The sequence below is a fragment of the Astatotilapia calliptera genome, chromosome 23, assembly GCF_964374335.1.
Source record: "Astatotilapia calliptera chromosome 23, fAstCal68.1, whole genome shotgun sequence".
NCBI lineage: Eukaryota > Metazoa > Chordata > Actinopteri > Cichliformes > Cichlidae > Astatotilapia > Astatotilapia calliptera.
In genome coordinates, this window is record NC_137443.1 from 18,176,397 (window position 1) to 18,238,711 (window position 62,315).

At 42.0% G+C, this 62,315-nt stretch overlaps 1 protein-coding gene and 1 long non-coding RNA gene across 2 annotated transcripts; both read left to right on the forward strand.

Annotated features, from left to right (window-relative positions):
* Positions 1-3,089: 3,089 nt before the first annotated feature.
* On the forward strand, positions 3,090-45,537 carry LOC113015857 (uncharacterized). Its single transcript, XM_026158212.2, has 15 exons — positions 3,090-3,237; positions 4,197-4,291; positions 5,128-5,271; positions 5,355-5,456; positions 6,777-6,890; positions 7,958-8,074; positions 16,798-16,876; positions 17,034-17,262; positions 17,393-19,196; positions 20,193-20,366; positions 22,569-22,742; positions 22,992-23,165; positions 41,570-41,743; positions 43,874-43,920; positions 44,096-45,537. The coding sequence occupies exons 3-15, from the start codon at positions 5,183-5,185 to the stop codon at positions 44,677-44,679; spliced, it is 3,861 nt and encodes a 1,286-aa protein (XP_026013997.2). The 5' UTR covers positions 3,090-3,237; positions 4,197-4,291; positions 5,128-5,182; the 3' UTR covers positions 44,680-45,537.
* Positions 45,538-49,267: 3,730 nt separating this feature from the next.
* LOC145424395 (uncharacterized) lies at positions 49,268-56,376 on the forward strand. The gene is made up of 2 exons (XR_013905458.1): positions 49,268-49,542; positions 56,159-56,376. It is a non-coding gene; the product is annotated as an uncharacterized LOC145424395 (long non-coding RNA).
* Positions 56,377-62,315: the final 5,939 nt, after the last annotated feature.

Below are 62,315 nucleotides of genomic sequence, written 5' to 3' on the forward strand. Positions count from 1 at the left end.
AATCATGCACCGCAACTTGCTGCTGCCATGTGATTACTTACCCCTGGAAAGGCCACCAGAAGTATCACCGAAGCAAAAGAAAAGAAGAGTGAGGGAAAAAGACGCAGAACAGGTGAACCAGGAAGTAGAAGATGACGAGGAGGAATGGGGGTACTATTATGGGCCCGTAACACAGACTCAAGTGCCCAGTACAGAGAGGGTCACAGAGCATGGTGATGACCAGGAGAAACCAGAGGCCGGTGGTAATGGACCACTGGGTGAAGAAAGGCTCATGCCGTACACAGAGGAGCCTGAGACACAGGACGAAAACAGGCCACAGGAAGAAGACCATCAAGAGGAAGATGGACAAGTAGTTGGAGAGGTAATGGATGACACTGTAGCATCTCCACGCCCATGCTTGCCTGAAAGCAACAGAGAAGGGACCTATAGTTTGCCAAGGAGGGAGAGACGAGCCCCTAAGGTTTTCACCTATGATCAGCTGGGTACTCCAACATGCTACAGTACAGTGTGTACAAACGAAATGCCCTACCAGTATCAACCCATACAACACAGAGACATTCAACCAATAACCATGTGGCCTAATTCATTCCAAATTTGTTAGCCACTATTCATGCAAGGATACTGAACAAAGAACAGACTAAGACTCAGTACAAAAGAGGAAGCTAAGATTAAAAACAACTGGATTTTGTGACATTTTGTTAAGTTTTAGTTCATAAGAGTTGTGATGTCGGGACGACATCTAATTTTGTGGGGGAGTGTGTGATAGATTATTTGTTGAAGTTCATAATGGAGTAAAAAGTTGTGGTTAAAAGTTACCCAATATATTATTCAATTTATTTCAAATATGTAAATCTATAAACAAGGGTAAAAGAAGTCCCATTAAGAGACGTAATGTAACACAGGCTAAAATAGTTAAAAGAGTTCATGACTATGTTCAACCGGATAACAATCCTTAATGTGACTACAACTTGTGTAACATTCAATCTGTGATCCACTTGTCGAGCCTGGGGAATAATCCATGTGATTTAGTGATCATGATTGATTAGTTATGCCTGCCGTTGCCGGAAGGGGGAGCTCTGGCCACGATGCCTCATTCGCAATGAAGCTGCTGAAAGAGAAGCATCGTGTCTGAGCGTCGTCATTGACTTATCCCCTTTTCAGGTAATAATTGTGCAATTCTGCTGTTGGACTTTACAAATATGTATGTTGAGTTGTACTGACCGTGTTTCCAAATGTACCAAGAGGATACTAGGAATACTTAGATGACCTGTGTTAACTGTGATGTTAGGATAAGCTATAAGCAGCAAGCTAAGCTAAGCGCTCTGTTGGTGGCTAGCATGAAGCATTATCGTGCCAGACTGTGTATGAAACATACATTGTGTGCATTTTGCATTTGATCTGGACGAAGAACATGTTTATTTTGTGTGAAGGGACAAATGCCTATTAGTATTTTTATATGAATATTTTGTTTATTTTCTGTACATTTCAGTTTAATAATCTAAGTTTGTTTATTGATTCATCAGCTGTTTTTGTAAATTCTTACATTCAATTTAATCTGTAACTTATAGAAAAGGAAAAAAAACAGTCTTGAGATATATTGTCTTACAACTAACAGAGACTGTACATCGTTGTTAGGATGTTTAATACTTTTGTATGTATGTTTATATTTCTGAATCATTCGCAATGAAGCTGCTGAAAGAAGCATCGTGGGTGTCATGGTCCTGGGCCATGTGGGCCCAGTATTCTTAGTTTTCATGTATTTTTGTATTTTGTTCTTTATTTAGGCCATGCTTCCTGGGTTGATCTGTTACGTTGTTCCTTATGTGTTTTCCCTTCGTGACTCTTACCCCCTGTGTGCCCCTCTGTGTATTTATGAGCCCTCGTCTCTCTTTGTGCTTTATTCTATGTTTTCCCCAGCCCGTTATGTCTGCGTTCTCCCCGTGCTCTCTCTCCTCCTGTTTGAACCTCTGTGTACTTCCTGCTTTACTTTGCCCATCTCCCATCAGTGTTACGTTCACTCCTGCCGTGTCTTGTTATGATTATCAGTGTCACCTGTGTTCCCCGTGTGCATCCACTTCCCCTGATCTTCCCTCATGTGTATTTAGTCTCTGTGTTTCGTACAGTCTGTGTCGCGTCGTCTGTGTTCTCACCTCCATGTTTTCCCGGTCAGTCCTTGCAGTGATCATCATAGTCTGAGTTTTCTTAGTTTGTCGCAGTATTGGTTTTCCCAGTTTAGTTATAGTCTAGTCACGCCATCCCTGCTTTGTTTGTGCACTTTGTCTTCAGCCATAATAAAGGCTCGCTTTCTGTTAAGTCCACTCCCGTCTACTCACTTGTGTATGCACCTGGGTCCATCACACACACCACCGCACGGCCTGTCTGCAGATCGTGACAGTGTCTGAGCGTCGTCATTGACTTATCCCCTTTTCAGCCCCTTTTCAGGGTGTAACACTGACAGCAGAACAATTCAGTGCACTAAGCGTGTTTGCAGAGGAAGTACACTGGTCCCTTAATAGTTTCAACATGAAATATTCAAAAACAAATATATGGTCCACTGTTTGTGTGACAGAGACAGAAATGTCTCTGTGTGCATGTGGAGAAATATGGTGTCAAATCAGACCATGAACAGGTGTCATGTGGAATTAAAACACACGAAAACAACGCTGCACTCACTCAGAGGTCAAAGGTCGAGTACAGTAACCAAGTTGACACCAAGAGGAGAAAAACAACTGGCAGCAAAGGCAGGAAGGTGTCCTTTCCAGCTAAACCAAAGAGGAATATAAAGATAATGAAGGTTTGATCACAGTTTGAATCAGTCATATTTCATTCATTACAGTGATGTACTGAAAGATCCAGGATCAGTCCAATTCATCAGCACTTTGATCAAACTCTAGAGAAATATTCTTGGCAACATTGCTAACTCTGGTTTCCTCCCAACTATATTGTATTATTTCTATCTGTGCTGTATTTTTCCTAACTCCATGTATTGTGTTCATTATTGTAACAAGTCTGGGCTTGTGAGGACATTCCTGACAAACATTTATGATATTGCGCAACTGACAGCAAATGACAAAATCTCAAGTTCAGACAGGAGCAGAGATTTAAAAATCAATACATGCACACACATGCAAACCTGAGCTTCAGGTGGAGTCACAACTCCTTCCAGGAAGCATCTCACCTATCTCTTCGTGTTTAGTGTCCAGAAGCTTCTTGTTCGTGTCTCTATTTGAAGAAACTGTAAGTTTTCTTTGTTTCCTCCTTTAACAGTTTGTCTTTAGGAACTTTACTGTTTGTTTCTGCTCTTTAATGTTTGTTTAGCTGTTATTTCAGGGCAGACTTTGGATCACTCTTTTATTTGAAGACTAATCCACATGATTATAAATTATTGATTGACTGGAATCAAACAGTTTGATGAACAGCTGATGTTTGATTCATTTCGTCACAAAACAAACTGTGTGTGTTTATTTCCTGGAAGAAAACTGTTGACTCTCCATTAAAGTCACACACAGCAGTGTGCTGCTGTTTTACCTTCAGTCCTTTCAAAACAAAATAAAATAAATGTTAGTTGTAACGTGTTTGATTGTAGTCAGGCAATTAAATTCATATTTCCTTCATGGATCATTAAATCTATTTGTGTTATCATTTGGTTTTCTCCAAATGAAGTTCTTCCTAATGTGTAGTGTTTGAAACCTGGAACCAGAGTGCCATTCTTTCTCTTACTGGCTGCTAAACATATGAAGGAAATATAAATGACTGATTGCAGAGCTGCTGATTATAAACTGAATAATTGAGTAGCTCTAAACAAATCCTAAATATTCAGGTAATTAATGATCATTTCTGTTTTAAAGTATCATTGTGAAAATATCTGCTGTAAGGGTTTGATAGATTTCTTTGTTTTTCATGATAGGACCATTAGCTGCTGGAGCTTCTAACTGATACTTGATGGAAAAACAATAAATCTAGATGCTAATTGGAAGCTAACTGACGTAACCAATGTTCAGTAGCATCTCTGGTTAGATGTTCACATTAATCCTGAATGTTACTGGATGGAAGAACAGTAATTTCTTTAGTGGCAGCTCATTTCAAATTCAAATTTTCTATCAGATGAACAAACATCAGCAAACACAAAAACTGTTTGTGTGCAGTTTGTTGCACAGTGTGTTGCTAGTTAAAGGTCTAGCTGCTGTATTTCACAGGAAGAGAAAAGAGTGCAAGATAACTTCACTCAGAGATGGAGAAAGATGTAAGAAAATACAGGACAGAAGAGGAAGAAAGAAGGTTATATTTAAAGGTAAGGGCTGCTTGATAAACTGCAGATTTAATGCTTACATGTAATGTCATCGTTTTAATTACATAATGGATTTGTATATGATGTGTTTTGATGAATTATGTATTTTCATTTTGGAAAATGTCCTACAAAACAAACAAAGCTATACAAACTTGTGTTATTCAGATGTTGCATGAAAGTCCTAGTTTTGTGCAGGGCAAACAGGTTAGCTCACATTAATGTGGTGAGTTTTTTTTTAGTAAAGCACTGTGTTGGACTGGTGCATAGTGGCCTTTGGTCCTCATTGTCAAAATTAGGTTACATCAAGTGTAGCAGAGATGAATTTGTATTTAAGCTGATGATGCTTAGATTTATTCACTTAATTGCATAAAGATAGCATACATATTGTAGTGTGGAGTGAATTCAGTTACGTAAATCTACAAAAAGCAGCAGGTTAGCTGATCACATCATATGCACTGAGAAAACCTACTGAAGCTCACATTAGAAGAAACTGTACTGTTTTGGTGTGGAGTCAGTCACCTCTAGAGTGTAGGCAACAAAAAATGTTTCTTTTTGTTTGTTTGTTTGTTTTTTTTTAAACCTTTTTCACTGCAGGTGTCCTGAATAACAGATTCAAGCTAAGTATATTCATTACACTTGGATTTGTAATTTGGATTTATTTGGATTAATATATGGGTTCTTTTGTACAAATATGAACTTATTATCATATTGACACCACAAGGTTCAGTTACCTTTGTACAAAAATCTTTTAATAGAATTGTCCTTGATGGAGCTGCCTCAGTGCTTCAACATTTACAGGAGTATTTTTTTAACCCAGGTATCTGTACTTCTACTTTTAGTAAAGAAAGTCTGTACTTTTGCAACCTTGGGTGACGTGGATGTGAAGTCAGCAGCATGGATCAGTGTGAGGACAGAGAGGAGGGTGTCCCTCTCTCTAAAACCACTCTGTGTGGGGAACATGAGAGCCAGACCGAAGCTCAGAGGTGAGATGACATCTCTAATTGTCTATGACTCTTCTCCATGTCACAGCTCAGCACTCACATCATTGATCCATCATTATTCACAGGAACCAACCTGGACCTGAACCCAATTGTGTGTCCTTAAGGAGTGACCAGTCTGAAGAGCGCCTCATTCATTTTAAAGGAAACCAGCGGTCTGCTGCAGAGAGGTGAGCTGTTAGTAACATGAACTCTTTGATAGCTCAAAGGAAGTCACTGAACGAGGAATTCCTTTATTCTATAAAACGTGTCCAATATGTACACGTATAACATGTGCTTCAAATGTCTAGTTAGTCTTTTCCCCTTAATATAAAAACAGAATATTGTACTTAAAAATGTATATTGATTTGTGTGTTATTAGTTCTTCTGAAAAAAGTAATGTATTCTCATAAACTTAGAAGTAATTAGAATTAGCAATGAAAACATGAAGGCGTGTTAGAGCCCTGATGTCAGTTCAGGAGATGAGAACTAAGGTGAAAAGGAAAAGTAAAACATTTTAGTAAGATGTTAGTGACATCTAAATAAAATTCCTGAACATATGTCAGGCTCTAACACACAAGAAACAGCACTAACATGATCATTTTTTTCTGATATTGTTAAAATAACGTAATGTCACCATATTACTCATGCAACCCTTCCTTTTCTGTATAGCAGACAACAGGCTGGGAAACAAACAAAAAAAGTTAGCTATAATCTAATGTTATGCCAGCTAATGTTAGGCTTCAGTGTCCTAAAGGTCCCACTTTTCCTCTGCTAAGCAGTTTACATTCTCACATCATTTGACAGTTTATTCAATAAGAGCCTAAATTCAACAATATTTGTCAACTCAAGTTAAGTCAAGTGGCTTTATTGTCATTTGAACCTTAAAGAGTGGCACCGTATACAGTGAAACAAGACGGTGTTCCTCCAAGACCATGGTGCTACATTTAACAGCAACAGTAATATCCACTTTAAAGAAAGTTCCACTAATGCTGGCTAACAGCAGCAAAAACAGCAGCATTTACTAATAGGAATCTTAAGAATATCCTTAATTCACTCCAGCATCACTGTCACTCGACAGAAGTGACCTTCACTGACTCACTGAGTCGTATCTGAGTAAATATATGTGGATGAGATTAACAGCAGCCTGACAGCCTACATACAGATGAATGGCAGCCAGAGTTGTTTGCCCAACAGCTGCCACCATACTTAGGATCATGCACGCGTATGATTTTGAGATGTAAAAAAACAGAAATCAGTTGCCATTAATTATAAAAACTATAACTTTGAAATTGTGCTGCTTATAGCAAGACCATCAGTAGTTCTGCAATTGTGCAAATGGTGGTGTTTACTGTGGGTGACACTGTTACACTGCCAACGCTAGTTTGGAGTTTCCTTCTGCTCATGCTCAACATACAAATTAGTTTTTCAGATCATGAAGGTATTCTAAGTCTTCATCAGTTTCTGTAACAGAAAATTTAAAAAAGATTATTTTCTTTTCTGTTTAACAGGATCTATGAGAGACCTGAATCTGGAGCTGAAACCAGCTGTGTGTCTTTAAAGAGTGACTGGTCTGAAGAGCGCCTCATTCACTTTAGAGAACACCAACCATCTGCTGAAGAGAGGTGTCACTAACATGAACTCTTTGATACCTGTCAGTTTGGTTTCCTGATTTAAATGAACGTCTCGATGTTGTTTTGGTCTCTAAATTGCATTTCAATGAAAGTTAATGAGTGATTAATTCCTTAATTCCATAAAACATGTTCAACATGTACATTTAAAGGTCCAGACAGTCATTTTTTGTTGTTATTTAATAGACAGAGAGAATTTAAGAGAATTTAAAGGCATTCGTATGCCATGGAGACAAATTTTAACTTGTGTCTGCATCTTCAGACCCAAGATATGATGGATCACGCCTATATTTTATCATCTGAGGAGGTATCCCATTCACCAAAGAAGCAGAAATGTGAAAGACAAAGACGGTGCAACTTTCATTTGGATAAATTGCCATCCTCTTCCTCCTCACATCAACTCTCATTTCCTGAACTGAAGTTAGGGCTCTAATAAACAAAAATATGTATGGACATGCTAATTTAGTCCCCATATTGTTGCAATTACTTATTGTACTTATTGTAACTCAAACTGCTCATAGTAAGACTATCAATTGTTCTGCATACTGTAAATCAGCGGTCCCCAACCCCCGGGCCTCGGACCGGTACCGGTTTGTGAGTCGTTTGGTACCGGGCCACGAGAGTTGAGGCTCAGGTGTGAAGTGTATGGTTTTCAAGGTTTTTATCGGTTTTCAGCGTTATTTTGTTATTGTTTTTATCGTTAACTCTGTTTTCCTGGGTCTTTTCACGTGTGTTATGAATAAATCTTCTTTTTTTCGGTACCGGTACTAGTTTTATTTTGTTGTATTTATCCACGACACCTTAAAACCCGATCCGTGAAAAAATTGTCGGGCATAAACTGGTCCGTGGCACAAAAAAGGTTGGGGACCGCTGATGTAAATGACTATTTGTCTGTCACCTGTTGTCCTATTGTTACACTGCCAACACTAGTTTGGAGTTCCCTTCTCCTCATGCTCAGCACTGCAAATCATTTTTTTCTTTTGGATGATGAAGGTGTTCTAAGTCTTCATCAGCTTATATAGCAGCAAAAGAAAAGTACATTTTTCTTCTCTGTTTAACAGGATCAATGAGAGACCTGCTGAACCTGGAGCTGAACCCAGCTGTGTGTCTTTAAAGAGTGACTGGTCTGAAGAGCGCCTCATTCACTTTAAAGGACATCAACCATCTGCTGCAGAAAGGTGATCTGTTAGCTACATGAACTCTTTAATTAACTCCAGTTTGGTTTTCTGATTTGAATAAACTGTGTGATGTTGTGTTCTGGTCTCTAAACTACATCTCAATGGAAGTCAGTGAGCAAGGAATTCTTTTATTTTAATAACCATGTCCAACATGTACACGTAAACTCCTGTTAATGTTATCGTATACAAATTGCAGTCCAAACACATCATTCTCTCTAATACTATATAAATTGTCTCTTAAAAGCATTTGATAACTGATTGATTGATTGATTGATTGATTGATTGAATCTTTATTTTGAACATGTTGAAAAAGTATAAAAAAAAAAAATAGAATTAAAAGAGACAAATTAACAAAGCAAACAAAAGGAAAACGAGCAACCACAACTCCAAATAACGTCCATGTTCAAAAAGGAGCAGGAAGAAGCATAAGCTTATTTAATCCCACCCCTTTTCCACTATCTAGTATCAATAGACTACAGAAATACCTCCTTGTAATTACATTATATGTTATGTGTAATTTTTTTTTTAAATATATACACATATATGTTTCTATCTATCCATACCTACGTATATACACACATACGCACATATACACATTTTCAATAACCCTATTAACACCTGAAGGATACACAACCTACAATTTTATATATATATATATATATATATATATATATACACACACATACATACACACACATACACATATATATATATACATATATATACATATACATATATACATATACACATATATATATACACATACATACATACATACATATACACATACATATATACCCATACCAACAAACCCGTGCATGCGCACACACATGAAAATATTAGACAAGAACACCCTATCAAATCTCTACCTTTTCCCTGTACCCTGTAAAAACCATATCCTTAAACCGCTTTTTAAACTGCGCCATGCTTGGACATTGCTTCATATCTTTACTTAGTCTGTTCCACAGCTTCACTCCACACACAGAGATGCAAAAACTTTTTAATGTTGTACGGATACGAGGATGTTTTAAATTTAATTCCCCCCTCAAATTGTATCCCCGTTCCCTTTTAGAAAACATTTTTAGAATATTGTCAGGAAGCAGGTTATTTATTGCTTTATATATAATTTGTGGTGTGAGAAAATGAACCAGATCTGTGAATTTTAGAATTTTTGATTTTAAGAATAGTGGATTTGTATGATCTCTGTAACCAGTTTTATGGATTATCCTTATGGCCCTTTTTTGTAATATAAAGATTGATGATAGCGAACATTTGTAAGTATTGCCCCAAACCTCTGCACAGTAATTCAAATACGGTGCAATCAGGGAACAATAGAGAATGTGGAGTGATTTGTGGTCCAGAATGTGTTTTACTTTACTCAAGATTGAGACACTTCTTGAAATTTTGTTATGTATATGATTTATATGAGACTTCCAGTTTAATTTATCATCTATAATCACACCAAGAAACTTATGTTCAAGTACTCTTTCAATTTCCACACCATCTACATGAATCTGCACTTGTGCATTTCTAAGGGAATTCCCAAATAAGATAATTTTAGTTTTACTTAGATTTAGCGATAGTTTGTTCCTGTTAAACCATTTTTAAATTTTGCACATTTCTGAAGTAATTGTATCCAGCAGCTCCTTTAGATTCCCCCCAGAACAAAAAATATTTGTGTCATCTGCAAATAATACTAATTTTAATATATCAGATGCCTTACAAATATCATTTATATAAATAATAAATAATTTTGGACCCAGTACAGAGCCTTGTGGAACACCACAAGCAATGTCCAAGCATGATGAGGAATGGACACCCAGCTTCACAAATTGTTTCCGGTCACTTAAATAATTTTTCACCCATTGCAGTACAACCCCCCTAATCCCATACCGTTCCAGTTTATTAATTAATATGTCATGATTGATTGTGTCGAATGCTTTCTTGAGATCCAGAAATACTCCAGCTGCATACTGTTTCTGATCTATAGCATTCGTAATCTCCTCAATTGATTCGATTAATGCCAGAGATGTTGATCTTTTTGATCTGAATCCATATTGACTGTCAGAGAGTAATTTATATTTATCTAAGAATTTGTCTAATCGTTTATTAAACAGGTTTTCTAGGATTTTGGAGAATTGTGGTAGTAAAGAAACAGGCCTGTAATTTGTGAAGTGGCGTCTATCCCCGGTTTTATACAGCGGCACAACTTTAGCTATTTTCATTTTGTTTGGCACTTTTCCCGTCTGAAATGATAAGTTGCAAATATATGTTAGAGGTCCTACAATTCCTTCAATCACCTTCTTGACGATTTTCATGTCAATATCATTACAATCAGTGGATGTTTTATATTTACACATGTGTACAATGTCAATTATTTCTTTTTCCTCCACTGATGTGAGGAACATTGAGTTAGGGTTCCTATCAATCAGATTTTCACTACATTCTACTGATGGCAGTGACTCAGGAATTTGTTCTGCCAGTTTTGGTCCAATATTTACAAAATAATGATTAAAGCTGTTGACCTTATCAGCAGTGTTTTCCATAAGATTGCCATTATCGATAAAGTATTGTGGATAACTTTGTTGTCCAGAATTATTTTTAATGATACCGTTTAAAACATCCCATATTCCTTTCATATTATGTTTATTGTTGTTCAATATTTTACTATAATACTCCTTTCTACATACACGTATAATATTGGTCAACTTATTTTTGTATTTTTTATATTTATTTTCAGCTTCTTTTGTTCTTTGTTTTAGGTATTTCCTATAGAGTGTATTTTTCTTTTTACATGCATTTTGTAAACCCTTAGTGAGCCATGGTCTATCTGAATATTTGTGCTTTCTGTTGTATTTTATTGTTGGACAGTTTTTATCGTACAACTCCATGAATATTCTTAAAAATATGCCATATGCAATATCAATATCAGCTTCTTTGTACACCTTGTCCCAGTCCTGATTTAATAGATCGTTCTTAAATGCAGTCATAGTTTCTTCCGTCCTTACACGTCTGTATCTCAGTTGTTCTTCATGCAGATTTTTCTTATAATTAGTGTCATAAACTGCAAAAACTGGTAGGTGATCACTGATGTCATTAATTAATATTCCGCTCACAATGTTGTTTTCCATATTGTTAGTGAAAATATTGTCAAGTAAGGTGGCACAATGTGGTGTAATTCTGCTAGGCCTGGTTATTTTAGGATGTAAACTCAAACTGTACATAGTGTTTAGGAATTCGTCGGTCATTTTATGCTTTTTTGGATTCAACAGGTCAATATTAAAATCACCACAGATAAACATAACTTTTTGATTTGTTTTAGAGAATATTTCCTCTATGAAGTCATTAAATACTTGAATACTAGAGCCAGGTGTTCTATATATACAGCTAATTATTACATTTTTTTCTTTTTCCTTATAAATTTCAATTGTTATACATTCTAGTAAATTATCAATTACAGTTGTCATACTTTCTACCACCTTGTAGTTTAGGTTTTTATCCACATACACAGCTACTCCCCCTCCACTCTTGTTCCTTCTATTTACAAAATTCACTTCATATCCCTCCAGTCCAAAGTCCATTCCTTTCTCCGCATTGATCCATGTTTCAGAAATGGCAATAATTCCAAATGGATTTGTCAACTCATTTAGATATTCCTTTATATTGTTGAAGTTGGCATACAGACTTCTGCTATTAAAATGGATTATTGATAATTTATTTTCCGTGTTGATGGTGTGCTTAAACTGTTCATCAGTGAAGTAGCAGCAGTTACAGCTGATGTTGTAGAAGAAATTATTTTCCGGGTCTATATCCTTTTCTAAGTCTAGAACATTATGGTCTGTGTATCGAAATGTTCTCAGTTCCAGATTATCATAAAGAGAATTCCAATGAGTCATGTTGATATTGTTGCCGGATGCAGATGAAGTTCTTTTGGACTGTGCCATGTGTTGTGTTGTGTGTCACGTCACATGTGTATTCATACCTCCAGAGTAAGTTGACCTCAGTATTTGTCCAGCTCTTCCATATTTCTGATGACCAACACTTTGGCTTGTTCCGGTGTTCCATTGAGTTTAATGAATACTTTGCAGTTGGTGGTCCATGTATTTTGAATTTTTCCCTGTTTCTTCAAGTAACGTGCTTTCCTGGCAATGTCCGCATTTCTTTTTATCAGATGTTCGTTCATGAAGACATCGGATCCTTTCAGTTTCCTTCCTTGTTTTAACAGTGCTGTTTTCTGTTTTCTGTTTGCAAATCTCACAATGATGGCTGGTTTGTTACTGTCATTTTTTCGGGGTAGAGGGTGGCAAGCCTCAATGTTGTTATAATCCACTTCCACACCTTTGGACCGTAGAAAGGTAACCACTTGATGCTCCGTGGAGTTGACATCTTCCTCTCCTGGCCCTCCTACATTGTCAGTGGCGACCGCCCGGGCGTATGACCGGGGTTTGATGCGAAGCCCCGTGATGATAACATCGTTCATCCGGGTGTACTGCTCCAAATCCGCCACTCTGTTCTCCAGGTACGCCAGCCGCCGATCCTTCTCGGCGTTCTGGATGCGGAGAGCCTTAACTTCCTCGACCAGGTCCAGGATGGCTTTCTGCTGCAGTTTGACAGTAGAAATCTCCTCTGTCATAAACTCCAGCGACTTCTTAATATCGTCTCCTTCCTCGGTTGACAGAACTTTTTTCGGGCCCATGCTGAGAGACGCTCTCGTAGCTTTGCCGTGACGACCGGCTAGCTACTTCCCAGAATCCTTTGCGAATGATCACATTAGATGTAAATGTGATGAAACTGTCAGAATTCCACTTCAGCAAACATAGAATAATGTTTATCAAAATTTTTTCTTCTATCATTTATGTTGTGTTGTATACTGTATAATGTAAGATATCCTTATTGATTTTACCCCAAATTATCAAGTAGTATTCACTGAAATCTAGTTTTCATACAAATTGCTACTGTATCTGAAAAAGAACTACTGTATTTGTTAGAGATGGACCGATCCGATATTACGTATCGGTATCGGTCCGATACTGACCTAAATTACTGGATCGGATATCGGAGAAAAATAAAAAATGTAATCCGATCCATTAAATATCACGAAAGCACCTCACAAAACTTGCAACACGCCGTAACTCACCTCAGAACGTTAGCACGTCGGAGCAGTATGCATCACGTGATAGAGCGGCTGTGGCATGCGGGACCTGTCGGTGGTCTGGATAGCATTTGGAGCTTCGCTAGCAACCCGGCATTTCATCTCCGACAAAGTTATCCCCGAGAGAAGTAAAGCAAGTGTGTAAGTCCATCTCTGAATGTTTGTAAAGCATTCCTGCGTTAAGCTTAACAAGCGATATATGGAGCGACTGCCTCCTCTTGCTGCTACTTCAATCATGAAACTGCTTAACGATCAGCTGATCGGCTTTTCTGTCGCGAGTCCGTGTCTCTTGTTTGCTTTTGGCCCACTTTGCACCAGAAATAGGAAACCAGCGGCTGAACAACAGCAGCTCGTTTAAGCTTGATAAGCTGTTGTTAGAATTTATTTACTTTCTACACCAGGATCTTTTTCTACGTAGCTGACGCTGGTAACTGTGCAGGGGCGGATCTAGCAAAGTTTAGCCAGGGGGGCCGATAGGGCATTAACAGGGAAAAGGGGGCACAAATACATACTTTTCTTTCTTATTCTCATTTAAAATGTCTAGCTTTTAATAAATAATTATCTGACACCCAAAGTTTTAATTTGATGCAAAATGAATAGAAGTCCATTACTGTATATAGTAACTATTAAGTCTAATATATATATACCCTAGTAAGCTATAGTACTTTTTCCTTTGGGAAGGTACCATCTGTGCAGTCTGCAATTTTGTTGAAGAAAGATGTTGAATCTATTTAATATTTCTTGAAAAATAATTGATTTCTGTGCATTTTTTTTCACACTGCATCAAATTAAGGTTGATTACGTCGATTAAGCATCATGAGGTGGAGCGTGAGGGGTGGTTCCCTATTTTTTATTTATTTATTTTTGTTGTTGCTGGGAGTTGGAACCCTATTAGTTAGGTTGCTTAATATTTATGCTAAGTACTCTTTAAAATACCAGAATAGGGAGGATGGTGTAGGTTTAAGTTTATTAGATTGATCAGTATTGCTGAACTATGAAATATTTTTTTTTGCATACAGGTATAACAGAATAGCTTTAGTGTAGTTGTTGTTTTAAACTTGAGTATGAACTTATACAAAATGCGGCAAGATATTTAAAAAAAAAACAGTTTTGTTGATTAAAACACACTATATCGGATTCATATCGGTATCGGCAGATATCCAAATTTATGATATCGGTATCGGTATCGGACATAAAAAAGTGGTATCGTGCCATCTCTAGTATTTGTACAATAGTTCTAGATAAGGATGTACATCCAGACTTCAAACATACAAGCAAAAAGGACCTGTGAAGTTGTTACAAAAAACAGAAAAAAGGAAAAGAGAATAATATAGTTTTTTGTACTCACTATCTCACTTTATTAGCTCCATGCACATATTAGTCACATGCATGATTAACTCTAACTCTTTTATGTGCCACCTTGACAACTCCCTTTAAACTGACTTCACTCTGAGTTACTTATACAAACCTGAGTTATCATTTACTAAACAGTAGCATTCTGATATTAATGTGTAACCTTAATTAGTTAAACTTTTCTGTTTTAAAAAACAGTAACTTCTTATAGTAATGACTGTAACATAAAGATCTCACACCAGGTTTACAGATTATTCTATTTCTTTGAAGTGTTTTGTTATGTCCATCACCTATCCTGAAGTGTTTCTGACAAGAACTCTGTTGTTATGTCTCATTTCTTGCTGAGAAGTGAAGTGGAGGCAGGTGTTTCACTCCATGTCTCCTGTTGAAATAAAATGCTTCCAGTTTTGTATCATAATTTCTGCATCTGATTAGAGTTTAATCTGGCCGTTTTGGAATCAGGTTCCCTTTGTGTGATGGGAGAGTAGATAGATTTTAAGTCCCATGAATAGTCCAGCCGGGTTATTACCAGTAGGTATTATAGCTGTTGCTCTGTAGCATATCAGTTCTAGCAGTGGATCCTCTTTTTATCAGAGGGAGTTTGTCAATCTGAACAGCATGCTTTGCAAGAACATTTCCTTGGGGGTTGTGTAGACTTCATTTGACATTAACAATGCCATAGTCTCTACAGAAGTCTTTTTCAATCTCACTAATGTACTGTCAACTGTTTTCACTAGTTATTATAATAATAATAATTTAAATTCATTTTTATTTACTCTGCTGCTTCATATTGTGAGGTAAAAAACCCTACAGGAATACAGAGAAAGCCCCAACATGCTGAGGGTACTTCAGCATAATTTCTCATTAGCTCAGTCACTCATGCATATCACGACTCTTTATGATTTCAACATTATCCCTTTTTATTTCAGTTATATAGGAATACTTTTTTCTCTCAATGACTTGTTTTTTAAATCATACATTGTAAAATAAGAGATTCTCTGAGATTCTTCAGCCTTCTTAGTGTCTCACTTATTCCTTCCTCTCATTCCTATCACCCCTTACACAAAGAGACTCTCTGAGACCAATATCAGCATTAAGATAAGAGATGAGATAAGATATACCTTTATTAGTCCCACAAGGGTTAATTTCATGTTAAGGCTGCTCACCTACTGCACGCAATGGCGGCGCCATCTTACCCTCCGACCATACATACATTACACAAAAACATCACATGGGCAAGACAGGTCAGAGAGGTATAACAATGGAAAATACACCACATGAGGACAGATAAGGAGAAAAAAATAACTCCCTCCAAACTGAGCTCCAATAGGGAGATCAGTTTGAGAACAGAAAAAAAAACACCTCTGCACATAGCACATGAAAAAACTCTTAATACACCAAAGAAACACATGACAAGCAACAGGGGTGGGTAAAGGGTAAGGGACAGCCAATGTAGACAATACATCCGGGCCTGCAGCATATGCACTGGTCTCCTTGATCCACCGTCAGCATGGGAGGGGAATTAGTACTAAACATACCACTCCACACAAAATCTCAGTTAAAAGTCAGGTATTGGAATCATTTCAATGGTTGGGCTATTTTTTTTCTTATTCATCATATTGATTAGACCTTTATTCGATTATATTCTGACTAGAATTAAGTATCACTAACTATTAGCACTTACCCATAAAAAGACTGCATGTTAAGTCATTTTATTCCTTTTTTGGATAAAGTTAAGCTGGGGATCTTGATCTCTATGACAGCGTGCAGTCCAGTCCTCTGCCCTTTGTTTATCCAGAGAAAGCCACATATAAAAAATCCAGTGGAAAAGAATTCATTTTTGTGTCCATGAAAATGGATGGCACAGTAAATGGTTCTTTAAATTCAAGGAAAAGACTCAACTTCTTGGACTTCTTGGAGTAAGGATTTAAACAAGATTGAACAAGATTAAAACCAAGATTGACTGATATTTCCAGAATCTGATATACAGTTTAATGTTTCAAACTTGAAGTTTGCTGAGCATGAAAGCTTATCAGAACACGGCAAGAACTTAAACTCAAAGAAAAACATTAAACTGAGCTGTTGCTTCTTAGTCGGATCAGCAAGAGTAGTAAACTTTTACAATTACAGGAGTCCTCTCGATAACTGTCTTTGTCAAAGTATAATTTCCTGGACCTTTATTCAGTGCCTGAACTAATTTTTCATGATTTCTCCACAGAGTGGACTGGGAGAGCTCAGAGGTTCCCAGTGGTCAGTCTGCCCAGCAGCATCAAACATGTCTGGAAAATATATTTATGGTCTGTACATATATAACAACTACTTTTACAGCTATGCTGGTAACAGATATCATTGCTCTTTGTAGATTTCTGGATTATCTTAAATGTTCAACATAGCTCTGCTTTTTGGCTCCATGATTGGGTCTGATTGGGTCATTTGTATAGTATTCTGTTACAGCGGCTGGAGGACAACATCATCACTTTTGTGAAGATGGAGCTGAAGAAAATCCAGAGACTTTTGAGTCCAGACAACCCAGAATGTTCAGAAAAACAGCAGGGAGGTGGGACCATGGACAGTAAAGATGAAGAAGAGCAGATGAGGAGTGGGAGAGGGGCTATTCTGAAGATTGCAGTGCAGTTCCTGAAGAGAATGAAGCAGGAGGATCTGGCTGAGCGTCTATGGAACCGTAAGGGGATTTCTCTTAAAATTTCAACCTCTGGATAAATAGAACATTTATACTTAGTCTTCAGGCAATTGGAATTTTTGGATAGTTATGCACAACTCGTTACTTTAATTTATTACTTGTGTTTTTTCAGAAGTGCTTTCTCCACTTTGTGAATGTGAACTTAAATCGAACCTGAAGAAGAAGTTCCAGTGTGTGTTTGAGGGGATTGCTAAAGCAGGAAACCCAACCCTTCTGAATCAGATCTACACAGAGCTTTTCATCACAGAGGGAGGGACTCCAGAGCTCAGTGATGAGCATGAGGTTAGACAGATTGAAACAGTATCCAGGAAATCAGACAGACCAGAAACAATAATCAGACAAGAAGACATCTTTAAAGCCTCAACTGCAAGTAATCAAACAGTAAGAACAGTGCTGACAAAAGGAGTGGCTGGCATTGGGAAAACAGTCTTAACACAGAAGTTCACTCTGGACTGGGCTGAAGAAAAAGCAAACCAGGATATCCAGTTCATATTTCCATTCACTTTCAGAGAGCTGAATGTGCTGAAAGAGGAAAAGTTCAGCTTGGTGGAACTTGTTCATCACTTCTTTACTGAAACCAAAGAAGCAGGAATCTGCAGCTTTGAAGACTTCCAGGTTGTGTTCATCTTTGATGGTCTGGATGAGTGTCGACCTCCTCTGGACTTCAACAAAATTAAACTTCTGAGTGACCCTAGAAAGTCCTCCTCAGTGGATGTGCTGCTGATAAACCTCATCAGTGGGAATCTGCTTCCCTCTGCTCGCATCTGGATAACCACACGACCTGCAGCAGCCAATCAGATCCCTCCACATTGTGTTGATTTGGTGACAGATGTCAGAGGGTTTACTGATCCACAGAAGGAGGAGTACTTCAGGAAGAGATTCAGTGATGAGGGGCAAGCCAGGAGGATCATTTCCCACATCAAGACATCACGAAGCCTACACATCATGTGCCACATCCCAGTCTTCTGCTGGATCACTGCTACAGTTCTGGAGGATGTGCTGAAAACCAGAGAGGGAGGAGAGCTACCCACAACCCTGACTGAGATGTACATCCACTTCCTGGTGGTTCAGGCCAAAGTCAAGAAGGTCAAGTATGATGGAGGAGCTGAGACAGATCCACACTGGTGTCCAGAGAGCAGGACGATGATTGAGTCACTGGGAAAACTGGCTTTTCATCAGCTGCAGAAAGGAAACCTGATCTTCTATGAATCAGACCTGACAGAGTGTGGCATCAATATCAGAGCAGCCTCAGTGTACTCAGGAGTGTTCACACAGATCTTTAAAGAGGAGAGAGGACTGTACCAGTACAAGGTGTACTGCTTCATCCATCTGAGTGTTCAGGAGTTTCTGGCTGCTCTTCATGTCCATCTGACCTTCATCAACTCTGGAGTCAATCTGCTGGAAGAGGAACAACCAACAACAACCATGTTGTCTAAATTATTTAACAAACCAAAACTCCAGTATATCCACCAGAGTGCTGTGGAGAAGGCCTTACAGAGTCCAAATGGACACCTGGACTTGTTCCTCCGCTTCCTCCTGGGTCTTTCACTGCAGACCAATCAGAATCTTCTACGAGGTCTGTTGACAGAAGCAGGAAGTAAGTGGTCAAACAATCAGGTAACAGTCCAGTACATCAAGAAGAAAATTAGAAAGAATCTGTCTGCAGAGAAAAGCATCAATCTTTTCCACTGTCTGAATGAACTGAAGGATTGTTCTCTAGTGGAGGAGATCCAACAGTCCTTGAAATCAGGGCATCTCTCCACAGACAAACTGTCTCCTGCACAGTGGTCAGCTCTGGCCTTCATCTTACTGTCATCAGAAAAAGATCTGGACATGTTTGACATGAAGAAATACTCTGCTTCAGAGGAGGCTCTTCTGAAGCTGCTTCCAGTGGTCAAAGCATCCAACAAAGCTCTGTAAGTATATTTGTGCTCATCCATTTCGTTACAAAATATGGTTGATTCAGTGATTTCTTTCATCACAAGTCCATATCGTACCATATTACCAAATTACTTTTATTAATTTTAGTACAGCTGATAAGCTTTTTAATATTGTGGACACTAAAATTTTTACTCTGACAAACATATACTAAATCCTGGATAACCTTTGAAGAAAAAAGAAAAACATTTAAGGAGCTCAACAAATTTGGACACAACAACCTACTTCCAACACACTAAACATGAGCACATGAAGATCCTACTAACATAGGGGTCTCTGCTCAATTCTCCAAAATGTTCTTCCTCAAGTTGTAGCCACTGGTTTGTCCACACACTTTGAGGTTGCGTCTACGCATGCCTAACTGTGATATCAGCAACATTAAAAAATCCAACAAAAAGATGTAATCTCAACTTTTTTTATATTCATTTCCTTAAATAGCAGGAAAATGAAGACAAAAACAAACAAGCTGAAAACTGAATCACAGTGTTTACATTGCTTGTGTGGTTACATTGCCTGGTGATCTTTGTATCTTTACTTTGTCAAACAGATGTATACTAATATGACTATGTGTTGAGAAACTTAATCATTGTGGTTCTCAGATGAGAAATTCTATCCCTCTTTAGTCTCTCAAAAACAATTAGAATGTGAACAACAAGCACCTACTAAATAAATCCCCCCCCCCCCCCCCAAAAAAAAAAACAAAAACAAAAACATGGCTTCAGTCCTTTAAACACCCATGACAGGGCTGTATGCCTTTGCCATTTGGTGCTGAACTAATATCAATAAATGTATCTTTCACTCAGTGGTTTCCATTTAGATACAAAGAAAGAATTTAGTTTTCCCTAAACAAATTCAAATTATTTAAGATTTGTCCCAGGATAGCATTTAATTAACTGGCGAATTGTGCTGTTTGGCTCATCTGTATTCATCATTTGAATTTATCTAATCACATTTTCTTTCTCTTCTTTTTTTAGACTGAGTGCCTGTAACCTGTCAGAGAAAGGCTGTGAAGCTCTGTCCTCAGTTCTCAGATCCCAGTCCTCTAGTTTGACAGAGTTGGACATGAGTAACAATAACCTAAGGGATTCTGGTGTAGAGCTTCTGTCTGTTGGAATGGAGAGTCCACACTGTAGACTAGAAACTATCAGGTTAGCTCAGGTGATTTGTTTTTACGGGAAAAAAAATACATTATTAAACATAGGTAATTAATAGGGGTGCAATGATATTCGTATCGATATTGAACCGTTCGATACAGTGCTTTCGGTTCGGTACGCATATGCATCGAACAATACAAAATTTGTAATTTATTTTATCAACTTTCCTTCTGACGATGCTGTCTGTGTTGAGCGCTCAGTGAATCTGCGTTCGACTACTCCGCCTAGGCTGCACTGTCGAGCGCAGATCCACTGAGCGCTCAACACAGACAGCATCGTCAGAAGGAAGAGCGCAGGGCAAGCTAGCGAGACAGAAGTTAAGCTCTCCTTGCAACATGGACCTCCCCCACCCTCATTCAGATCTGGCGTTTGGAATTATTTTGGTTTTCATGTGACGTATGACCCTGAAGGTAAGCGAGTCATGGACTAAAGTAAAACAGTATGTTAGATGTGCCATGCAATGCTCAATTACATGGGTGGGAACTAGTGTGTTAGCGCAGTTAGCTCGTTAACGTGTTGGCCGTCTAGCCCCATTGGCAGTAGCGGAGATTTGCCGTGTTGTGGCGTTAAGGTCATTTCAACGAGATTAACCTGAAAGCACTAGTGGGAACACAACGAATATGACTGCACATTTACGCCGACATCATCCTAGTGCAAAGACAAGTGGAAGCAGACAAAAACAAGCAAGCATGCTACTAACTTTAGCCGAGTCATTTAGACAGCTGTTAGCACATGATTCTCCTTATATGTTTAAGGTGCTGCTGAGAATATAGCCCAGAAGAAGCGGATAGTATAGCTTTTATTTTGGAAAGAGACATTTCTCTGTAATAAACTCTCTTTTCCAAAGATGAGTGATTCCTCAATCAGATACAGGGCTCGCAAAATCGCTAGCCCGACGTCCTGGGGCTAGCGATTTTTCCAGTCGGGCTACCAAAATCTATCTCTGCCCTGCCCGTCCGGCTATTGTAGGAAGGAAAAATATATGTCAATGCTTTTGCATTCTTTCAGAAATGTAGCTGGGTAATTATGTCATTGGCATCGGTGAGCCACTGTCAATATGTGACATATTGAAATCGCGTTTGAATTTGCTTTCACTTTGCAATCGTGCGAACTGTGTATAGAGAGCGACAGCACTGATCTGTGAGTGATGATAATTTGTGCACCAATTCCTCTGACATCGTCTTATCAATCGTTAGCTTACTATGCAAACATGACAAGTGAAATCTCCCGCAGCAAGCTTAAACATGTGAGAGGTTGATCGCGCAGAGAATCGCTGAGCTTATGTGAGTGCGTGTGTAAAAGCAGCAGGATATATATTTTAGTTCTGCTGAGCCAAATAAGACAGGTCAGGGTGAAGAAGTGACAGCCAAAGAAAAGCTTTCCACAAAACGGAGAAGTTATGCCAAATCAGACTATAAGGCAAAAAGAAAGTGCAGCTTTATGGTTTCATGGACAAAAGAATTTCTGTGGCTGCAATATGACGAGCTAAATAACCAGGGGTGCACATAAGTGGTCCGCAGGTGCGCATTCACTGTCAAAATAAAAAACACGCACAAGGGTTAGGGTTAAATTTAAAAACTGTACTTTTGAGTTAAAATATATATTTATAATTTTAATAAATGACAAATTAAAAAGGCATGAACATTTTTTTGTATCGAAAAAATATCGAACCGTGACACCAAAGTATCGAACCGAACTGAACCGTGAATTTTGTGTATCGTTGCACCCCTAGTAATTAAGTTTAACTTACATATTTTTGCATCTTTATATTTTTAGCATTTCAGTCTAGGTCAGGATAAATTTCACAATTAAAATTTCTAACTTATTTGACATAAGGCCAAGAGACAATAAGGATTTCACTTAGTCCTAAAACAAAATATCCATCCATCCATCCATCCATCCATCCATCCATCCATCCATTCATTCTCTTCTGATTATACTTGTCAGGGGGTGCTGGAGCCTATCCCAGCTACCATAGGGCAAGAGGCAGAATACACCCTATATTGGTCACCAGTCTGTCACAGGGCAAACACATATAGACAAACACCCATTCACACTCACATTCACAATGTAGAATTACCAATTAACCTAACCCCACTGACAAAACAAAACAGAATAAATATTGCTAAATCTAATAACTATTTTGGCCACCATAGACACACTTTAATTAAAGCCTTCTTTTGTATATTTTTTCAGATTGAGAGGCTGTAACCTCACAGAGAAAAGCTGTGAAGCTCTCTCCTCAGTTTCCAACTCACAGTCCTCTAGCCTGAGAGAGTTGGACTTGAGTAACAATGACCTGCAGGATTCCGGAGTGAAGCTTCTGTCCACTGGACTAAAGAGTCCACACTGTATGCTGGAAACTCTCAGGTCACATCAAGAGACATTTTGTTTTTCATCAACAGACCAAAATTGCCAATATTATTATCTTCTCTCATGACTTTGCAGTTTTAGTATTATTTTAAAATCACAGAAAACTGCCACATTTTTGTTTATTTTAACATAAGGCAATGAAGATTCCAGTTGGTCCTGAAATATTGCCAAATCTGTTGTTTTCTTGTCGTACCTTGAATACGCTTTAACACCAGTGCTATTATGTTCTTCTTCATCATTTTTCAGACTGAATGTATGTAATCTGTCTGAGAGAACCTGTGAAGTGCTGTCCTTATTACGCAGTTCCCAGTTCTCTAGACTGAGACAACTGGACCTAAGTAACAATGACCTGCAGGATTCAGGACTGAAGCTTCTATCTGCTGGACTGGAGAGTCCAGATTGTACTATGGAAACTCTCAGGTCAGGATTCAGACTTTTCAACTGATGATCATTTCACATATGAAAGGGGGAAAGAAAAAGAGAGCAGAGAGAGTGCGGACAAAGACACACTTGGCAAGAGAAAATCATATTTTAAATGCTTACTAATAATTAAATGCTATAGAGCTGTTCACAGAGCGTAAAATGGATTGAGTAAAGAAGAGGATTAGTACATCATGAAAAACTCCTAGGATCCTAACCCTATTACAGCAAAACTGAGAGAGGGTCTGCCTCCTCTTCTACTTTCAGAAACTCTAGAAAATAAGTCTGCTGTCAAAGGGAGAAGTGGGCAGTGTTATGTGTAAAGAGAAGGATTTTAAAATCACTTATGGATTTCACAGGGAGACAATATGGGTGAAATATGGTCTTTTCCTTCTATTCCCTATCATTTCTCTCACTCAGACATTTCCAATCAAGTGACGGCTATATTCTTTTTTTTTTGATTAACCAAAGAGAAGCCTAATTCCACCAGGACTAGGAACTTTTCTTTGTGCAAGGAAGATCAAGATGAACATATCAAATCCGGTTCTTTTCTGAATTCTTTTGGCGACAGAGAAAGACTGGACTCAGTGTGGTCAAAGCTCAAAAAATAATCTTTATTGTACATTTCCAGAAACGGAGAACTGCAGACACGAGCACACACCCACAGTTCTGAAAACATTGCAAGCTATTATTTCACCCGTCTCACCCTCCAGATGTTTCCTGTTGACTTATTCATTTCATGCTTATCTTTAACACCTCCTGCATCAACTGTTGCTATGCAAGCACAAAGCAAGAAAAATATGTTTCACCTCTACCCTAGAAATAAATCTACGTGATGTCTGTGTTTGTAAGCATGTTATGCATTAACCTTTTAGTTTTACTTCTGTCACCTCTCACCATGTATCACCTGGACAGTCCCGCCAGATGAAGCTTATGACCCTCAAAAGACTGAGTGCTTAGGTCTTTATGAGCACATTTTGCAGTATGTGTAAGAAAATGATTATAACTGCTTATTCTATCAGACATTTTCAATCAGTTAAGCTTAAGCATAAAGGCAATTACTTATGCATAGGTTTTACCGTACCTAAATTATCAAACACCCTTTCGACTATATTTGCTCCGGGCCTGCAAACCTGTGTTTAAGGAATAAAATCAGTTAAATCTTTTGAACTCCTGGTTCCATCCAGAGCCTGCATCCTCCGAACTACCTAGAAACAAAACCTGTGTGTTAACATTAAGTTCACATTTGAAACTCAGTTTTTCCCGCTGTCCTTCCCTCATTATGATCCAATCTGTGCTATAAAAAACAAAACTTAAAACAGTTTTGTTTTTTAACAAAAAAAAAACAAAAAAAAAACCCACTTAAAACAGACACCAGAGGTGAAGGGAGCCACCAGGCTGAAGAAGGAGTCCTATCTGGCTTGGTTAGCCTGTGGGACTCCGGAGGCAGCTGACAGGTATCGACAGGCCAAGCGGAATGCGGCTCGGGCAGTGGCTGAAGCAAAAACTCGGGTGTGGGAGGAGTTCGGAGAGGCCATGGAAAAAGACTTTCGGACTGCCTCGAAGAGGTTCTGGCAAACCGTCAGGCGTCTCAGGAGGGGAAAGCGGTGCTCTACCTGCACTGTGTATAGTGCTGGTGGAGCGCTGTTGACGTCGACTGAGAAAATTGTCAGGCGGTGGAAGGAATACTTCGAGGACCTCCTTAATCCCACTGACACGTCTTCCGAGGAGGAAGCAGAGTCTGGGGATGAGGGGAATGACCCGCCAATTTCCGGGGGCGAGGTCACTGAGGCAGTTAAACAACTCCTTGGTGGCAGAGCCCCTGGTGTTGACGAGGTCCGCCCCGAGTTCCTGAAGGCTCTGGACGTTGTAGGGCTGTCCTGGTTGACACGCCTTTGCAATGTTGCGTGGAGATCGGGGGCAGTACCTGTGGACTGGCAGACCGGGGTGGTGGTCCCCATCTTTAAGAAGGGGGACCGGAGGGTGTGTTCCAACTACAGGGGGATCACACTCCTCAGCCTCCCTGGGAAAGTCTATGCCAGGGTGCTGGAAAGGAGAGTTCGTCCGCTAGTCGAACCTCGGATACAGGAGGAACAATGCGGTTTTCGTCCTGGTCGCGGAACACTGGACCAGCTCTTTATCCTCTCGAGGGTACTTGAGGGCGCATGGGAGTTTGCCCAACCAGTCTACATGTGTTTTGTGGACTTGGAGAAGGCATTCGACCGTGTCCCTCGGGGTGTCCTGTGGGAGGTGCTGCGGGAGTATGGGGTGTCTGGCCCATTGCTACGGGCCATTCGATCCCTATACAACCGTTGCAGGAGCTTGGTTCGCATTGGCGGCAATAAGTCGGACTCGTTCCCGGTGGGCTCCGCCAGGGCTGCCCTTTGTCTCCGGTTCTGTTCATAATTTTTATGGACAGGATTTCTAGGCGCAGCCAAGTGGCGGAGGGCTTTCGCTTTGGTGGCCTCAGAATCTCATCTCTGATTTTTGCGGATGATGTGGTTCTGTTGGCTTCATCAGGTGAGGGCCTCCAGCTCGCACTGGAGCGGTTTGCAGCCGAGTGTGAAGCAGCGGGAATGAGGATCAGCACCTCCAAATCTGAGGCCATGGTTCTCAGCCGGAAAAGGGTGGAGTGCCCTCTCCGGGTCGGGGATGAGTTCCTGCCCCAAGTGGAGGAGTTCAAGTATCTCGGGGTCTTGTTCGCGAGTGATGGTAAATGGTAAATGGCCTGTATTTATATAGCGCTTTACTAGTCCCTAAGGACCCCAAAGCGCTTTACATATCCAGTCATCCACCCATTCACACACACATTCACACACTGGTGATGGCAAGCTACATTGTAGTCACAGCCACCCTGGGGCGCACTGACAGAGGTGAGGCTGCGGGACACTGGCGCCACCGGGCCCTCTGACCACCACCAGTAGGCAACAGGTTGAAGTATCCAAGCTGGGGCTCGAACCGGCAACCTTCCGATTACAAGGCGAACTCCCAACTCTTGAGCCACGATCGCCCAAGTGATGGGAGAAGGGAGCCGGAGATTGACAGACGGATTGGGGCTGCAGCTGCTGTAATGCGGACGCTGCACCGGTCCGTCGTGGTGAAGAGGGAGCTGAGTGTAAAAGCGAAGCTCTCAATTTACCGATCGATCTACGTCCCTACCCTCACCTATGGCCACGAGCTGTGGGTAGTGACCGAAAGAACGAGATCGCGGATACAAGCGGCGGAAATGAGCTTCCTCCGAAGGGTGGCTGGCCTCTCCCTTAGAGATAGGGTGAGAAGTTCGGCCATCCGGGAGGTGCTCAGAGTAGAGCCGCTGCTGCTCCACATCGAAAGGAGTCAGCTGAGGTGGTTCGGGCATCTGACAAGGATGCCCCCTGGGCGCCTCCTGGGTGAGGTGTTCCAGGCATGTCCCACCGGGAGGAGGCCCCGGGGAAGACCCAGGACACGCTGGAGAGATTATATCTCTCGGCTGGCCTGGGAACGCCTTGGTATTCCCCCGGATAAGCTGGAGGAGGTGGCTGGGGAGAGGGAGGTCTGGGCCTCTTTGCTTAGGCTGCTGCCCCCGCGACCCGGCCTCGGATAAGCGGTTGAAGATGGATGGATGGAACTTAAAACAGAACAGTTATCAGTCATGCGCTTCATACAAAATTTGTGTATGTTTTACTTTCACGTTGATCTTCTGAGTGTCATGGTGCTTCTTAACTTGACTTTATCAAAGCTAACCAAAATAGGTTTGCTTTCTTTACTTTGCTCGTTTTCCTCCAGTACCACCTCGTATCACACGCCCTTCCACTTGGACCAGTGTTTGTTATTCTATCACTGTACTTTGAATGTGACAAGTCTACCATTCCCCTATATAATTCCTAAATATTGCTTTGGTCCTGACTATTTTCCTCTATAAAATTTAATTGATTTCTACAGTGGCCTGTTATGGTTAATGGTAACATCAATGATATCAAAAATGTTCTTCCCTTTAGCATTTGGCATTTTCCCAACAATATAATGTGTTACCCTTATCTAAACCCAGCCAATAAAACAAAATTTTCTTAAAGCAAACATGTCTACCCATATCACTCATGGGAAGGGTTGCCGCTATAAAAATGATGGTCTTACCAAAAATAAATTATTTATTCTCAATGATCCCAACTAAACCGCCACAAGATTGGTTCAGATCTCTAGATTCATATATGTCCAAATTCCTTTGGAAAAATAAACCCCCACGTATAAGCTTAAAAACACTACAAAAGACCAAGGATAAAGGAGGACTAGAACTGCCTAACTTTCAGCACTACTTCTTAGCCAACAGGCTTCAGTTTATCTCAGGATGGCTAAAACACACCCTCTTAGATGAACCTTGGCTAGATGTAGAACAAGCACTCTGCAATAATCTAGAGATCTCAGACCTACCATTTATCAGCTCAAACATCCAACGACATGAATGCTTTAAAAGCATCAACATCAGCTCTTCTCTGACAGCATGGTGGGAGTTTCTAAAATTGACGGCGTCTTCATTAATCCCATGCAAACGTACACCTATCTGGAACAACCCTGACATATTACAAAACAATAATATGATAAACTTTTCAGATTGGAGTGATAAAGGAATCAAATATTTAGAACATATACTAGAAGGAACAGAATTTATTTCATTTGACGGACTAGTTACACAATATGGGATCAACAAGAAAAGATTTTTAGAATATCAACAAATTAAATCCATAGTAAAAAAGAAATTTAAACCGGGTCAAGTTGAACTACAAACACCACCAAGTGTGGTTCAATTTCTTACTCTTAAACCCCCCAAATTACTATCCAAAATATACAGAATGCTTTCTAAAACAGATGAATCAATATCACTTCCTATTGCAAAATGGGAAGCGGATTTATCAGTTAACTTAGACCTAAACTTCTGGTCTCAGATTTGCTTAAAAACCTTTCATCTAATTAGAAATCCCAGTCTTCAATTAATTCAATACAAAATATTACATAGAGTACACTATACAGGTCATCGGATGTTCAAGATGGGCTTTACGTCTACCAACAACTGCTCACACTGCCAAACCAATTCACCGGACAATTATATCCACGCTCTTTGGTTCTGTCCACCAGTTCAGAAGTTTTGGCGCGAGATATGTGAAGACTTATCGAAGTGTCTGAAATGTAACATTCCAACTTCCCCCTTAGTGTGTTTGTTGGGCAGCTTAGATAATGTCACTTCAGAAAAGAATATCGCCCATATGGTTTTCACTGCCCTATGCATAGCCAAGAAAACAGTCCTCATGAACTGGAAAAATAAAAATAATCTTAATTCTAACCAATATAGAAATTATCTATTAGATTACATTAGTCTTGATACAGCCTCTGCCACCACATCAGATCAATTGCTCTGGGCTCCTTTGATCAGCTCCATCACCTAGTGGGGGTGGGGGGTCATAGTTTGGTCCCGCCTTCACTGTTGTGATTGGTGTGGGGGTAGGGACAGGCTTAGGGCGTCGGGGGGTTCCCCGGAGGCATCTTCCTTGGGGGGCTCAACCCGGGGTAGCGGTCATGTCCGGTTAGGGGCTCTGTTGGCTCTCCGGTGACTGTTTCCTCGCGGCTGCGTGCAGCGGGGCTAGGGGAGGGTCTGTGCTGACGGACGTGGGTTACTGACCTGGTAGCCTGGCTGCCCCTGGGTGGGTCCGGGATGGGCGTGAGGTTCTGGGGGCGCTCTGTCTCTGGGCTGGGACCCGGACTGGGCCTCGGGGGCTTGGGTCCTGGTTGGTGTGTTGCCGGGGTTGTGGGCGGGTGGGTGCATGGGGGCCCAGCCCTGGAGCAGGGTGCCGCCGGTGCGTCGAGCCACCTGGGGGGCTCTTCAACTGGTGGGGGAGATTGTCACATCTTGCAGGAGCTTTCCTCTCCTCAGGAGCTCCCTCTGCAGGAGGGGGAGATACAGGAGAGGTGGAGGAAGATCTCAGCCTGGGTGTTTATTGTCTTATGTAGTCTGGAAGATGAGTGGATGGTGGGGTGGGTGCAGTTTTCTCTGTGGTGGGGTTGGGTGGACTGTCCCAGGCTCTGTGGGGCCGGGCGGCGCTGCTGCACTGGGCCCGGTCTGGATGGGCCTGGGCCCCCTTTCCCTGGCGGGTCGCGGAGTATGGGGGTGCCTACTGGGGTCAGCGGGGGAGCTGGCCCCAGGGAGGGGTCACTTGCCCCTCCCTTCCTTCCCTCCCCATCTCCAGCTGCCTCCCTCTTCCCGCTCCACCACAACCACCCACACATGCAGGGCCTTGGAGTAGGGGTATGTCACCAGGGTGCAGAGGAGGCTACCCCCCCGTCTGTCCCCTTCTGGCTGCCTCTGCCTCAATTTTATCCCACAACTTAGACATTCACATTACTCACACTCTCATTACACATACATATAGGATCTTGGGGGTGGGCACGATACACGGAGTCCAAAGTACCATCAGGGTGTACACCCCACCCCTGGCATCGTTGCCCACCTCTCAATTTTAAATACACGTAGACATTGAGGGCTAGCAGGAGGGACCATGCGCTTACCTGCTGCTCTCTGGCAGGTAGCTCCATGCCCTCCTGGGTTTTAAATGCACCTTAGAACACACATGCATCAACATTACAATGAGCGGGTGGAGGGAGGTTTGGAGTCTTCTCTCACCCCCGTTCTCTGCGACCTGCTGGAGCAGGGGGGCTAGGAGGAGGAGTTGGCCGTCCGACTGCGGTCTGGAGTGTGGAGCCTTCCTGCTGCTGCGGAGTCGGGGCGGTCTGCCTCCCCCCACCGCAGGGAAAAGGGAAACACCACCTGGGTCTGGGTGCAGTTCCCCCCTCCAGGGGCGAGGGCACCTAGACCCGGTTTGTAGAGTACGCTTGGGGAGTGTGATCGTGTGTACAACGTCTCTTTATGTCTGTCTCCACGTTGGTTGAGTGTGGAGTAAGTGCATATGAGAGCATGAGGGTGGGAATGGATGTTTGTATCTGTGTGTGCCTGTATGTCTGTGTCTATATGTCAGGTTGGGTGTCAGGCGCCACCTCTCTGGGGACATCTCAGGCCCTCCAAGGTTTGGAGGCCTATCTCCCCCTACCACCACTTCCCCTGCCAGTGGCGGACCCCCTCAGACATCGGTGCGTTGGTGGTTCTTTGTGTCCAGGGATGGGCGTCCAGGTACACACCGGCTCACTCCTTGGCGGCCGCTTATCGGGGCCTGGAGCCTGGGGCTCGCTCGGGCCACTTCGGAGGTGGGGTGCCCCCGGCCTCTCGGCCTGGGGCTCGGTCACTCAGGCGCAGCTGGCTGCCGGCGGAGCTCACGGGCGCGTCACTGCAACTCCCCCTGGCTTCTGCTCCGCGGCTGCTGAGTGAGCCCTCATCTGGGACTCTCCTCAGCTCTTTCCGGGACAGTGGCGCAGCTGCCCCTCTGTTGGTCTTCCTTGGTCTCTTGTGTTCTGGGGGCCTCTGGATGTCTGGAGTTTTGATCTCCTCCACACCTGCTTCATGCCCTGGAGGACGGGGCTGTGGCCCCCCCACACCCTCTAGCAGATTATTACATGAAGGAACCTTTTAAAAAAACAAAAAACAAGCGCGTCCATGCTCACAGGTGTACACACGGGTGATCACACCCACAAACTACACCCTTTTTGGCTCCTACCTCAAAGCACACTGTGTTCTGTTGATCTTATGTGCTGCACAATAATGTTTAACATTTAGTATTTACTGTCATATTCCCATATATCATTGTGATGTTGTTTATTCTATTACTCTTGTTCTCTTCTGCTTGCTTTCTTTTTTCTTTCTCAGCAGGTGATCCAGGTGATTGATATATGCATTTTTTTTCTCTGCCCGTTCGGTTGGTTTTTGTCTTTTGCCCTTCTCCCCCGTCCCTCTTCTCAGCTGTTTCTCTTTCCCTCTTTCTTTCTCCCCTTCTTTCCCCCAGTCAAGTCTGTCCCGTATTCAGTAAGTGAAAATAAAATAAACAATAAAAGGTGAATCAAATGGACCATTACGGCAAGGCTGGGATGGTCAGTTTGGTAAAGTAAATCCGTTGGGCATCTTTCTTTGCCTTTAGACAACAATTCTGATGGCAAAAGAGCCAAACGGGACAGGCCAAAAAAAAAAAAAAAAAAAAAAAAAAAAAGCAAACATCACCAACCCAAAATTAGCAGCCGAAAGGTTAAGTCTGCAGCTCCACACTCTCATGTGAACCTCCAGTCTCTATTCTCCTGCTTCTGCCAAAAGCAAAACAAAGCAAAGCAAAGCATCCACCTTTCTCTTACCGGCATGGTGAATTGTTTGTCAACATTTATTCATCCTAACCTTGGTCCAGTCTTTGTCTCATTGTCAAGTCAGTCAACACTTTAGTCCACATCATCAGTCCAGTCACAGTCCAGTCACACACATTCATGCACACGCATTCACACGAGATATTGCGGATAGTGGAGACTTACGCGCAACCCATTCCAGTCTCCATCACCCGCAAAGTCATGTCATCATTTTTAAAAGAAAAAACCATTGTTTATGATTTTGGACTGGATTGACTCGCTGCAATCCTTTTAGACAGGAACTCACACGGTTCCCACAGGTAGCCTTTTCCTCAGCCCATTGTAATCTGGAAAAGCTCACCTTATATTTGCTCTCACAGAAATGTTTTACAGCGCTGTTAATTCGATCCACCAGGCCTGCTTACAACAAAGAATTAGAAAAAGAGAGCTGATTATTAACTCAAAGCACAAAACATCACCATAAGGGTGACACCTGACAGGTTTTCTCTAAGTGCACTGTGACAAAAATAATGGGCCCCTCCTAGACATGTCCATGTTTAAAACTCCCTCTATTGAACTAAGAAAACAACCCTAACCTAACTGACAGAATTAACCCATCACTAAAACAAAAACCCCAAAAATCTTAATCACAGAAAAATTTTGTTTACTAATCTAACAATAAGTTGTGGGAACTAGAACTTTCCGGGCCATAAAAGTTTTACCCTACTCCTTAACTAATACTTACATGGTCTGAAATCAGACTTAAAAATCACTTCCTCTGTTCATTTTCCCCACATTATATTTTATTGGTGGTTGCCCTCAGGTGCTTCAGTGTCCTGGACAAGTCTGAGGTCAACTGACATAGTTTCTCCTGCTAAATACACAGAAAATCTTGTTAAGAGCACAACAGTACTATTGCCCATTAAGCACTTTCTAAACACTTTATAACAATGTATCATTACTAAATTATAAATAAATAACTAAATTTCTTCTCCAGATCTGCACTACTGCACTTAGTCATAGACTTTATTTAATTGTCCTATACCTAGCTTCACTCATGCAGTCAGACAGGAAACTTGAGTTTTTTTTTTCTTTTCCTGTCCCGGCACGCACCCACGGTTCTGAAAACATTGCAAGCTAAAATACACATATAGTTCTGCTATACGTCACACACAGACACACAGTTTCGATCAAAACAACTCCTTCTGGTCTGACTAATGTGTGTGTGTGTGTGTTACTTAGTTCCGCTTTTTCTGTCTGGTTTCCTGTACTTTATTAATATGCCTCTGCAGCTCTGCACTAAACTTCCTGTTTCTTAACTTCCCCTTACAAAAGCCTCTGTTGCTAGGTGACCTGTCACCCTCTGACCTAGTTCTTTCTCACATCTGGCCTTGGTCTATAAAGGCCTCTATTATTAAAATACATAAAACAATACAATCAGAAAATAAGCACTAAGAATATATTTATTTCGTAACAAACACCACCAGAGCCCTAGAAAATGGCCTCACTACTCACTGGCACTTCACTACTGTGAATGTCTGGTTTAGTGTCTGCCTTTTCCACATTCTACACGCCACTAAACAATACAATTACACTTGTAAAATTATTGGATTAAATAACAACAAATAGGGCCATTTAAGAATATGAACAACCTTTGTGCAACTTCTTGATTGTGTGTGTAATAGAGAATTAATGACTTTGGTATAGCTGGAAAAATATTAATCAATTTCACCTTACAGAATCCATTTCTTAGAATTTCAATATTATAAAAATTCAAATGACACCTATTCCCAGTTGTAAACAATTATTTTGTTATAATTAAGTTAGATAATTTGCAATATTTGCAACAAACCACAACTTGTTTTCTATGACTATAAGAGATGCTGTAAGATGGGTGTGGATTTATAGTTCATAATAGCACAGAAACAACACTATTGAAGGTTACTATTGATCTTCTGTCACAAACAAGGATGCAGTGGACTCAAGAGCAGACTCAATTGCTCGAACTATGTACAATTTATTGAAAGGAAAAGGAACTTAAACAAGACTGGGTCTAACAGAAATCATTCGCAGGAACTGAGGGAGGCCCGAGGGCGGAGAAACGGATGTTGAACACAAGGAGAACACGGGCGGGAACTTCTGCAAACACAGGAGAAGGGTTTTACTGAATGGGATTCAATTAAAGGGCAGAAGTGAGTGGTACTAGTGGAGAGTCTTGTGCTTACTTGAAAACACCGGCTATTAGGCGGGGAAGGGGTTGCCGTGGGAGCGTCCCAGGGATGGTTGAGAGTGTGGGGAAGCTGGTCCAGGTTCCAAGGTGTCCAGGGAAGTTAAAGTACGGGCTGGAGGGCAGGCTGAGGAGAAGGTGAGTGTGTGGTCCTAGGGTTCTAGGCAGACTGGAGAACGGGATCGAAACAGAACCAGCACTGTTGATGAGTACGACGGGTGATGAATCTGGAGAACACAGGAGACGGAGAACACATTAACCCACGATCCAGGCACACAGAGTCCGAGCACAGAGGAGGCCAAGTTTACCACGGGTGGTAGCAGGACGAACTGGCGAGGAGTGGCAGGCAGTGCTGGCTTAAAAACCCTCTAGATGGAGCCCCAGAAATTGGAAGCAGGTGATGAGCTGGCCAACTCCACCCCAGGGGACGGACAACAGGAACCTGGACCACACCTGACCAGACACTCCCACTGCATATGACAGTATCCCCTCCTCAAGGGTTGCCTCCCGGCGACCATCCGGACTGGGCCCTGCGAAGGGAGGTGTGAAAGTCAGAAATCAGGGACGGGTCCAGGATGAGTGACCGGGGAACCCAAGAATGCTCTTCAGGGCCGTAACCCTCCCAGTCCACCAGGTATTGGGCACCACGACCGCGGCGGCGCACGTCAACGATCCTCCTGACCGAGTAGGCCGGGTGACCGTCAATGAGCTGGGCGGGGGGCGGGGGAACGGACGGTGGGCACAGAGGACTGCTACGGACCGGTTTGACCTGAGAGACATGAAACATCGGGTGGATGCGCCAGGAAGCCGGAAGCCTGAGTCGGACTGCCGAGGGACTGATGACAGCAGCAATCTCGTAGGGGCCAATGTAACGGGGTGCCAATTTCCGAGAAAGCGACCTTAAGGGAATGTCCTTAGCACAGAGCCAAACCCTTTGTCCAGGTTGATAAGCTGGGGCAACAGAGCGGTGGCGATCCGCATAGTCCCGTTGACGGTCGACAGTCAGCCTGTCGAACCTTCTGCCACACCGGCCGGCAGCGTCGAAGGTGGTGCTGGACAGAAGGAACGGCCAGTTCTGTCTCATTCTCTGGGAACAACGGTGGCTGATAACCTAGTGAGGCTTCAAAGGGTGACAAACCTGTCGCCGAGGATGTGAGAGAATTATGGGCGTATTCCACCCAAGGTAACCTTGGCACCTAGGGCCGAACAAAAGGTTCTCCACACTTGGGAGATAAACTGGGGCCCCCTGTCAGAAACAATTTCCGAGGGTATGCCATGAAGTCGGAACACATGGTCTGTAAGAATCTGGGTGGTCTCAGTAGCTGTTGATAACTTTTCTAGGGCTATGAAATGGGCCGCTTTGGAGAACCGATCGACTATGGACAGGATCACCGTCTTCCCTGAGGAAGCTGGAAGGCCGGCAACAAAATCCAATGCAACATAAGACCAGGGACTATGTGGGGTACTCAGTGGTTCGAGTAAGCTAGACGGGTGCCGATTGGAGGTCTTACTACGGGCACAAACGGAACAGGCTGCCACATAATCCTTTACATCCTTGTCCATGGAATGCCACCAGAAATACCTCTTCAATAGTGCTGTAGTTCTACTCACTCCCGGGTGGCAAGTGAACCTTGCTGTGTGGATCCAGTGGATCACAGCTGACCGGGCGGCAGGAGGAACAAAACGCCGACCGGGTGGGCCAATTCCTGGATCGGGTTCACCTCGTAGACCCTGGCGTATGGCCTCCTCCACATCCCAGGCGAGGGAGCCAATTCTGCAGGTGGAAGGGAGAATGAGCTCAGGGCCCCGGGGTTCTGAGTCCGAGGAGTACTGGCGGGACAGAGCATCAGGTTTGAGATTCCTGGAACCTGGGCGATAGGAAATGTCAAAGTTAAATCGGGTAAAGACGAGAGACCACCGAGCCTGGCGAGAGTTCAGTCTTTTTGCGTATTTGAGATAAGTTAGATTCTTGTGATCTGTCCAAATTATAAACGGATGTTTAGTTCCCTCCAGCCAGTGGCGCCACTCCTCTAAAGATAATTTAATGGCTAGAAGCTCTCTATCCCCCACGTCATAATTCTGTTCGGCAGGAGAAAGGCATCGAGAAAAATAGGCACAGGGCTGGAGCTTACCATGTGGACCAGACCTTTGTGACAGCACAGCCCCCACCCCACATTTGAAGCGTCAACCTCCACTATGAACTACTTACTTGTGTCAGGATGGATTAGAATGGGAGCTGATGTGAAGAGCTGTTTGAGCGTGGTGAAGGCTGAGTGAGTCTCGGGGGACCAAATGAAGGGAATCTTTGAGGAAGTGAGGCGAGTGAGAGGTGCAGCTACCTGGCTGTAGTTTCTGACATAGCGCCTGTAAAAATTTGCGAAACTAAGGAACTGTTGTAGCTGTCTGCGTGAATCAAGGATGGGCCACTCCACCACTGCCTTGATCTTTACAGGGTCCGTCTTCACCTGCCCTCCCGCCAGTAGGTAGCCCAGAAATGAGACAGACGAGGTGTGGAATTCGCATTTCTTGGCCTTTACATAGAGACGGTTCTCCAATAGTCGCTGCAGTACGCTTCGGACATGGACCTGATGTTCTTCGAGAGACTTTGAAAAAAATCAAAATGTCATCCAGGTAAACAAAAACAAAAACATTCAGGAAATCTCTGAGCACGTCATTCACAAGTGCTTGAAAGACTGCAGGGGCTTTAGAGAGGCCAAATGGCATTACCAGATATTCAAAATGCCCCAGGGGAGTGTTGAAAGCAGTCTTCCATTCGTCTCCCTCCCTTATGCGGATGAGGTGTTATGCATTTCTCAAGTCCAGTTTGGAGAAGATAGTAGCACCATGAAGGGGTTCGAAAGCTGAATTGATCAAAGGCAGGGGGTATTTGTTCTTTATTGTGATCGCATTAAGTCCTCTGTAATCTATGCACGGCTGGAGCGACTTATCTTTCTTAGAAACGAAAAAGAAACCCGCGGCCACTGGCGAGGAGGAAGGACGAATGAGACCGGCTGCTAGCGATTCCCGGATGTACTTCTCCATAGCCCCCCTCTCAGGACAGGACAGGTTATAAAGGCGGTTGGAGGGCAAAGGAGCACCAGGAAGGAGGTCAATGGCGCAATCATAAGGTCGATGAGGGTGCAGCGACTGAGCTCTGTCTTTACTAAACACCTCTTGTAGATCATGATATTCAGGAGGGACAGCGGTAAGGTCAGGAGTGGAAACAACCAATGGAGGAGAATTAGAAGCCTCCGAGGGCAAGTTGGCAAGTCAAAACAAACTCCAACTTGGTACTCTTTTCCCTGTCCAGTCGATGTGTGGATTATGCTTCTGCATCCACGGAAAACCGAGGATTACTGGCACGTCAAGGGAAGAAGTGGTAAAGAGGGTTATATTTTCCTGATGATTGCCTGCCAGCAGAGGCTGGAATTGGAGGCTCGAGCAGAGTGATGGGCAAGTTCAAAGATTTAGCCACCTCAGTGTCTATTAAATTTTGCTCTGACCCAGAGTCCACGAGAGCATGAAAAGAATGAGCCTTAGTACTAGCTATCAAAGAAACTGACAGCAAAAAACGGGGTTTATCTGTCATGGTCCTGAGTCTGAGGACTCGGTGTTTTGTGTTTCTTTATATTATTCTTTGTTCTCGGTTATTCTGTTTTGTCTTTTGTTTAGGTTTGCTATGTGTTAGTGTTTTTGTTTCATGCCTGCCTGTGTTCTCTCTGTCTGTCCATGGTGTTATTGTGTCTGCTCATGAGTCTGCCTGTCAAGTTCAGTGTCCTGTCTGGTTCTCTGTGTCTGTTAGTTTCCTGTTTTATTCTGAAAGTTCATGTCTCATGTCAGTGTGTTCAGTTTTACCTCTCCCCTGTCTCGTTAGCCTAATTGTGCCCAGCTGTGTCTCCCTTCTGTGGCCCATTCCCTGATTACTCCCCGTGTATTTAAGCCCTGTGTTTTCCTGTGCTCTCTGTTGCGTCGTCTGTTTAATTCCATGTCAGTCTGCATTATTCTATGTTACCCGGTACTCGTTCTGCGTCTCTCTGCCATCTCTCTTTGTGCATTTTGCTCCTCCTCCCGTGAGTGTCTGGTTTAAGTTTTGTTCGTTAGTTTTCCCAGTTTAGGTTTCTTTACTCCCCGCTCTGCTCTTCCTGTTTTGTCACCTTCTCACCGCTGTAAATAAACACTCACTCGCACCCCAGCCAGTACCTGCATTTTGGATCCTTTTTTAAATACACCACACGACTGCCCCCAGCCGTGACATTATCTCCTTTGAAAACACTGCCCACCTTTAACCCCGGACTTACCGGCGGGCCACGCCTTTTGGCCGGACCAGGCAGATGCGATGCGATGGCCGCTTCCTCCGCAGTAGAAAACACTCTGCGGCTCGGAAACGCCGTTCCTGCTCCTCAGGAGTGAGCCGTGAGCGGCCGATCTGCATAGGCTCTGGGGAAGGAGCGCGAGGACGGGCGGATGTTGTTACCAGCAGTGGCGGGGGTAACGTGGAAATGGTCGCGGGCCGAAACAGAGACGGAGAGGGCTTGGAACGTCTCTCAGCGTCTCTTTCCCTCAGTCGATTATCAATCCTGAGAGCGAGAGAGGCGAGTGCTTTGAACGTGGCCGGCTCGTCGTGTACAGCTAGCTGATCTTTCATCTGTTCGCTAAGGGACACTAGAAAAATACCCCGCAGCGCGGCGTCTGGCCAACCCCGTTTCTACAGCGGCGGTGCGGAACTCAATCGAATATTCCGCAACACTGCGTTTCCCCTGACAGAGTCCCAACAGCCTCTTAGCTGCAGTACCCTCAGAAATCGGGTGAGCGAATGTAGCCTTAAATTCCTCGAGGAATTCCTCATAGGAGCTTGAGGCAATCAGGTGAGAAGACAAAAACGCCTCAGCCCACGCGAGCGCCTTACCCCTTAGCAACCCAACAAAATGGGAAATCTTGGCAGCATCATTTGGGAAAGCGTGTGGCATGCGACTGAAGAACACCAAACACTGAAAAAGGAAGCCCCCACACTGACCCAACTCTCCGTGGAAAGGCTCAGGTGGAGGGGAGGAAATGCCCCAATAAACTGATTCTATCATAGTGGGTGCAGGCGACAGTCCCGGCTGACTGGGGGGGAACGGGCGGATTCGGCTGACTGATTTCTGAAAGCCTGGTGAGTATTTCCTCTTGCTTTTCACTAATAGTGTTACACTGGTCCACTAGGGACGTCAATGTCTGTTCATGCCGTCCTAACACCGCGCCCTGTTATTTATGACGGCGCGAATTGGGTCCGCTGAGTCCATTATTGGCCAGTTCGTTCTGTCACAAATAAGGATGCAGTGGACTCAAGAGCAGACTCAATTGCTCGAACTATGTACAATTTATTGAAAGGAAAAGGAACTTAAACAAGACTGGGTCTAACAGAAATCATTCGCAGGAACTGAGGGAGGCCCGAGGGCGGAGAAACGGATGTTGAACACAAGGAGAACACGGGCGGGAACTTCTGCAAACACAGGAGAAGGGTTTTACTGAATGGGATTCAATTAAAGGGCAGAAGTGAGTGGTACTAGTGGAGAGTCTTGTGCTTACTTGAAAACACCGGCTATTAGGCGGGGAAGGGGTTGCCGTGGGAGCGTCCCAGGGATGGTTGAGAGTGTGGGGAAGCTGGTCCAGGTTCCAAGGTGTCCAGGGAAGTTAAAGTACGGGCTGGAGGGCAGGCTGAGGAGAAGATGAGTGTGTGGTCCTAGGGTTCTAGGCAGACTGGAGAACGGGATTGAAACAGAACCAGCGCTGCTGATGAGTACGACGGGTGATGAATCTGGAGAACACAGGAGACGGAGAACACATTAACCCATGATCCAGGCACACAGAGTCCGAGCACAGAGGAGGCCAAGTTTACCAGGACGAACTGGCGAGGAGTGGCAGGCAGTGCTAGCTTAAAAACCCTCTAGGTGGAGCCCTGGAAATTGGAAGCAGGTGATGAGCTTGCCAACTCCACCCCAGGGGACGGACAACAGGAACCTGGACCACACCTGACCAGACACTCCCACAGCACATGACATCTTCTTATGGCCTCAGATAATAATGGTAAATGGTAAATGGCCTGTTTTTATATAGCGCTTTACTAGTCCCTAAGGACCCCAAAGCGCTTTACATATCCAGTCATCCACCCATTCACGCACACATTCACACACTGGTGATGGCAAGCTACATTGTAGCCACAGCCACCCTGGGGCGCACTGACAGAGGCGAGGCTGCCGGACACTGGCGCCACCGGGCCCTCTGACCACCACCAGTAGGCAATGGGTGAAGTGTCTTGCCCAAGGACACAACGACAGAGACTGTCCAAGCCGGGGCTCGAACCGGCAACCTTCCGATTACAAGGCGAACTCCCAACTCTTGAGCCACGATCGCCCCTTTACTGTGTTTGTCTTGCTATACCAAAGTGCAGCATTAAGTGCCCTTGATCATTACATTTTACTACAGACACATAGAATACATCATTGGTATTAACAGAAATGGTTTGAACCCTGTGAAAGTATGTCGTTCCACAGGGTTGCATACTGGAGCCAGTTCGTTTTAATTTATAGCATACATTTTCATTGCTTTGGGGATGATACCCAACTTTTTATATCCACTGAGCCAAATGCCACACACCAGTTAATTAAACTGCAGGGATGTCTTAAGGACATAAACACCTTGATGACCTCTAATGTGCTGGTTCTAAATATAGCATATATAACAGAGATTATTGTCCTCAGCGATGAAAATCTTAGAAACATGGCGTCTCACCAGATACTTCCTTTGGATGACATTAAATCAACATTACAGTAACACTGTGAATCTTGAAATTGTTGATACTAAACTAGAAATAACTTTGTCCTCTCCTGTAGCTTGTGTTTTGTCCTGTTTGTTATTTTTGATCTCTCAAGACTTTTTCTTTCTTTTCTCCTTTCTAATTACTCTACAACTGGTCAAAGCAGATAGCTGCCCGTCCCTCAGTCTGGTTCTGTTGAAAGTCACGTCCTAAAGGGTGTTCTTCACTGTCATCAAGTGCTGCTCACAGGGGACTAAGTAAATGTTGAAATTCAATGCTTAACCTTCCTGCCTTCTTGGGACCTTTTTGTGCCACTGCTATGTGTTAAATGGCTGCCATTTCCACTGTGTTCAGTGGAATATAACCAAACTTGCCACAGGATAGTTTTTACCTGTCAATGTTAATATTCCAGTGTGAATTCCTTAAATCAGCCTAAAATGGCTGAGCAGCAGAAATCCCCACACCCATCACCCTGGGGACCATTTTCTGCCCATTGACTTCCATTATAAACGCTATTTTTCAACCCCAAATTATCATCATATGATTTTATTTTTTCTTCTTTTCTTGGATGTCAATGAAGACTCAGGGCCTTGAAGTTTTAATTTTTAAATTGCAAAAAAAATGCAAAAAAAATAATGGCAGGTCAAAATGTATGTTGGTGCCAATCTTTGGTCCATCTAAAGGCCTACTTATAATGACAATCACATATTACTTCAACTGGTTTTTTGTGGAAATATTTAGTTTCGTTTTTTGGTTTTTGGGGCTTATAACACAGGGCGCTCATGTAATAACACTGGGATTTGAAGGGTTAAAACAACGAAAATATAATTAAAACTTTACATGAATATTTCAGGGAGAAGTAGTTTTACAAGGTTGGCTAATTTAAAGTGGAATAAAATATGGATATATGGTCTTTTTATGGCGTGGCTGAGAATGGTCCCTAGGGTGATGGGTGTGAGTTTTTTAAAGGATGGCAGGAGGGTTAATATTGTAGGATTTTGCTTTATAAATCAATTTTAGGCTGCTGTTTTCATCTCTTGTGGTTTGTGGCTTATGGATGACATTGTATCTCAATATTTAAAAATAAAACATTCAGGGAGCAGTTCATAGATTGATTGCTGTTTTGTGTGTTCACAGGCTGTCAGGCTGTTTGATCACAGAGGAAGGCTGTACTTCTCTGGCTTCAGCTCTGAGCTCTAACCCCTCTCATTTGAAGGAGTTGGATCTGAGCTATAATCATCCAGGAGACTCAGGAATGAAGATGCTTTCAGCTGGACTGAAGCATCCACAATGGAGACTGGGCACTCTCAGGTATGTAAAGAATGCCTGATAGAGGAGGAAGAGCTGAAAACACTTTGTTTCTTGACTGTTTGTGTGACTCTGAGATGAACAATGACACAGCTCTCTGTGTCTAAAGTGAAAACAGCAGAAATTGATGGGTTTACGGTAGAATTTAGAAGTTTTTTAAAATGATGTCAGACAGCTGTTTTACAATAATTTCATAGAATATATATCAGAAAGAAACCACTCTCTCTCCCAAAGAAAACCTACTAATATAAAACAAGGGCTCATGAAGAGAATCATTGATATTCTCTTCACTTGAAGCACTCTTCTTATTATCAATACACCAATTAGTAAAATGGTGGAGCCATGATTTCACTACAGTGGGGCAAAAAAGTATTTAGTCAGCCACCGATTGTGCAAGTTCCCCCACTTAAAATGATGACAGAGTTCAGTAATTTGCACCAGAGGTACACTTCAACTGTGAGAGACAGAATGTGAAAAAAAATATCCATGAATTCACATGGTAGGATTTGTAAAGAATTTATTCGTAAATTAGGGTGGAAAATAAGTATTTGGTCACCTCAAACAAGGAAAATCTCTGGCTCTCACAGACCTGTAACGTCTTCTGTAAGACGCTTTTCTGTCCCCCACTCGTTACCTGTATGAATGGCACCTGTTTGAACTCATCATCTGTATAAAAGACACCTGTCCACAGCCTCAAACAGTCAGACTCCAAACTCCGCCATGGCCAAGACCAAAGAGCTTTTGAAGGACACCAGGAAAAGTATTGTAGATCTCCACCAGACTGGGAAGAGTGAATCTACAATACGCAAGGAGCTTGGTGTGAAAAAATCAACTGTGGGAGCAATCATCAGAAAATGGAAGACATACAAGACCACTGATAATCTCCCACGATCTGGGGCTCCACGCAAGATCTCATCCCGTGGGGTCAAAATGATCATGAGAACAGTGAGCAAAGATCCCAGAACCACACGGGGGGACCTGGTGAATGACCTGCAGAGAGCGGGGACCAAAGTAACAAAGGTCACCATCAGTAACACACTACAACGGCAGGGAATCAAATCCCGCAGTGCCAGACGTGTTCCGCTGCTGAAGCCAGTGCATGTCCAGGCCCGTCTGAAGTTTGCCAGAGAGCACATGGATGATACAGCAGAGGATTGGGAGAATGTCATGTGGTCAGATGAAACCAAAGTAGAACTTTTTGGTATAAACTCAACTCGTCGTGTTTGGAAGACGAAGAATACTGAGTTGCATCCCAAGAACACCATACCTACTGTGAAGCATGGGGGTGGAAACATCATGCTATGGGGCTGTTTTTCTGCCAAGGGGACAGGACGACTGATCCGTGTTAAGGACAGAATGAATGGGGCCATGTATCGTGAGATTTTGAGCCAAAACCTCCTTCCATCAGTGAGAACTTTGAAGATGAAACGAGGCTGGCTCTTCCAACATGACAATGATCCAAAACACACCGCCCGGGCAACAAAGGAGTGGCTCCGTAAGAAGCATTTGAAAGTCCTGGAGTGGCCTAGCCAGTCTCCAGACCTCAACCCCATAGAAAATCTGTGGCGGGAGTTGAAAGTCCGTGTTGCTCGGCGACAGCCCCAAAACATCACTGCTCTCGAGAAGATCTGCATGGAGGAATGGGCCAAAATACCAGCTACTGTGTGTGCAAACCTGGTAAAGACCTATAGTAAACGTTTGACCTCTGTTATTGCCAACAAAGGTTATGTTACAAAGTATTGAGTTGTATTTTTGTTATTGACCAAATACTTATTTTCCACCCTGATTTAGGAATAAATTCTTTACAAATCCTACCATGTGAATTCATGGATTTTTTTTCAAATTCTGTCTCTCACAGTTGAAGTGTACCTCTGGTGCAAATTACTGACCTCTGTCATCATTTTAGGTGGAGGAACTTGCACAATCGGTGGCTGACTAAATACTTTTTTGCCCCACTGTATATAAATGTATTGCTGTGACAACCAATCCAACAACTGATTCAAAAAATTGACAGAGCCAGGATCAGTCCAAATGATCAGCAGTTTCAGCCATAGCGATAACATGATAACATGTAATCTCCATGTGTGCATGCTGAAAGAGACTGTGCTGGTCTGACTCCCCTCCTTCTTTCAGGGTGGAGCCTGCTGGAGTCCGATGGTTGACACCAGGTCTGAGGAAGTGTAAGTGTGCTTTTAATGTCATTCATGAAAACAAAGCAGCACACATTCAACCATCTTCAAACTGTCACATCACTGATTCACATCTCTGATGTCAGGAGTCATCATCAAAGTGTCAATCAATAAACAGATGATGGATCAATAACTGCAGCTGGATTGTGTTTGTTCTCTCCATCAGATTCCTGTCAACTCACAGTTGACACAAACACAGTAAATAAAAACCTCAGACTGTCTGACGACAACAGGAAGGTGACATATGTGTTGGAAAAGGTTCAATCATATCCTAATCATATGGACAGATTTATTGACCGGTGTCCTCAGCTGCTTTGTAGAGATGGTCTGACTGGTCGCTGTTACTGGGAGGTTGAGTGGAGTGGAAAGGTTTGGATATCAGTGAGTTACAGAGGAATCAGAAAGAAAGGAAAGGTTAATGATTGTGTGTTTGGATGGAATGATCAATCCTGGAGTCTGAAGTGCACAGATGATGGTCCTCTTTCTTTCTGGCACAATAAAAGCCAAATACCAGCCATCTCCTCCTCTTCCTCCTCCTCCTCTTCCTCCCCCTCTAACAGAGTAGCAGTGTATGTGGACTGTCCTGCTGGCACTCTGTCCTTTTACAGAGTCTCCTCTGACACTCTGATCCACCTCCACACCTTCAACACCACATTCACTGAAACTCTTTATCCTGGGTTTGGCGCAGGGCTCATGGATGATTTGTTGGGATTTTCCTACTACCGTGGTTCCTCAGTGTCTTTGTGCTGAGTTGAATGTAAAGAGTGTCCTGCTGTTAGAGAAGCACTCTGACTGTTGAACAGATAGTTCAGTCTGTACATGTCTGTCTCTCTCACTCAGGAACACATTTTCAGATTCATGGGTTCAATCAGTTGATGTTTTAAACTGTTCTAAATGATTCCTTGCAAACTTCTTCTTCAGTCTTTTAACGATGGAAGCTACGATTATTCCAGGATCCACGTGTTTTTTTCCCTGTATTTTTTCCCCTTAAAGCTTCACAGTGAGTATCACAGTGTTGAATGGACTCCCCACACACAATGGTTGTGCTCACACATATCAAGTTTATTTACCACACACTCTGGCCAGCTTTTTTTTTTTATCTCTCTTCTCTCGTCTCCTGCCTCACTAAGAAGGGAAAAGACCGTCATCAGTCCAAATGCCACACGCTGTGTTCTCACCTGCCTCCGCGGCACCGCCCTGTTCAGCTCACTGCACCACTCCTCCCCTGCAGCTGAGCCAGGAACCACACCTCCACCACAACCAGTATGTTGTGTTTCTTTGAAGCTCAGTTCACAACCAGCTCCTCTGTATTTTCAACAAGTCTGAGCTTTTTAAAATGAATCCAAATGTTTGATTTCTCTTAATGTGATTTTTCCAACCTTTTACTGCTTTTACTGTTCCACTCATTTTTGGAAACTGTGATGGAAGCAGGACAGGAAGGAAGCTCTCAACAGAAGCAGATTTTCATATTAAGAGCACATTTTAATGTTTTTTGCTTTAATTTGTTGTCAAATCCTGAGAACAGACAGGCTGTTTGGATGCTCCATGACTGAATAAGTGGACATCCACCATTACTCAGTGTATAAATCATTAAAGACATTCAGCATCTCTCATGTTTCTGTTGTACTATAAAAATAGCTCCTTTAAAAACTGATCCAGTCAAAGAAGCATTAACTTCCATACTGATCAGATCAATATGTACAGTTCTGATATCACCAAGTCTTCAGATGTTTTATCACCCTCTGCTGGTGAGAAGATGAACTACAGGATGTCAGTTTTGGGGTTTTTTAAAAATTTGTTTTCTGTGATCCTTATCTGTTTTGGATCCATTTTGCCATGGAAGTGGACTCCAACTTGGTCACAGTGTGTCCATAATCATGCTCCAAGTAAAACCACAAGATTAACCTTATAGTGTTGAAACAACAACAATTAAAAGTTTGAGTAATAGTGAACCAGTTCCATTGTTTGTGGGCTCCTCGAGCTGAATCCGGCAGGTTATTTGGTGGACATTTAAACAAGCACGCATCTATAAGTTGAACGTCTCCAAAATCCTTTAAACAATTGAACTTTATAGGACAATTAGACTTATCCCTCTATGAAAACTCTCCAGCTGCTATAAAATGTTCAGATGAGTCTGAACAGGTGGTTTGTGCAGGCTCAGACTGTCTCTATGCCAGAAACAGTCTGAGCTGGAAACAAATCCGGTGGTTGTTTATTAATAGGATGCACAGGCCTCAGATTAACACTCTCAGCCCACAAATCCTCCGCTATGAAAGAAATACACAGGCCACCATCTGCAAATAAATAAATGGTCCACATTTTTTAAAAAAAATTACAGATAAAATTATGTTAAAACTAAAAGAGAGTAATACAATAATAATATAATGTGGTCCTTACGAAGGAAAACACTCTGTCTTTCAGATTACTGAAAGTGGCTGAACTCAGCAGTACAGTGGGGTTATAATTAAATTCAAACATGAATTCAATGGCAGATTAAAACGCTGTGTTTAGAGTAGTAAACACCAGAAAGCGGGATAGTCATGTGGTTTATGTAGACATCAAGGACATCTGGAATATGTGAGCATAGGGAGACAGAGCTGTGTTTTTTAGTCATTACTAGTTAATAAATGTATTGATCTGCAATAGTTTTTACCTCAGTGCATGTAGCATAATCTTTTGTGTAAATATAAGTAAAATATTCAAGGAACAGTGTTGTCAATTCTTCTTCCTTAAGTTGTCAAACAATAATATGACAATAATTCAGACCAAAAGTCATCTTAAACTAGACAGGTAAATGTATCGAGACATTAAACTGATTTTTATGTTTTTATTAGCCTTCTTAAATCAATTAATTGATGTTATATAAAGTCTGTCATTGGTTCCTATCAGTGTGTGTAATAAAGAAACAGGATTAGTTTTGTTAACACAGCTAAATAAAGCATAAAAAGTATTTAGTATAGTTCCCCATTTAATCTTGGGTGATTATATATTCAAAGATGGTGTCTAATTTTAAATTGACCCTATGTTTTTAGTCTCACTTTGAGTCCTCTGCCATCAGCTGAGCTGTGATGTAACACAGATGTTAACTGTCAGCATGGCACAAAGACTCAAAACTGTTAATGAAACTTATCAGCTATGCTTGAATATTTATTTATAGCCATGTTTTACATAAGTAGAAGCTTTATCTTTAATTTTTGTGCCGTTATAATCCTACATCCTATAACACAGCAGGTCATATATATCACTGGATAAATACGTTTACGCAGAGCAGACAACTTCATAATGTTCATAATATTTCACTCAGTCCAGTAAAACATATATTTTCTTCTGATTTCATAATGTCACATGAAATAAGAAATATAAAGTAATTTATATTGTTGTTCCTGGTTAAGATTATGTTTTCTTTTAGCATGTCAAAATTCTACTGATGGGTGAATAACTCTATAATCTATTTAGAGAATCAGAATCTCATTCTGATTTCTCTGTGTTGATAACATATAGTTCTTTAAAAACTTTCCATTTAAAAGTGCATCTCATACTTTTGTGCTGCTATACCTTCATGGCTAGAGTCTGCTGCTAACTTCCTGGAAGTATTGCCAGGCTATGTCATCCCCCATCTCTATAAAAAAAAAAAGAAAGAAAAAGAAATGTCCATTGGCGTGAATGGGGTGGCTGTAGCTCAGGTGGCAGAGCAGGTCAGCCACTAACCAGAAGGTCGGTGGTTCTACACTGAAAAAAATGCAATAGGCTGGTTGTCTGTGAAGGTTCTCAGTCATCCAGGTCATTGTAGTCAAAGGAGATTGGAAAGAAAAGCGTCTGGACTTCTTTAAGTTACTTGAAGACGTTTCACCTCTCATCCGAGAAGCTTCTTCAGTTCTAAGGTCAAATGGTGGAGAGTCCCAGATATAAACCTAGTGGGAGTATCCCCCCACAGATGGACAAAAGGACCCCCTGATGATCCTCTAATCGCCTGAGCCAAGGTGTGAAACTGGGTGTGGGTCCCAATCAGCCAGAGTTTCGGGTGAGTTCATTATGAAACCTGGCCCCACCTTATCATGCGAATTCCTGAGATCAGATGGCCCAGGATGTGAGTGGGCGTTAAGGCGTCTGGGAAGGGATCTCAAAACTGGATTATAGATGGCAGAGAGTTGGTGTCGTAAACCACCGCCTCTGTTCAAAGATGGTCGCTCACAGTGGACATAGATGGCTCCTTTCACTCCTCTTAAAGAAGCCAGTGCAGCCAGTACAGTGCAGCGAGGAATGCCCAGACCTCTACATTGGAGAGACCAAACAGACACTTCACAAGCGCATGGCACAACATAGAAGAGCCACCTCCACAGGACAAGACTCAGCTGTCCATCTGCATCTTAATGATAAAGGACACTCTTTCGAGGATGCCAATGTTCACATTTTGGACAGAGAGGACAGATGGTTTGAAAGAGGAGTGAAAGAAGCCATCTATGTCCACTGTGAGCGACCATCTTTGAACAGAGGCGGTGGTTTACGACACCAACTCTCTGCCAACCAGTGAAATAGGTATAACGTGCCCACGAAATACTCATTTGTGGCCACGAAATAGGTATAATGTGCCCACAAAATACTTATTTGTGGCCACGAAACACTTGATGATATATATATATATCATCCCAGGGCACATTCACTAGAACCTGCGTCAGCCATAGTACGGAGTCCTTGCTGTTGGTGATGTCCTTAAGGTGAGTGTATTATATTTTATATTTATTTCATATTGTTATCCCGCAATTCGGCAGTTATTTATTCAGACCTATCTTTGTTACTATGTTCTAAATGGTATCTGCTGACGTTTCATATGTTGTATCCTCATGTTGTTACTACACGTTGTTTTGTTGTGCTAATATGTAGCCGTAAACTCATTTTTAACTGTAGGACGTGCGGCGGCCCCGCAGCACACTTTCAAAGTAGAGCAAGGCTGAAGGCTACTAATAAACGAGGTATGTTCAACATAAAACCTTAGTTCTCTGTGTCACGAAGTTGTCTCTCTTTTACCCTGGCCACATCACCATACTAGCTGGTGCAACTAATCTGGTCTGGACAATAATAACAGTTTTAGATAGAAAGCATCTTAAAATTGCCTCTTTTTTTCGCTGAACATCTCCTTTGAAAGTAGCATCATGTGAGTCACACTTGTTAAGGTAATGCATGCTAAATGAGCCGTAGCTTTCAACGCATCACCGGATGAAGTCTTGCCGTTACAGTAGCTCACTGCGGGTATCACATTGCCAAGGGAACTAATAAAGCATACAGTGATCGGAATGATTTTGTATTGATGCAGGTTGTCATTGCTCAAACTGAACTACTTAAACTCCAAGTAGACAATCGCTCCATTCCTCATTACCATAGATAATATCTAAGTAATAAAACAATCATTATCAAATTCTGATTTGCCATATATAAAGTGATTTTATAGGTAGGCTATCATGTAAAAATCTGCTACATAAAATTTATAACTGAGTGTAAAAATACTAATTTCATTTTCATGTGGTTTAGAGGTCAGCTATGGATACTCGGCTGGGAGAATTTTTAACAGAGCGTAAAGTTGAAGAAGATGTGATCAAGAAACTTGAAGATGAGAATGTAAGCCACTGAAGCTGTTGGTGTGTGCGTGCGTGTGTCTGCGTGTTTGTTTTTGAACGGAGAGCCGCAATCCACAATTTACTATCTGGCTAACAACTGACTCTTGGTGGCGCTGTCACTTGTTGTTCCCTCGCTCAGCGGTAGAGTATCACTTCCTGTTCCTGCTCAAACACAGTGGTGTTTCTGAGTAGCTTATTTGCTTAGCAATTTAATTAACAACTTTTAAATACATTCTTCTTTCATAGTATAATCTTCACGTGCTTCATCCGAAGCACACGTTCTCTGTACTCACTACCTAATTTATAGCCAAAGTATTCACTCACTGTCTCTGTACTGTTTCGCTAGCTTAGCCTAGCTCGTAGCCGACTCATTAGCACCATGGCTACTTCACCTGTCCCTCCTGCACTTTCTTGCTCATTGTGTCAGATGTTTAGTTACTCCTCGGCCTCCTTTAGCAATAATGATATCTGTAACAAATGTAGCATATTTGCAGCTCTGGAGGCCAGGATTACTGAATTGGAGACTCGGCTTCGCACCCTTCATTCACCCATAGCTAGCCAGGCCCCTGTAGCTGGTGCAGCCGAAGACAGCGTAGGCCCCGCTAGCTGTTCCCCGGCAGATCCCAAGCAGCTGGGGAAAGAGGGCGGCTGGGTGACGGTGAGGAGGAAGCATAGTCCTAAACAGAAGCCCCAGGTACACCACCAACCCGTTCATGTGTCTAACCGTTTTTCCCCACTCGGCGACACACCCGCCGGGGGTCAAACTCTGTTAATTGGTGATTCTGTTCTCAGACATGTGAAGCCAGAGACACCGGCAACCATAGTCAATTGTCTTCCAGGAGCCAGAGCAGGCGACAATGAAGGAAATTTAAAACTGCTGACTAAGGGTAAACGTAAATTCAGTAAAATCATAATTCACGTCGGCAGTAATGACACCCGGTTACGCCAATCGGAGGTCACTAAAATCAATATTGAATCGGTGTGCAACTTTGCCAAAACAATGTCGGACTCTGTAGTTTTCTCTGGTCCCCTCCCCAATCAGACCAGGAGTGACATGTTTAGCCACATGTTCTCCTTAAATTGCTGGCTGTCTGAGTGGTGTCCCAGAAACGATGTGGGCTTCATAGATAATTGGCAAACCTTCTGGAGGAAACCTGGTCTTGTTAGGAGAGAGGGCATCCATCCCACTTTGGATGGAGCAGCTCTCATTTCTAGAAATATGGACAAATTTATTAAACCCCCCAAAATATGACTATCCAGAGTTAGGACCAGGAAGCAGAGTTGCAGTCTTACACGCCTCTCTGCAGCTTCTCTCCTCCTGCTACCCCCCCAAAAACCCATCTCCATAGAGACTGTGTCAGCTTCCAAAAAGACAAAAAACAAACTAAAAACCAGCAACAAACAACTTAAACATAAACAATTACAAAGAAAGAACAATACAGTATCCACATCTGAACCAAAGAGTAAAACAGTGAAATGTGGATTATTAAATATTAGGTGTCTCTCCTCCAAGTCTCTGTTAGTACATGACTTAATAATTGATCAACAAATCGATTTACTCTGCCTTACAGAAACCTGGTTGCAGCAGGATGATTATGTTAGTTTAAATGAATCAACACCCCCGAGTGATTCTAACTACCAGAAATCTCGAAGCACAGGCCGAGGGGGCGGTGTGGCAGCAATTTTTCACACCAGCCTATTAATTAATGAAAGACCAAGACAGACTTTTAATTCATTTGAAAGCCTGATGCTTAACATTGTCCACCCCAGCTGTAAAACTCAGAAACCAGTCTTACTTGTTATCATCTATCGTCCACCTGGGCCTTACACAGAGTTTCTGTCTGATTTCTCAGACTTTATATCTAATTTAGTTCTGAGCTCAGATAAAATAATTATTGTGGGTGATTTTAACATCCATGTAGATGCTAAAAATGACAGCCTCAACATGGCATTTAATCTGTTATTAGACTCAATTGGTTTCTCTCAAAATGTAAAAGAACCCACCCACCACTTTAATCACACTCTAGATCTTGTTTTAACATATGGCATAGAAACTGAACATTTAACAGTGTTTCCTGAAAACCCTCTCCTGTCTGATCATTTCCTGATTACATTTACATTTACAATAATTGATTACACAGCGGTGGAGAGTAGACTTTATCAAAGTAGATGTCTTTCTGAAAGCGCTGTAACTAAGTTTAAGACTATAATCCACCCACTGTTATCATCTTCAATGCCCTGTACCAACACAGAGCAGAGCAGCTATCTGAACGCTACCCCAACAGAGGTCGATTATCTTGTTAATAATTTCACCTCCTCACTACGTACGACTCTGGATACTGTAGCTCCAGTGAAAACTAAGGTCTCTAATCAGAAGTACCTGACTCCGTGGTATAATTCTGAAACACGTACCCTAAAGCAGATGACTCGTAATCTGGAGAGGAAATGGTGTGTCACAAATCTAGAGGATCATCATTTAGCCTGGAGAAATAGTTTGCTGCTTTATAAGAAAGCCCTCCGCAAAGCCAGAACATCTTACTATTCATCACTGATTGAAGTAAATAAGAACAACCCCAGGTTTCTCTTCAGCACTGTAGCCAGGCTGACAAAAAGTCAGAGCTCTTTTGAGCCAACCATCCCTTTAACGTTAACTAGTAATGAATTCATGAACTTCTTCACAAATAAAATTTTTATCATTAGAGAAAAAATTAACAATAATCCTCCCACAGATGTAATATTATCTACAGCTACTCTTAGTACCATTGATGTTAAGTTAGACTCTTTTTCTCTAATTGATCTTTCTGAGTTAACTTCAATAATTACTTCCTCCAAACCATCAACGTGTCTTTTAGACCCCATTCCTACAAAACTGCTCAAAGAAGTCCTGCCATTAATTAATTCTTCGATCTTAAGTATGATCAACCTATCTCTAATGATCGGCTATGTACCACAGGCCTTCAAGCTAGCTGTAGTTAAACCTTTACTCAAAAAGCCATCTCTAGACCCAGCAGTCTTAGCTAATTATAGGCCAATCTCCAACCTTCCTTTCATATCAAAAATCCTTGAAAGAGTAGTTGTCAAACAGCTAACAGATCATCTGCAGAGGAATGGTTTATTTGAAGAGTTTCAGTCAGGTTTCAGAGCTCAGCACAGCACAGAAACAGCTTTAGTGAAGGTTACAAATGATCTTCTTATGGCCTCTGACAGTGGACTCATCTCTGTGCTTGTCCTGCTAGACCTTAGTGCAGCATTTGATACTGTCGACCATAATATCCTATTAGAGCGATTAGAACATGCTGTAGGTATTATAGGTACTGCACTGCAGTGGTTTGTATCATATCTATCTAATAGACTCCAGTTTGTGCATGTAAATGGAGAGTCCTCTTCACACACTGAGGTTAATTATGGAGTTCCACAGGGTTCAGTGCTAGGACCAATTCTGTTTACATTATACATGCTTCCCTTAGGCAGCATCATTAGAAGACATAGCATACATTTTCACTGCTATGCAGATGACACCCAGCTCTATCTGTCCATGAAGCCAGATAACACACACCAATTAGTTAAACTGCAGGAATGTCTTAAAGACATAAAGACCTGGATGGCCGCTAACTTTCTGCTTCTTAATTCAGATCAAACTGATGTTATTGTACTCGGCCCTGAAAATCTTAGAAATATGGTATCTAACCAGATTCTTACTCTGGATGGCATTACCTCCAGTAACGCTGTGAGGAACCTTGGAGTCATTTTTGACCAGGATATGTCCTTCAACGCACATATTAAACAAATATGTAAGACTGCGTTCTTCCATTTGCGCAACATCTCTAAAATTAGAAATATCCTGTCTCAGAGTGACGCTGAAAAACTAGTTCATGCATTTATTACTTCCAGGCTGGACTACTGTAATTCATTATTATCAGGATGTCCAAAAAACTCCCTGAAAAGCCTTCAGCTAATCCAAAATGCTGCAGCAAGATTACTGACAGGGACTAGAAAGAGAGAGCATATTTCTCCTGTTTTGGCTTCCCTTCATTGGCTTCCTGTTAAATCCAGAATTGAATTCAAAATCTTGCTCCTCACATACAAGGTCTTAAATAATCAGGCCCCATCTTATCTTAATGACCTTGTAGTACCATATCACCCTATTAGAGCACTTCGCTCTCGCTCTGCAGGCCTACTTGTTGTTCCTAGAGTATTTAAAAGTAGAATGGGAGGGAGAGCCTTCAGTTTTCAGGCCCCTCTTCTGTGGAACCAGCTTCCAGTTTGGATTTGGGAGACAGACACTATCTCTACTTTTAAGATTAGGCTTAAAACTTTCTTTTTTGCTAAAGAATATAGTTAGGGCTGGACCAGGTGACCCTGAATCCTCCCTTAGTTATGCTGCAATAGACATAGGCTGCCGGGGGATTCCCATGATGCATTGAGTTTTTCCTTTCCAGTCACCTTTCTCACTCACTATGTACACTGAACAAAAATATAAACGCAACACTTTTGTTTTTGCTCCCATTTTTCATGAGCTGAACTTAAAGATCTGAAACATTTTCTACAAACACAAAGGACCCATTACTATCAAATACTGTTCACAAATCTGTCTAAATCTGTGTTAGTGAGAACTTCAGGTTTGCCGAGATAATCCGTCCCACCTCACAGGTGTGGCATGTCGAGGTGCTGATTAGACAGCATGAACATTGCACAGGTGTGCCTTAGACTGCCCACAATAAAAGGCCACTCTGAAATATGCAGTTTGATCACACAGCACAATGCTACAGATGCCGCAAAACCAGTCAGTATCTGGTGTGGCCACCATTTGCCTCACCTTCTGAGGCAAATGGTGTGCAATGGACATAGAGTTTATCAGGTTGTTGATTGTGGGCAGTGGAATGTTGGTCCACTCCTCTTCAATACTTGTGCAAAGTTGCTGAATATTGGCAGGAAGTAGAACACGCTGTCATATACGCCGAGCCGAGCGTCCCAAACATGCTCAATGGGTGACATGTCTGGTGAGTATGCTGGCCATGCAAGAACTGGGATGTTTTCAGCTTCCAAGGAATTGTGTACAGATCCTTGCAATATGGGGCCGTGCATTATCATGCTGTAACAGGAGGTTATGGTCATGAATAAATGGCACAACCATGGTCCTCAGGATCTCAACAATAAAATGCACTCGTGTTCATTGTCCATAACCCCACTGCCACCATGGGCCACTCAGTCCACAACATTGACGTCAGCAAACTGCTCATCCACATGACGCAACACAAGCTGTCTGCCATCTGCCCTGAACAGTAAAAACATCTGTCAACAGAACACCTCTCCAACGTGCCAGATGCCATTGAATGTGAGCATTTGTCCCCTCAAGTTGGTTAAAATGATGAACTGCAGTCAGGTCTAGACCCCGATGAGGACCACGAGCATGCAGATGAGCTTCCCTGACACGGTTTCTGACAGTTTTTGCAAAAATTATTTTATGCAAACCGATTGTTGCTGCAGCTGTCTGGGTGGCTGGCCTCCACCTGGTCGACCATCCTGGAGGTGAACATGCTGGATGTGGAGGTCCTGGGCTGGTGTGGTTACATGTGGTCTGCAATTGTGAGGCTGGTTGGATGTACAGCCAAATTCTCTTAAACGCCTTTGAAGATGGCTTATGGCAGAGAAATGAACATTCATTTCACAACAACTGTTCTGGTAGACATTCCTGCAGTCAGCATGCCAATTGCATGCTCCCTCAAAAGCTGCGGCATCTGTAGCATTGTGCTGTGTGATCAAACTGCATATTTCAGAGTGGCCTTTTATTGTGGGCAGTCTAAGGCACACCTGTGCAATGTTTATGCTGTCTAATCAGCACCTCGACATGCCACACCTGTGAGGTGGGACAGATTATCTCGGCAAACCTGAAGTTCTCACTAACACAGATTTAGACAGATTTGTGAACAGTATTTGATAGTAATGGGTCCTTTGTGTTTGTAGAAAATGTTTCAGATCTTTAAGTTCAGCTCATGAAAAATGGGAGCAAAACCAAAAGTGTTGCGTTTATATTTTTGTTCAGTGTATTAATAAACCTCTCTGCATTGAATCATATCTGTTATTAACCTCTGTCTCTCTTCCACAGCATGTCTTTTATCCTGTCTTCCTTCTCTCACCCCAACCGGTCGCAGCAGATGGCCGCCCCTCCCTGAGCCTGGTTCTGCCGGAGGTTTCTTCCTGTTAAAAGGGAGTTTTTCCTTCCTACTGTTGCCAAAGTGCTTGCTCATAGGGGGTCATATGATTGTTGTGTTTTTCTCTGTATCTATGAAGCGCCTTGAGGCGACTTTTGTTGTGATTTGGCGCTATATAAATAAAATTGAATTGAAAAAAAATTGAACTATGCACATTCTAAAAAAAATTATTGAATTTCATATGTTGGTTAATCAATGACATTAATTAATGACATGATATGTTTAAAGAGTAATTTAAAAAGTAATTTTTGTTCATCTTATGTTGGACAAATGTGTACCACATTACCAAAAGTATCTGTTATCAAAAGTAGGTAGCAAAAAACAACTCTAAAATATGCAGTTGTATGTATTCATTGTTTTTTTTAATATTGACAATTTTATTAATTTGTTATTTATATTTTTCAGATTGATGAAACTGTCATTCCCTTAATGACAGACAGTGACCTGGCAAAGTACATCCCCAAAGTTTATGATAGAGTCTCCACTGTGGCCTTCTGCAGACAAGCAACACTGTCACGGACGTCACCATCCAGGAAAGAATCTATACTCTCAAGGCTACGACAAAGACTGACAGGAGCTGAGGGAATGCCTCCTAAAAAGAAATTGTCTCAGTGGGCAGAAAATACAAATGCAAAACGAACAGTGAGACGAATTGAGGTTGGCTGGATGGATTTTGATGAGGAGAAGGGTGGGTTCAAACAGGTGAAGTCTGTAAGTGGTGGTGGAACAAGGCATTTATCTGTAGATAAAAATGAAACAGTGTCAAATATCAAACTTATGGCTGAAAATCTGTTTTTCCCCAATGGCACCTCAAAAAAAAAACTAAAGTCTTTCACACTATTCAACTCATATTGAGAGCTCACAGATGCATGTGGATGCTTCCAGTACAGTTGATGAGTTGTATATGCAAAGTAAGGTCAAAATTCTGCAACTTTATCTGTGTACCAGAAAGAAAACACAACAGCAGCCTCAAGACATAGAGGCCGATCATGCAATAACCCAGCCCTCTGGTAGATCTCACTGAAAATGACCCTAATCAGGCCGCTGATGATCTGTTGGTGGAAAACATAAATTCAGAACCATCAAACCACTTAATGATGGAGCTTCCATAAGTGGATATTTGGAACTGAATGACACATTACCATGGGATGGTCTGCCAAATGTAGGTGAAAGTGAAGATTCTGATGCAGTTGTTATTATTAGTGGGGATAACAGGGTGGATATTAGTGTGGTTGAACTAAACCCTGAAACACTGTTTACAGAAAAAGAGTCTGATCCACCTCATCACACATTGTCTCTCTCACCGGGGCTGACAGGAGAGCCAATATTCCTGACCAAGCACCCCCTGAATCACGATCTTGTCCCGTAATGCTAACTGTTAGAAGAGGTCATTGTCTTACTGATTTGATCAGTGCCTTTAAGGACTCAAACATTATTTCATCTCAATATCAAAATGTTGCTACCAAATGGAGAGCTTGAACAGGGGGAAGGAAGTGGTGTTTTGCGGGACTGCCTGACAGAATTTTGGATGGATTTCTATGACAGCTGCACATTGGGAGTTGAGGTGAAAGTCCCATTCATCCGGCATGACTTTCAATGTGAAGAATGGCAGGCTATAGCTAGAGTGTTTGTTGTAGGGTGGAAACAAGCTGGTTACTTCCCAGTGAAGCTTGCAATACCCTTTCTGGAGGAGATATTGTATGGCTCGACAACCAGTAGTTTAAAAGAGTCCTTTCTTTTGTATGTCTCACAAGAAGAGTGATCTGTTCTCCTGAAGGCTTTGGATGACTTCAATTCAGTGGATACAGATGAATTGCTGGAAGTACTTGATGCATATGAGTGCAAGCAGGTTCCTACCAAGGACACACTGCTCCCTGTTTTGGCACAGATAGGACACAAAGTACTTATTCAGGCCCCAATGTTTGTAATCAAGTGCTGTCGTCCCGTTGTGGGTTCTGTAGCTGGTTTACTCCCACCAGAAGGACTGCATCATTTCATTGCAGAAAAAACAACAACTGTAAAAACAGTGAAGGAGCTTCTAATCTTTCCAGAGGAGATGACAGCTGCCCAGTCAACAGTTTCTCGTTACCAATGTAAAAGGTACATTGGAGAAATTGATTTCAATTATATTCAGCTTTTCCTGCAGTTATGTACAGGATCCAATCTGTTGGATAAAGCCATACTAATTGAGTTCATAGAAACTACAGATTTCCTCCGCAGACCACAATCCCACACATGTGGATGTGTACTAAAGCTGCCCCTTGGTTATCACAGCTATCCAGACTTTCGCAGTGAATTTAACAGCATTCTCGCAAGCTCTATGTGGGTGATGGATGTAGTGTAGGTCAGTGTTACCCAACCTTGGTCCTCAAGGCACTCTGCCCTACACGTTTTAGGTTTTCCACCCTAACAGTTCATAGAAACACGGGTGTAGTTAACACTAACATGAAGGAATGAATGTGAATGTTCAATAGACTGGGTGGTTAAGTTCTCTTAACAGTGTAGGCCATTGTGACTTTTTCATGTGCAGCCTTTTTTTTCATCTGGTCAGTAAGTGCTTTCTTAGTTTCTCCCCCCAATTAAAATAGTAAGCTAAAGGGAATGTTCAGGTTTTTTGAAGTGGAGTTACCTGTAGTAGACAGCACTTAGCACTCTGACTTTGCAGAAGCAGCAGTGAGTGTTGGGGACAAAATAAGGCAAAAAATTGCTTGGGGAATGAGACCACAAAACAACACCAGTTGAAAATACATATACATATTTAAATAACATTTTCAGTGCTTCACCTGGTAGGAATCCGTACACTAAACATAGAAGAGCATCTGTTCCTGCTGCACACATTGTTGCTGTGTTTTTGGCTAGTGCCAAAATAAATTACTAATTTTAACATCCTAATACTTTTTTACTACAGGAAGAGTAACAAATATTTCCAATATAGCATACAGTAACAGTTCTACAAACTGGAAGATTGCTGAGTGCTGTCTACTGTATATACAAACATAAGTACAACACCATTACAAATACCATATTCCAACTGATTAAGCATGTTCTATATTAAAGTATTTCAGATGTTTGCAGAAATCTTAATAGAAACAAGAATGTGAACCTTTATGTTCCTAATGGGTTTAGAAGAAAAGTTGTCAATTACAGAGATTGGTTACATTGTAAAGAGGTTTGTATAACATTTTAGAAATAACTGTTATTTTATCCTGTTATTATATGCAAAATACAACCTGTTTTTGAGTATGGTGTACTTTGAAAGACACCAGTAAACCATTCTCATTTGTACAAAACATTGTCCTCTCTGTTACATTCTATACATCTTTAAACATGAACATGTCTAATGACACCACTGAAAGTTATTTAACTACTCACTCTATAATGTCATACACGTGCTGTGATTTTTAAGAAAAGAAGCCGTTCTTTATCAAACATGGGATTGCTTTAATCTATTCCACTATAACAAAATTATAGGCTCAAGAAACATTTGGAGCATTGGTGACACAACTATGATTCTACACTTTAGCCTACTTGGTCTTCTTGTCTAATTGATCACAACATTAGATATATTGCCAGTCTATGTGGTTGTTATCCAAGGTGCTCTTGTTTTTGTTAGAAATGAACACATTTTTGCTACCAAAAACTATTATGAACAACTTTTGATGCTTTAACAGTGTGGTAAGTTTAACTCAATCCCAAAAGGATTTATTTTTTTCTAACCTGTATCATATTTTAGTTTAATACTCCACGCTTTGTAGCTACCAAGAGCAAGCAACACTTCATGATGAGTTAATTTACTGACATGGATAAAATGAAAATTATGTTATACAGTCTTTTCTGATAATTTTGATACAAAGACAAGATAACTACACACTGGAGAAAAATAATTACTTAATAATAAGTACATTAAGCTTTAGGAATATGTACTGAAGTACAAAATGTACTACATTTGTATGTTTGTGTCCATTTAAGTAGCCTCAAATAACTGTGAACGAACTGTATCCCTGAGATGAAAATATAAATCAAGGGCCTGGGACATGGTAGATGGGAATTCCAAGCTTGATTTCTCCATTATTATTGTGCACAAATCAAACACTTGCACATCACATGGGACTGAACTAACAAAAGTGCAGCTATTTTTACACAAGGTCAAATCTTCTGTTAGTGGAACAAGACAGTCTTCTGCACCCCAAAGGTGAGGGGCCATGTACATGACATCAGGTATCCCACAGGTAGGGATGGGTACCGGTGTCCGGTGCCATGATGGCACCGGTTCTGACATAAACAGACCGAAAAGCAGCGCACATTTCGGTGCTTTATTTCGGTGCTTTTTTTCCTGAGCTGTGATACACTTCTAGCCAATCATTTTACGTTTCCGAGGACAGTAGGCGGGTCCAGGTACATATGTTCATTTAGAGCAGAGCTACAGATTAAAAATGTCCAAGGCGAAGCGGTCAAAAGTCTGGCTGTACTTCACAGCAAAATATGCAAACTCAGCAGCCTGCAACAAGTGCTTTAAGCTGATACTGTGATACTGTCAAAGGAGGTAACACCTCAAATCCGATGAAACACCTGGCGACGCATAGCGTTTTTTTTTTAAAAGCCCAGAAATGCGCCGTATGCTTGCTGCGAGACCTCACACCGAGCGCATCTACTGTGTGTGGGTTGCCTGTTATCGGACCCGGAGTTAGCAACATCCCCCAAAAACCCGAAGAGGAGAGTCCTGGCCCCTAGCCCTGCCAGTGTAGCAGAAATGATGAGGATGATGATGCAGCAGCAGCCGTTCTTCTCTGTGTGAGTAGCTTAATGTTCGTGTGTAATTTACGTTGAGTAGGCTAACCACGTTATTATATTCATGCATGTAAGGTGAACTAGCAAACATCATCATAGCTACATGCGGCTGTCTTCTTGTTTGATGACAGATACTCCCTTCACCCTGGCCAAAAAGGCTAAAATGACCAAAGAAAAAGTGGAAAACAGTTAAACATGAGAGGTTTTGGATAAAGTTTGTGTTTTTTCCATTGATTAAGCACTGCTTCCAGCCAAGAGTGATGCCATATATGCCCCCTAGCTGCAGAAAAGGCTAACATTGTTATCTTTTTACAAAAAACCAGCTGAACATGAGAGGTTTTTGGACCAATTTTGTGTTCTCCATTCTTTAAGCACCGGTTTGAGCACCGTTTGAGCACTGGCACCGTTTCAAAAGTACCGATTTGGCACCGGTATCGGATAAAACCTAAACGATACCCATCCCTACCCACAGGGCACGTTGTTATTCTTTGAGGGCCTTATACGGTGAGCATTCCAAACACTCCGGATGTCATTCAATACCTCCTGATGAAGAAACAAGAATTAGGTCAGAGCTGTAATACAAGGCATTTTTAAAATGGTCGAAAATAAGTGTGGTGCATCCTTAAATGAATTGAAAAGCAGCAATGTTTGGATGCAGTTTAATGAAAACCAAAGGAAGAGGGAGTGATGGCAAAAAAAGAAAAGAAAGAACCACACCAGGCAAACCACTGAGTTGTGGGATCTGGGCTTTATACTAATACTAATACTAATCTTGGTGCGGATGCGCAAAGCTTTTCAACTTTATGCGCATAATACAGGTGTCAAAATCAATATTTTTCAATCCCATGAGGGGATCCAATATCATCTCAGACCTGAATGTACCAATGATAGAGCGCTGAAGAGTTACTGATGCATGAAGCCTCTGACTGCTTTTGACAGACTGGCAGTGACAGATCGGTAGCTGCAGCATAACTGCTGATGCAGAATGAGCGCAGACAAGGATAATGTCCTCCGATCAGAAAAAAACAACATTTAAGTCGTGCTGACTTCTGATCAGTTCAATTGGCAAAATGTTCCCTGATTTAAAAACTTTGGCTGGGTCGCAGAGCGCAGTTGACCTACTTCAACAACGTTAGGAATACATTGCATTTACCGTTCGGTAAAGGTAACGTCGTTTTAACTATGTAAAAGATTATTTTGTTACCCTTACTGCTAAAACAGCGTAATTTAATGTAATTAATTACCACCACTGGTTATCATAATATGGGCCATTTATCTGAATGATAGGCATGAAGCAGAACTGTGACAGAGCTTTGTCAATGAAATCCCCAAAGAAGAATCCTTCGTCCTTCAGTTCTCCTAGAAGCGTGATCCATGACTCGACTCCTTCTTTTCTCATCACTCCCCACCAGCTCTCAATTCTCTGGTTTGCGGTACTTGCTCCTGTGACGTAGCTTCTGTCTCCTGCTCTACCATCCCCGTCATTTCTCCATAAATAACGCTGGAGGTCTCTGACCAACACGTTCTCAGTGCCCATGTCAGTTCGTACGAGCCTGGGGAAACCCCCACGACTCTCCACTGCTTCCACAAAGTAACCTCCGATGTCATGGTCCTGGGTCGTGCGACCCAGTGTTTTGTGTTTAACCTATTTTTGATGATTATCGTTTATTGTTTGTTTAGGTTCACTAGGTAGTCCAGCCAGTTGTATATATTACCCTTGTATTAAGTCTCCCTTGCCCTTCGTGTCTTTATATCTGTGTGTCTTGTATTGTCA

Excerpts from the sequence above, each read along its gene's own strand:
- LOC113015857 (XM_026158212.2), top strand. The coding sequence starts at position 5,183 with ATGGATCAGTGTGAGGACAGAGAGGAGGGTGTCCCTCTCTCTAAAACC. Across the intron at positions 41,744-43,873 it reads TGGAGACTGGGCACTCTCAG|GGTGGAGCCTGCTGGAGTCC; the intron begins GTATGTAAAGAA and ends TCCTTCTTTCAG. Across the intron at positions 43,921-44,095 it reads GACACCAGGTCTGAGGAAGT|ATTCCTGTCAACTCACAGTT; the intron begins GTAAGTGTGCTT and ends TCTCTCCATCAG.